At 39.7% G+C, this 60,948-nt stretch overlaps 1 protein-coding gene and 1 pseudogene across 1 annotated transcript; both read right to left on the reverse strand.

Annotated features, from left to right (window-relative positions):
- Positions 1-36,368: 36,368 nt before the first annotated feature.
- Positions 36,369-51,528, reverse strand: LOC138385725 (cell surface glycoprotein CD200 receptor 2-like). The gene is made up of 7 exons (XM_069471969.1): positions 51,501-51,528; positions 51,086-51,151; positions 49,123-49,437; positions 48,752-49,003; positions 44,163-44,286; positions 36,567-36,742; positions 36,369-36,418 (listed from the first exon to the last, which is right to left on the reverse strand). The coding sequence occupies exons 1-7, from the start codon at positions 51,526-51,528 to the stop codon at positions 36,369-36,371; spliced, it is 1,011 nt and encodes a 336-aa protein (XP_069328070.1).
- Positions 51,529-51,622: 94 nt separating this feature from the next.
- Positions 51,623-57,481, reverse strand: LOC138385726 (cell surface glycoprotein CD200 receptor 1-like; annotated as a pseudogene).
- Positions 57,482-60,948: the final 3,467 nt, after the last annotated feature.

The raw sequence follows: 60,948 nt of genomic DNA on the forward strand, positions 1-60,948 counted from the left end.
GAAAGTGCACATCCAAATGGGCCTCTTGCAGAATCCTATGGACACAGGCTTTCAGACCCACAAGTCAGTAGGAAGGAGAACCCACTCTCAGCCACATTCCTGCAAGTTTCATAGTCCAAGGCCAAGCCTGTGGCACTAAGACCCTCTGTCTCCACCTGACACCTTCACCTGCCCAGGGATGTCCCTGCTCTCCCTTTCAGGCAGTCCCTTCCCAGGCTCATTCACCACCATCCTCCCCTCTCCCACCCACCTCTACCCTCCTGCTGATTCCTGACTTCACATCTTGGGGGCTGCTACTCTGCCTTCCTCCTCCTCTCTGCCTCTCGAAACTTCCCTGACTGGTTCCCTAGGACCCTAATACTGGCTCTTCATATGATCCACGAGGAGGCCACCCCTCACCTGCAATGACAGTCTGGGCTGCACCATCCAGCATTGGCCTATGTCCCACGCACTACAGTCCGCTCAGTTTCACAGCCAACTTGTCCCCCAACCAGAGCTGTGTGTACTACCAACACAGTGTCAGAGAGACAGCAGGCAACTTATAAATAAGTTTTGTGAAAAGAAAACCTCCAAGAGTTGAAAGAAACAGAGTTCTCCTGCCAACAATGCTCTTAAAAGATGATACTTGATAGTCATTATGCATTTGCCAGATAACATCCTGCTAAATCATTCCTTGAAGTCTGTCTGATTCCAACATTATGAATTAATTCTCCATCTGCATAGGAAACCATGATATACAGTAATGTGAACTGTGTCCATACTTAACTCATTTAGAGATGCTGGCACTCACTTTTCTAGATACTCAGGCAAGAATGGACTGAGAGATACTCATTTACAGCCCGGCAAGCCATGCAGGTGTGGGTGTGTTGTGAACAATGCCAAGTGTCAAGGCCAGCTGCAGCCAGAGATACCTGAAATGTGTAAATAAGCAATATTTTCAAAAGTCTGTAATAATGCCCTATTCCTATGTAACCCTAGGAAAAATTTAATTAAAATCATTTTATTATCATCTCTAGTCCTTGTTTTCAGGTCTTCATGAGACAGTAACAGTGAAATGCCTCTGTTTCTGGGAAACCAGTGGCTATATCTGCAGATGAAACCAGTGGCTGCCAGGACCATTAATCGTCATGTGCTGTAAACCACAGGGCTAACCCTCCATGCCGAGACCTGGGTCAAGTGCAAGATCTGCTGATAATTTGCATGGTTGCTTCCTCTGCGAACTGCTTCTTATCTGTGAAATGGGAGGAAATGAACTTACACCATCAGGTAGAGGAAAACACCAGGTAGAATGCACACACATTACTGCTGCTCACCGAATGAAGCACTGAAGAAGAGAAGGAGAATGAATGCGCTACTCTCTGATTCTCCCTAAAGGTGGGTTGGTGCTTAGAATCTAGCTTCATGAAAGGAATTACTGGGGGTGGGGGAAAATATGAACCTCAGCAGAGGAGAGTAGAATTAAGTATACCCTCAATTCATGGCACTCAAATGTCACTAATGGAGCAAGGGTCTTTATTATTTTGTTTTATATGCATCCTCTTCACCCCTGGCTCTTACCTGCCCCCACCCCACCCCCAATAGGTACTCACTAATATGTCCTTGTGTGTGTGTGTGTATAGTAATACACTGGAAACTGTATGATGTTGCCTCGTCTCTGTATACATTCTATATATATGTAGAGAGAATGTATGTATGTAGAATGTATATATATATATATAATGGGTGTGTGTATATAATCAGTAGTAAAAACTACTGTAAAGAATTCATTCTTTTTCTTACTCTTTTTTTCACTCAACACTGTGCTTTTAGGAGCTGTCCCTGTGTTTGATGCACACTATTTCATATGTACACACTCATTCCGCAGGGACAGATACAGAGGTGAGCACCAAGTGTACCAGGCAAGAGTGTCAGGGGCCAGACTGCCTGGCATCATAACCCATTGACCAGCTGCATGAACTGAGCCCACTTACTCAGCCTCCCCATGCCTCAGTTTCCTCATTTCTAAAATGGAGACAGTGAGAGCATCTACTTTGTGGAGCACTTAGAAAATATAAAGTGTTAGCACACAGAAGCATCCAGCAAGTGTTAGCCTTCGGTATCAGCAGCATCATCATTACCATTCCCACACCCAGTGCTGCAGTGAACACCCTCGTACACGGCCCCTCAGGGGCCCCTGCCTGGGTTTCTCCAGGGTGTAGGCTCTAGAGAGGGATGGCTGGATCACAGGGCGTGGGCATGCTTCATTTCACTGTGTACTGCCAAATTGCTCTCCAGAATGACTGGCCCAGTCTACAGTCCCACCATCGGTTCCTAAGCATTCCGGGAAAGGCTTTCTCAGCCAGTGAGAACATAGATTTTTTAACGAGTCTCCCCTCCAGTTGCACTGACATCATCTGTCTGAGAGTCTTCTGTCCAAGCTGAAAGGAGAAACAGCTCTAAGACACATGGCCGATGCAGGAGTCTGAGCAGTTCTGCACTCTAGAGCCCTGTGGAAATTATAAACTAGGAGACAATCAGAATCACCCTTGGAGTGGGAGAGCACAGATCCCCAGCTCCCAACCACCAGATAAAATCCCTGCCTTTGGGACCCACTGTCACTGACAGATGGTGTCAGCCCAGGACAAGGCAGAGAGCCACCCAGGGAGGGGCAGGCCTGCAGAAGCTCAAGGCCCCAGAGAAGCAGGAGGCTGCGGATGTGACTTGATGGGGTTGGGGAACTGAACATCACCTTGTCCAGAAAATTCTCCTGTGGTCAACTAATCTCTCCATGGCCTAGAGAATACCAGAAATGCCACTTAATCTTTAGAATGAAGCCCAAATTTTCTTTGGAAGACCATGCACTGTATATATGTCACCTGGAGGGCTCTAGACTCAACATCTGTTAGTACCAGAATGTATAAACATGTAAGCAGTATGGGCTGAACAATGTGAACATTTGAAACACGTTTAAGGGGGTAGGGAGATATGTGTCTCACACTCTCAGGGATAGTGGGTACAGCTCCAGGGGAGCTTCTGAAGTCCACTGGAGGGTGTGATTCAAATCCAGCCTGCATCCACACCAACATAAAAATGCAACATTTAATAGCTTCCAGTAATCCCAGATCTAGGTCTGGAATTCAATAACCTCCCAAATACTCCTTTATAAAAAGGAGAGATGAGTCAGGAATATTTGGTTTCCTCTATGTCTCCCTCATAAGAGTTCATTAAACTTCAAAAGCAAAAGCCAGGTAATTCATCCATTGCCTCGCCACTGGTGAGCTCTTTCTTACTCAGGGTTGGTTTCTGCTTCTAAAAAGAAACCTCTGGGTACCAATTGTGCTGAAGTTGTTAGAAAGTGAAATTGACACTTAGACATATGAAGGTTTGTAGCCCTCAGGGGTGAGAGAAGCTGAGAAAGAAGCTCTGAATCAGATGATAACCAAACAGCTTCCTGCTCAGTGAAGTAACAATCATGCTTGAGGCTTTCACACTCTGGTCTGAGCCATCTTTGCAGGTATTTAACATTTTGGATGCTAGAGAAGATAGCAGAAAAAATATTTAAATTGACATAGTGATGGATCACTAATTTTTAAATATTGTTTCTTTCTTGTTACTTTTTATTCTATGTCACTTTCTCTGTGGAGCAATAAGCTGACATCTAGTAGGTTCTCAATAAATGCTTATTGATGAGTGAGCAGTCAGTGAAGAACAGGGCTCCTGATTCGGTTCCAGATCTCACCAAGGTTGAGACCACCCTCACCTTTCCACACAGTCATTGATACTATAAGGTGCATATTGGTTGAAATAAGAAACATGTTGATATCTGATATAAAAATCTCAGGTGGAGGCTGGTCAAGTCTCAGCTGAAGAACTAGTATTAGGTGTGGCGTTCCTCAAGAGGAAGACAGGCCAAGGCCCTGTGAGTGAACCCTCAGAGGAGGCAAAGACAGGGATGAATTAAACAGGGAGCATCTAAATGGAGAGCCAGGTTGAAGGCTGATATTAAGGGTAGGGTTTGGAGGTAGAAATCAGGTAGGCAAGAGTGGCAGAGATTGGGATGAGTAAAATTGCAAGGAATGAAGAGGTTGAGACTTGAGATCTGGATCTAGAGGCCAGAAAGGGAGTTTCTGTTACAGTTTTCCCTTACCCATGTTTTCTTCCTTTGCAGCATATTTCATCCCCGTCTCCCTCCACCCCCGCATATGGAGAGCAGGCCTAAAGCTAGACCCCATGGCATGCAGGGGTGAGCATCTTCTGAGGTTTTGTCTCCCCCGTTTGGTGCCAAACTGGTATCGATGAATGTCCCTGTCTCTACCTTCTGGAACCAGGCCCTGCTGGATCCAAGCCTCTGTGGCCTTCCAAGTGAGACCCACCCCTATCCCTATCTAAAGGCTTGTCCTGCCCCAGAAGAGACAGGCCCATGGGGAGAGATTTTAGCCAGTCTTGCCCAACCATCAGGGTCCTGGCCCCAGTCACTGTGTCCTCTAATCTGTCCCTGACTTTGACCCCCAATTCTAAAAACTGGGCCTCAGTCTTAACTCAAAAACATTTATGGGATCCCTATTATGAACCGGGTACTCCAATCCTTACTGGAGATACAGTTATGAATATAACACTGGCCCTATCCTCTTGGAGACTGTGGCCTAGTAAGAGAGAAGGTTCCATACATAGGCAGTTTTGGGAAAATGTGACAAATACTGGGATGGGGAAATGGAAGCATGTAGGAGGGCAGCAAGAGGGAGGGAGGGGCAGGAAAGACATCTTAGAGGAAGTGAGAGCTAAACCCTGAAGCCAAGGATAAGTAGAAGTGAACAAGCAAAGAAGAGGTCTGTGGGTGTGTGGGGGCAGAGATGCTGGAGGAAGTAACAGCAGGTTCAACAGCCCAAAGATTACAGAGCGGGACAGTTCAAGAATCTGAGCATAATACGGCTGAACCCACAGGGCCATGGAGGAGGGACCTGAGATGTGACAAGTAGAAAGCAGGAGCCAGGCTGACTGGCATGACCACTAGGGTCACCATATCTATTGTCTAAATTGGGGACTTAAGAGTTGTAAAGTGGGACTTTTCTGGCAGACCAATTCCGATCATCAGTTTATTTATAAGTCAAGTTAAGGGCTTTGGCTCTACCTGGGTCTCTGTCTTTTACCCCAGTGGCCTGCCTGAAAGTTAAGTTTCTCCCACCCAGTAGCCCTGACTTGGTCTTGCTGAACTTCTCCCAAACCTGTCTCTCTGTATATTTGAATCTCCATGTCTTCCTCTCCTCTGGGTAACCCACAAACATGCCCAGTTCTTAGCCAGCCTCCTAATCCTCTTCCTGCCAGACCAACGGCCTCCTTCCCAGAGGCCAGGACTGGTTTCTCATATTCACCCCAAGCATATGTGGAAATCATTCCTCATTCTGTTTCTCCAGGCAGTCTTAGCCCATGGCTGTTAACTAGGGGGTGCCAGAAGATATGGTGTCCAGAATTTGCAAAAAGCCCCTTATATGAGTCATATATCCCCTAACAAATCTATTTTTCACACAAGGATTGTTTCATTTTTTACCAACACCTAAATATGTTTATTCATCAACACCTGAATATATGCTTATTTGGCATCGGAAGGCTGGAGTTCACATCTAGGCTGCCCCACTTACAAGCTTTGTGCACTTGAACAAGCTACTTCACTTCTGTGAGACACAATCTCCTATTTGCAAAATAAAGAAAACTATCCCTACTTCACGGAGTTTTGAGGAGTAAGAGAGAGAACATAGGTGATAGAACCTAGTTCGGTGTCTGGCTTATGGTAGAGGCTCAATACAGCTCTACTTTATTTTTTTAAATAACCAGAACTTAGCAGCAGCAATGAACATGTACTACAGAAGGAAATAGTCCTAAAATATTAACTGCATTTTTTTAGATTCAAAGATACAATAGCAATTACTTGCATTCTTCAGATTCAACCATGCTTACCCTGTTCCCCACAGTTGCAGGTGGAAACCTCACTTTGTATTTTTTGTGTGTAACCAGCTGCAGATGTTTCCATTAAGCGAGGCTGCTCTACAGCAGAGGTCATCTATTCTACTTGATGGCTTGGCAGGATTCACACTCAAAGCCCTAGAACGCTGACTCCCTGAACACGGTACATAGCACAGGCACATGGAGGTGAAGAGCATGTTGCTAGTAGTCAATCCTTTCAACATCTATTGGCTGATATTTTGTTGCATTGTCACAGATACCTTTAGTTCTTTCTCTGACCACCCCCCCAATCCTGTCCCAATGCTGGTTGCCCAGAGCCACCGGGCACTGCATGTCCAGCCCCCCCTAGGTGCAGAGTCCAGGATTATCACCTATTCTCTTTGCTTCAGATCGTCTTTGCCATAGCACTACACACTGTGGCTAATTGTCACTGCCTTCATTATTAATTTGGAAATGCTCTGTCTGCTAAAGAGGACATTCATTTCTGCACAACCTCGGCCTGTCTAATATGCCCCACAATAGAACACAAGCCAGGTTACAGTGACCTTGCTGCCTCTCTCCTGGACCCTCATAGCCTTTGAATCTGAGTCTGCAAGGCATTTGTCCACGCTTTGGACAGCAGGGTAGTGGGGAGGAGTATGATTTATAAGAAATCCTAACTAAATATCTGATCAGTCATCCATCCTGCTCTTACTTTGGGATTCCCAGGACTAAATTAGAAGGAATGATTCTGAAGGAGAGTTAATAAAAGAGAACTGAACAGATAAACGGGCCTAAACTTTGAATGAGGGAACTTCCAGTGTTCTGTCCCTTGCCTGCCTGTCCCAGGGGCCATGTCCACCATAATGAATAAAGGGAGCAGCAGTCACCTCTCGACTCCTTCCTCACAAGGAGCATTCACTAGTCCTTTACGTGGCCTGGCCTTGTCTCTGTCTCCACAGACCATTGGCAGGCCTTTCACATGCATGCGACCTCTAATCTGACGCTAGTCTGATCTCCCAGGGCCAGATGTGTACTGTAATTACTGCTTTGCCATTTGCCGTTGGATTGTCAGGAATCTGGTAAGCACATCACAGCAGAGGCTGTTTTTCTGGTTTTCAGGCCCCACTGCTCACTTTTGGTCATCTGAAATAGCCATATTTCATACCTCATATTTTCACACATATGAATCCAGAAACAAATGAACTTACGTGCATAGTCATTGTACACAACGGTTTTGATTAATCTTTTCCAAGTTTATAAATACACTTACACCCAGGAACCTGAAACACAAAAATCAACTGGATTTTTACCTCATCCTCCAGAAACAGAGTCCATTACTGCTTCCCTGAGAAGCCTGGGTTGCCTACCTAAGGGCCTTTGTCACATGGTTGAATCCATTTTATCTGATGGCCTTCTCTCTATGTGCCCCTGCCTGCCCAGGAAATGTCCTTCCTGTCTCACTGAGGCTCACAGTGACTCACACAGTGACAGTGACTCCACAGATCTTAGAATCAGTTTGGGTCTATGCCAACAGTTATGGACTAATTCTCCTCCCTTCAGACTCGAGAACTGGTAGACGTATCCTTCTAATGACTCCCCCTTGGCCTTGTCTTGAAGTTCCAACACGTAGCCTTTTCTACAACCTGGTCCACCATTCTTCCCTGATCCCACTGGCTTGAAGTCACAGTCATGATAATTAAGCCAGCTTCCCTTTTAGGTTGTGGGACATGGCCCCCAGCACAACGATGTAGTAGCAGTGGCAACGGTCCCACTAGCACACGAGTCTCTGATGACGGCATCCCCTGTCCCAGACCTTCTCGTAAAATTCAGAAAATAAATTCTCCACGACAGAGTTCTAGAGTAAAACACCAGGACAGTGAATTCAGAATGTCAGGTCCATGAGGTGGGAAACGTCTTTGTTTTATTCACTGCTGTTTCCCTATGTCTAGCCCAGGGCCTGGAACTTAATATTTATTCAGTAATACTCGAGTGCATGATTAAGAATATTATCTATGAGAATTATAAGTTAAAAAAAATGGAAAGTAAAGTTTTAATTTAAAGAGTTTAAGGACTTCGTTAGAGACGGAATATAGGAGGTAGTATTTGATAGTGTTAAAAGTACACGATTTGACACTGCCTGGGTTCAAACCCCAGCTTTGATGCTTACTAGGCATGTCAGTGTGGACACATTAGGCAGCCTCTCTACACTCAATATTCTTGTCTGTAAAATGGGGATAATAATAGTGCCTGCCCACTGGAACTGCTGTGGAAATGACATGAGGTAATACATAGAAAGGGCATAGCCCCCATCACTGTTAGCTCCTGTCAGTAGTAACATATCATTAGCATTACTCAGGCCAACACCAGTAGCTTGGTGATGGCTTCCTAGAGGGCTGTGTGGAAGAGCACGTCCACTGAGCATCTAGGCTTGGAGAGAAGAAAGAATCATGCTTGCCCTGGAATGGACTGTAAATTTCTCAAAATAACAAACTGTGTTTATTCATCTCTACATCCCCAGAAACTTGCAAAGTATTTGACACATAGTAATCTGTCAATAAATCTTTGTTCAAGCGTCCAACCTTTGCAATGGCTGGCTAATAGCTCTTCTCTGCCTATACTTCCATATGACAGATGGTCACAATGATACTGTTATGGCCCTGTAGTAAATACTGGAACAAACTATGGTCTCTGCTGGGTGGTGGTGGTATGTTAAGAATACACAGGCTCCAACAAAAAATGTTTCACATTCTGTAAATTCAATACATTCCAAGAGGGATTAAAGTTATACCAGGATTCCCCCACATACTACCGCATGTGGACACTCTTGATTTACATCTCTCTCTCACTCTCTCTTCAGAAGTCTTTTTTTCCTACCCCATTTGAAATGTTACATAAAAATTCTTGAGGGTATTGCAGTCTTTTAGCAATAATCTGGCAATGACTCACTGTATTTCACAATTAAATACTGTAAAAAGCAACACCCACAAGCTTGCCAGTGAATTCCTCAGCTGTTTTCTCTATGACTTATGGAAATAGCAATGTCTTTTTTATCATCAGCATAGAGATGATTGAAGACTTGAAGAGCAGTCCAATTTTTAAAAAATTATTCAGCACCAGAATAATAGAGCAGAACTGAATTACCTTGGTTTTTAATCTCTAAAACACAAATTCCAGATTATGTCAAAACATATGAGTATTTCTGAATTATTACTAGGGTCATAGAAGGAAGACTATTCCTTGTCTTAGGAAAGAGAAGTCCTAGGAAAGAGAGACAGTATTTCCAGTAATGAAGTGGTATTCTGTAAATAGAGGACAAAGTGAATTGGGGTAACACTATGGCTTTGGATTTAAGTGAGAATTGCTCTTGATCTTCTCAGAGAAGAATGATTACCCATGAGTCCAGGATATTCTGCTTAAAATTCAGCAAGTTCAGCTGATTACTTATTCAGGATAGGGCAGGTAGAGGGAGCTAGCTCTGGACTCATTATGGCAACTGGTCAGGATAAGAACAAATATAAGATGAGGACTGGCCCAGCGGAGCTGATGAAAGCTGGTGGAGTATAGGAGGTAAGAGATGAACATCCAAGCAAAAGGTCAGCAACACTTAGTCTTTGCCACCGAGCAGTTGTCTTTATATAGTACCACCTTCATGGGGGGGAAAAATACTATACTCAAAATATTAAAATTTTAAATTAGAAGAATTATGTGGTGAAGCATAAGATTAGTGTGAAGTCAGTGGCTGGAAATTCTTCAGGTATATTTCTATTTCACATTGGCATATCTATCTATTTTAAAAACTACTTAATTCAGAAATGTTTAGATAAGGGATATATTGATGGAAATTAATCAAGCTCTAAAGTTGCTGGTGTAATCAGATTTATTTATTTATTTATTTTTTTGAGACAGAGTCTCACTCTGTTGCCTGGGCTAGAGTGCCGTGGCATCAGCCTAGCTCACAGCAACCTCAAACTCCTGGGCTCAAGTGATCCTCCTGCCTCAGTCTCCCGAGTAGCTGGGACTACAGGCATGTGCCACCATGCCCGGCTAATTTTTTTTTCTATATATATTTTTAGCTGACCATATAATTTCTTTCTATTTTCAGTAGAGATGATGTCTCGCTCTTGCTCAGGCTGGTCTTGAACTCCTGAGCTCAAACAATCTGCCTGCCTCGGCCTCCCAGAGTGCTAGGATTACAGGCATGAGCCACCGTGCCCGGCCAGATTTATTTTTTAAAATCCTGAATGATTTTACTCTTAATATGCTCTCTTCAGCAATCTGAAACAAAATAAGTACACAAATTCTGGCTTCAAAAACCAAAGAATGATTACTCTTTGAAAGATAGAGAAAATTTGAATCAAAAAAGACTCTTGTGGCTTTTCCCTAGATCCGGGGGAAGTGTGAGGCTCCCTAACTATGACAAAGGCCAGCCTAACTTTTTCTAGAAGAAATAGAACCATGCAGGTAATACAGATGAAATCCTACCCTGAACGTCCTATTTAAAATTGCAAACAGCCTCCCCCTAAAACTTCCAATCCCCTTTACTTTGGTCTGTTTGTTTTTTTCATAATACTTAGCCTTCTTCTAACAGGCTATGTTTACTTTTTATTGTCTGTCTCCTCTCACCAGAATGTAAGCTCTACAAGGGTTAATGATTTTTGCCAGTTTTGTTCACTGATACATCTCAGCTTCCAAGAACAATGCCTGGTACACAATAGATAAGGAATAAATATGTGTTGTCTGTCTGTCTTTACGTAATTGGAGCTAGGAGACAGCAGACCAAGGAGGGAAGATTAGAATGTTAAGGGCAAGAGCTAGTGATTCAAACTAAGTTATGAGCCAATTATGAAAAATCTAACAGAGAGGGGCCAACAGTTGAAATGCAGTGAGCCCCAGGATTACAAGCTCCTGTGAAACTCGAAAGTCAAAAGCAAGTCAGCAATGAGTGGGAGTCCAGAAGACATTTAATTCTTTGGCAGACACTTTAGCTACCTACTCACTTTCCACTCCTTACTTTCACTTGCCACCAAGTAAAAACCGTGCTTTGTTCATAACGGCATTGTGCGCAACTTCAGACGAAGAACCATAATTGAGCTAAGCCAATCATGGCCATTCTTTTCCCAGTTTCTCAGCCCCTTAGTCCAAGCCAGTGAGCTAAATGGCAGTGAACAGGGCATGTTCTGGAAAATAAAAATTAGTCTTCCTGGTAATGGAGACATAAATCACTGGCACAGTCCTTCCATCTTCTTTCTGTGTTGGACATAGACATAAGAGCGGGAGCTGCACCTGCCATCTCAGGGGCCCAAGGGAAAGGCCAAGGGAATTTCAGGTTCACACCTTTACCCCATACACATTAAACCCAACACCAACAAGTATCTACCTTAGGATCTGTTATTAAGTAGGAAAACTAATTTTATTTAATCCATTGTACAGGTCATTTACCTGTTTGTCTCCAGATTTATTTTGCACTCTTACCTGCAAACGATATTTCCAAATTCCCTTGCCAACTGCCTTCCAGCTAGGTATAGTCATTGGCAGTACTAGCAGGAAACTGGAGAAAGGAGGAGGCAGGGAATTTCTCCTTTCTGCTACTTCTGTCAGTATCTCCAGTGTCGGCTTGATGTCCTGCATGATCCCAGCTAATGCCAACAGGCCCTCTCCCTTGGTCCCAGCTCCCACCAAGCTGCCATCTGACAGATCCAGCACCAAGTGGCTCTAACTTCCCAACTCTGCTAAACCCCATCTCTCCTTCCTTTGTCCCTTCAGTCCTGTGGCTGGTGGTAGCTTCCTGCTGCTACTAATCTTTAAACTGCTAATCTTTAAGAAGCCCTATTTGGCTTCTCATCTCTTCCAGTCCCTTTGTAACTAGTGCCCTGTATTAAATTATTTCTATTGGAATACCTGGCAAGGACTAGGATTTTCTCAACTGGATCCTGACCTATATTGCATCGTATATGGCTTCTTTGTTACTTCACACAACTCACTTTCCAAATTGATTCAAACCTTAAGAGATAATTAAACCTTCTTTATCTTGTGGACTGGTAGATTTTGGTGAAGTCCACCCTCATTTTACATATATATTATATATATGTGTGTGTGTATGATATATATATATGTGATATCTCACACCAAACCAGGTTGCTGTCTCCTTATCCACACTGAGGCCCCAAGCACCCTGTAAAAGCCATGACTGCTCTGCCTGGGATCTGAGAATCTCTCCAGAATCTGACTCTTCCACATTATACTTAGAACATTCTTTCTTATTTCATCTCCAACTCAGTCCATCCCAATGGCTCAGTACCCTGACTCAGCCTCTCTGCTAAGCCCCGTAAAATAGATAATATATTTAGATTGTCTATCTCACCCCAAGATTTCCTCTCCCCACTTGCTCCTTTGAGTATACTCACCTTCAGCCATAAAGCAAATGATGTAGTGTTCTGCAGCCCACCAATGATCTCCTGGAACCAAAAACAGCCTGGGCCTAAAAACCTCTGGCCTTCTACTTCTGCAAATAAAGACCCAAACAGTATGTACGTGTGTACATAAGTATCACAGGATGGATTAAAAAGTTCCTTCTTCTAAAGGGTGGAGGGTAGGAGGAAAACTTTGAAAGATAAAAAAAAATCATTATTTCAATCAGTATATTTAAGCTATATTTAGCGCTTACTCCTGTTCTATATGCAAAGGATAAGGCAGTGAACAAAGAGATAAATCTCTGCTCTCTACGCTCCTAGAGCTGGCTCTGACTCTCCAGAATGGCAAAGAGAGCCATTTACAACGAGCAAGTCATGTCATTAAGGTTATTAAGGTCATGTTTTCAAAAGAGGTAGGGTCAAAGTTTTCATTTCAAAAGAAATATCGTTTCTTCCTTTAAGATTAGATGGTGGTGTCCCCTGAAAAAATGAACGCTCATCCTAGCAAGGTGTGCTTGATTCCTGGGCAAATTAGCAAGACAATAAACCAGGACTCCAGATGATAGGGGGACCAAAATAAAGTGGTGCCACCACTTTTGCTTTCTTTCACTGACTATCTATAGTCAGCAGTGTGGAGGCTCAGAACATGGTATCCCAAGGTATGCCAAGGTGAGTACTTCCACCTGATGGAGACTGGAAGGCCTCAGAACCAAGGTCTCTCTGACCTTCTCCTGCCCTCCTGGCTTCCACCCTTCTTTCTTCTCCCAAAGGGACTCATAGAAACCAGAATTCCTCTTCCCCAAAGCATGCCATAAAAACTAAAACTCCACTCCCCCAAAAAGAAGCTATAAAACCTAGAAAGGTCACTCTCTCCCTTCTCTCTTTTCAAACTCCTGGACTCAAGCGATCCTTCTGCCTCAGCCTCCTGAATAGCTGGGACAACAGCCTGTATTTTTATCAGTGCTCATAAAGAAACAAGAAATGCATTCTAATTTTCAAAAGGAGTTGTGAATTTTAATGTCTTATGCTCCTCAAAGGAGATTCAAATTCAGTCAACACTATTAAGAACTGTTTTCTATAATCAAGATAAAAGTTTCTTCTAGAAGTAAATATAATTTCTGTATTAAACTGAAGTGAGATCTTTGAAATATGCTAACAATACTAACTTTAATAATCTGGCTTAATCTTCACATCCAATCCTATAAAGTAGATACTATTTTAAACCCTATTTATAGGTGTAGAGATTGAGCCTTCGAAAAGCTGAGTAACCTGCTCAAAGTCACCTGGTCATAAGTGACAGAGCTGGGATCTGAATTGTTGAACATTTGGTTGCTGGCTATTTATTTTACTATCTTATATTGCAGCAGATAGACTAAAAGGTGTGAAAGCAACAAAAGACAGTAAGAGAAGCCTTGAACTGTACTTGCTTTAACAATCTTCCCTAATAAATTTAAAACAAAAATGCTTTGTGTCTTTTTTTCCTTAATGAACATCTATTGCTTCCTTTTATAAAATTCACATTTATGATATATACACCAATTCATTTTCATTAATTGATTGGAATTGTTCAGAACAGAAAACTCTTCCTAAACAATAAAAAATTAATTTAAGTAAACAATTATTAAGCTAAGAATAACTCAAAAAATTGTTTCCTAAAATAGACCGCTATGGTTTGAATGTGTCCCTCAAGTTCATGTGTTGGAAACTTAATCCCCAATGCAACAGTGTTGAGAGGTGGGGCCTTTAAGAGGTGATTAAGTCATAAGGGTTCTGCCCTCATGGATGAATTAATGTGGTTATTGAGGTAGTGAATTCTTAATAAAAGGATGAGTTCAGCTCCTTTCTTTCTCTCTCTCTCTCTCTCTCTCTCTCTCATGCTCTCTTGCCCTTCTGCCTTCCCCAATGGGATGGCACAGCAAGAAGGCCCTTGCCAGATGTGGGCCCCAGCCTCCACAACCGTAAGAAATAAATCTTTGTTCTTTACAAATTACGCAGTCTCAGGTGTTTGATTATAGCAGCACAAAACAGACTGTGACACAGACATATCACTTCATATTTAATCAGAGCAGCGCCCCTCCTAACCATATACAAAAACAGCTGTCTGTGTGTTTTCCAAGAGGAGGATCACAGTTTTCGTGGTTTTATCATCATCATCGGGAGAGGTTAAAAGCAAAGTAGAATACCCTCTCCAGGTTTCAAAAAAGAGGCAGGAGTTTTAGCAATGACTTCGACTTGTAACCTATGCTTAGCCTACTTAACATAGGATTTTCAGTCTGCTTGGTAAATAAACATTTTGAGTCTTGGGCTGTTTACTATTCTCCCTGTGTATGTGTGAAAGATGATTTCCCCAGTGAAATGGATGTAAAAATAATGGATGAAGGAAGTTTCCAGTGCTCCAGGACCTCATGCAAAGGCAAGTAAGATCGCACCCCACCGATGTTCTGCCCAGTAATGAGCTTACTGGGTGCCTCAAGGAACTGGGCTAAAAGGACACTGAAGAGCTTTCAATTCTAAAGACCCTTGTTTTCCAACTTCCTTGTCTTTGAGTTAGGAGCTAAGTAACAGCAAAACTATGTATATCACTTCCCCCAGAATCCTTGCTCCCTTTTCCACTTTCCTTCATCCAGTTTCAAAGTGGAAATACAGCAGACTTTATCCCTCTCCCTCAATGGCCATACCACCATTAAGCTTCATGGTCCATGGCATAATTGTCCATATAATTGGAGCAGATCTATTTTCTAGATATTTGTGAACACAGCTGCTGACTGCCTTATGGGGGAGAGGGACAGGCCCCCAGAGTTTATTTTTCTTAGTGAAGAATAGGAGCATAGCCAGATAGCAGTCTGGGGTTGGAGTAGTGAATGAACAGATGTAGAACACCACAAAGAAAAAGGGAGAGAGAGAAAATGGCAAAACTCAGCTGCAGGGAGCCGTCTCTCACAAAAAGCATTTATTAATGCCTTTGACCTGACAATTATCAATAGAGCTTATAAGTTCAGCTAATTCCAGCTGTGCTGAATTTACAACGAAGAATATCAATCCTATCTTAAGTTCCCAAACTCCTCCAGCAAAGTGTCACATCCCACAGGTTAGGGGATGTACCGTGCTGAAACCGACGTTAAGTATAGAAATTGGGAACAGTGGTTCTCAACCTAAGTTACATATTAGAATCCCTCGAAAGCTTTAAAAACAAGTGATGCCTGGACCCTATCCCCCATCGTTTCTGATTTAATTAGGAACCTAGGCATCAGGATCTTAAAACTCCTCCCAAGTTTTTCTAGTTGTAGACAAGACTGAGCCCCACTGCTTTCAAACCCCACATCTGAGGCCCAGACCCTCCACCATCAGAGGATTCCTTGGGGGCAGGATTAGACATGATGTCAGTTAATACGGTCTTGACCACGTGGGGCCTGGTGTGGCTCTACAAATCACTTCTTTAAATGAAGAGTGGGGCTTGATTTACAAGCATATTTACAACACCGCACTTTCTAGCAATACAAAACCTCATAGATTTGAGTCAAAACTACAAGGACTAATTAAAGTCTGTCCATCCTCCTACCAAGAGCTAGAAGCAGTAGGCCAACAATGACTCACTCTTGGTCTGCTGTTTGCTTCTTGGACATGACGTTAGGTCAAGCTGAATTTAAACCCATAACCAAATCATGAGAGTCCATCTTCTGTCTCATAATTCAGATTGACCTGGAAAATAAATAACCTCCTCCCTATTGCCATCTGACACTCAGAGAAGTGCGAGTAGGACAAGGATTTTAAATCTCTGAGAATTCAAGGTTCATCCAACTTAACTTTAAAGGGTTGCCGAAGTGATGCATTTAGCAAAGGGCCTAACATCTCTCTCCCGGTACTCTTGTGATTATGTGCATAATAAATTTATCACCCATGTTACATGAAAGTCCTTTGTGGACTTTTCCAGAGTCTCAAATCTAATCACAGTTAAGCCAACAAAGGGATTACAGCTTTATCGGGAGTTTATTTTGCAAGACTGCCACATAGCTCTGCCAGATACGGTATCCTGTTTTTCCCACTATGCTGAGCCCAAAGATTCCATTAAATAAAGTTGAACTCTTCAGTTATTCAGAAATATAAACAGTCTGCTCTCTGTGATTTGAAATTATATTTTCATTTAGGAAAAAATATGTTCTAATACTAAACAGTGGTGACCCCTGTAACTCAGAAATATGAATATGATAAAAGAGGAAATTCTAAAATTTCCCCAGATGAAAAGGCACTATATATTCAAAACATACACACATGTAAAAATTTTGCTATTTAATATATCCTAGCCATGGAGCCTACTTGATAATCAATGATGCCTGAAGAGTTTTTTCAGTATAGCTTGAAACATACCCATCAGAAAGCTTTGTAGAATCACGTCTAAACCATTCTCCTGACACAGTTAGTTCAGCCTAATCTTAGCATATGGTATTTTGTGGGATTAGTAACAGAGAGGCTGGAGAAAGATGTCATAGATAGAGTAGCATGTCTCTATTGTGTAGGTATCATAGACTAAAGATGGAATACTGCCTTGGTCCTCGGTAGGCCAAACTAGTGGAATAGATGGTCCATGCCCTTATATAAATAGATCCAATCAGCCACTTTATAACCAAAACAAAATTATTCCATTTTGGTGTAAAATTGTGAATTTAAATCCCAAGAAGGAAACCTATTGTATACCTTCAGGCCTCTACACACCATCTTTCTACTGGCAGCCATAGGAATTCCAGTTGCATCTCCCTGGGTGCATTTCCTATGATGCAATAATGAGTGTTTTGGTAGAAGATGGTGGAAGAGAGCTGTGGAATTTATTCTTTTGAAAGGACATGGATAACACCATTCCACACTGCAGTTTTGTTCATTCACATGGTGGCTGTACAACGAGCGTGGTTGAGGCTCTGGCTGTTACCTCCACATAATGGGGGATACTGCTTTTTCCACAATAATTACAACAATATTGCCCATCTTTCCTGCTCTTACTGTGTGACCTTGCCACAAGGAAGGAAGCCTAATTCTCCCTGGTTTGAACCTGGGCAAGGTGTGTGCCTGCCTCTGCTAGTAGAGCATGGCAGACGTGATACTAGGTGACTTCCAAGACTGGGTCATAAAAGGCAATGTAGTTTTTGCCTTGATAACTAGAACGTTTATGCTTGGAGTCCAGAGCTGCCATGTAAGAAGTCCAACCACCCTGAGGTCGCCAGGCCGTCAGGAAGCCAATTCCACAGAGGGGCCCTACATAGGTACTGCATTCGACAGCCCTGGTGTCACTCCCAGCAAACAGTCAATACCAACTGCCAGGCCTGCCAGTGAGTCACCTTGAATGGCTAACCCAGTCTGGTCTTCAGGTGGCAGCAGCCCCACTGACATCTGACTCCAACTTCTTGAGAGAACACAAGCCAGAGCCACCCAGCCGAGCTCCTCCCAAATTCCTGTCCCAAAAAAATCATGAGCAAAATGGAATGGCTGTTTTAAGCCACTAAGTTTTAGGGTAATTGGTTCTGCTGCAATAGTAGCCAAAACAGAATTCCCCCAGTGTCACCTTTACTTCCTATTATGCAGGCTGCTTGAGAGTCTGAGAAAATCAGAAGTTTCTGATCAACCTCGGGGAAGGAGCATCTTTTCTGAGACACTTGAGCACTGAACTTTCCAACATTGTGGTGTTCCTGTATTCCCCTAACAGCTAACGGCCCTGATAAGCCACGTTGTCATGGAATCAGGCAGAGAAAAGTATATTCACCAGCACTCTTCTAAGAGAGACCGCTCTATATATTTGAACAAATACACTTTGATCAACACATAGTGGGGATGAGATGAAAGTAGGACAGAGTGAGATATTCAAGTCCATTTTCAAGTAGTAATAAATAGTTACTAAACTTCCTTCTAAGGGGAGAGGGAGTCCTATACACTGTAGGCCTTTTTGCTTTGTTGAGCACCTAGCTGAGTAGGGATTGCAAGTTTAGGAGAAGAACTGAATTGCTCAGCAAAATAGAGAAAACAGGACCATGCTTGGAAAAAGCAAAAAGGAGAACATCTCGTTTGCTGAGTAGCCAAAATGAGAACTTTGGGGAACAGAGATATTTAACAATGTTTTGAAAGAGTGTGCTGTGGCGTGCATAAGGGAATCTTTATCCTCTGACATCCTTGCCAGAGTTTCAGTAAATAATGTATTGCTCAGTAATATTCTAGTGGTTTAGGGAAATGCAGAGGTGTTGAAGTTAGCAAGCGGATGAAAAGAGACTACATTTAAGGACCATGAAATATCTAGGATACCCACATACTAGTAAAGGTGTATCAGAGACAAAACATCCTTCAAAAAAGAGAAACAAAACTGCAATAATGATAATAACAATTTACCTTAAGGTATCACCCAATTATGGAAGACCTATTTTAAAAGAAGAGTTTTATGCAAACTGTCCTCTGAAGATTGAGAGAGAGGACAGGTATACACACGGGAATTTCTAAGCACTGATCGGTATTTTTTTTTTCTCCTGATGCTAATGGTCATTTAGTTTTGAAGGAGAAAGGAACTTGTGGAGAAAGTTGGGCTCTGGATGGACAGAAAGGCTCATAAACCAGAGTCTCATAAAAATGGCCCAGTGCTTTTAACAACTGCCACCAGCGAGCCTTTGTCTATTGCTACCTCTTTCAACCCTTTCAAAATTTTTCTCTCAGTTGTCCCATTTTTAGGGAACACATCCTAATGTTATTCTATTCTGATGAAGAAATCTGCACTTAATAGTTGGTAATAAAATATGTATTTTAGCTCCCAGGGTCATTTGCATTTGTGGCCCATATGAACCTCTTACTCCATAAACTTGGATGTGAGGGAAGTATCCCATTTCTTTACTTACTTCAAATTAAATCCAAATTGGAGCCTGAAGGGCTACAGCACATACCATTGTGAAGAGGTTTTTTCCTGAGCTCTCCTTATCTGCCTAAAAGCAGATCCTCCCCAAAGAATTCAACTATCATAAATCCCCTCCCTGAGAGTTTCATAACCAGGAAAGATTGACTCCTTTTGCCAGGGAGGAGAAATTGGCACCAAGATAAGAAATTCTTTAAACAGACATTGCCACAAAACTATCTATCTCCCATCTATTCTCCTAAGGGCTGGTTTACCCTTCCTAAAAGTCATTTGTTTTCTCAAAAATGCGCTTTTCCCCCCCCTCATTTTTCCCTGCTAAGATGGTACATAAGCTCTCAATTCTAACCATCTCTTTAAGTGACATTTTTCTATGAACTTCTATGTATATTCATGCATAAAAATCTGTCTTGTCTCTTGCAGATCTGTCTTTTCTCAATTGAATTTGCAGGCCCCCAAGCACTAAACCTGAGGGTAGAGGAAAACTTTTCCCTGCCCCACAAGCTTCTTCTCTTCCGAGGCTGCACAAAATTCCACTTCAGTCATTACAGCCATTGGTGGGGAGGAGTTTTCTCCTCAGGCTCCAACTATAATCTAGGGACCTGATGTGGTTCCTGGAGATGGAGGGAAAAGTCCCAATGGCCTTCAGTCCGTCTTGATGCTGAGGTATACTCATTGTCCATGTTGCATTGCTCTCTGAAGCCGGTGTGTCCATCGTTTCCACTGCCGTGCATGGGTAGAGAAATCTTAGCTAGGGCAGGAGCCCTGCGCTGGATTCCGATCACCTTAGGCACAGCTTTCTTAAGTTCTGTTTCCTCCCCAAGTCTCTTCAATGGCAGGGAGCATATCCTGCCATTCTCTAAGCAGATTTCCATTCACTCCAGTCTTGGGGAGTCACCCTTCTCCAAAGACACCCACTTTGCCCCCATCTCCCTAGTATAACCCTCTCAAGGAGCTCAGCCCTTAAGGACATAAAAACCAGAAAGAGCCATCATCTGTAGCAACTTTTGCTTCTTGTGCCCACAACACAAACCTCCCTTGAAGGAAGGGAGGGGCTCAGAGGGCAAAGCTACTTTCCTGGGAAAGGGAGAGGAAAACATACTGCAAAAAGAAAACACTGACGTCTCTGCAAAACAAACACATATTTAACAAGATATTCCAGAAGCAGCAACTACTCCTAAAAGTAGCAACACTTAAACCCAAAGGGATGAGCCTTTCAAAATGGGTCCTCTAGCCCCTTCAGGTCTTACAAAGGCCCTCCACAGAAAGACTACACCCAAGGTTCAAACACAACACACTCCAGAAAATCGTGAGTTTAGGCATGTTATTCTTGGAGACACATTTCTCATCAGATAGCAATGCTTGCGAAGCTTTCATTTCCTCTCAGCGGAAAACTCAGAACCGAGATTGTTACCTTGACAATAACATCACCCACAACCTCAGAATCTTCACCATGGTGTCCTTGCATCTTTCTAAGGCTGGATTAGCCCACCCTCCCCCCTGAGTTCACTTTCCCTGCCCACCCCAGCCCTGACCCCATGAGAGATGAGGCCTGCCTGCCAGGACTGGTCTTGAATTACCTCTGAGAAATAAATACTCACAAAGACATTTTTCTGCCCCAGACCCTATCCCTCCGGGAGAATGTCAGCAATAATTCTGCGTTACTGAGCCAAAGGCAGGCCCTGGCCTACCTACCTGACTCCTGCCAGAAGCAGCTGCCTTTGCAAACAGCAAAAATAGCTTTCTTTGGTAGGAGGAAGCAACAGAACCGCTGGCACCGAGAAGACCTTACCCTTTCCTCATACCACTTGTTTACAGACGGCCCAGGGTAGGGAAATTGAGGTCAAGGAGCTTCTGCTGTTTCCCCCCTTACCGGGCCCGAGTGACCTGTGAGACGACCTTCAGAACCACATACCTGTACCTACTGCCTCGGTGCCTCTGAGACTTAGATTCTGACCCGTGATATCAGAGTTTCTGCCGAAACTCCTTGTTGCTACCCCTGTGAGATGGCAAACTTAGAGGTCTAAAAGGATATATTAATAATAGATTTTCAAATTCAAACTAAGAGAGAGAGATTTTCCAGAAAAGCACAAGCTATATTTTTTCATAGGGCATTTTTAAAAAATTGTCACTTTGATCAAGCAACCAGCAGCCCAAATCCTTACTCTCTGATTTTGTATTTCTTTCAGCAGCCACATTTTACAGATGAGATAAACTGAGGCTTGGTGGGATTAAGTGATTCATTTCAGGTCCCACAGCCAGTAAATTGTATAGAATTTCAAGGATTCCAAGCTAAGATTTCTGGTCTCTTTACCCATTGGTAGCCTTCTCAGATACATATTTCACCAAAACATTTTTAGGTTTATTTGTTAGTTTAAGATAGATGCTTGAAGACTGAAACTTTCTTACATTAAGAGAGACTGAATCCCTGTTACAAAAACCAGACATTCATTTATTCTAAGCAAATTATGTGTCTCTAGGAGACACCAGTAGATCACAGTTGGCAGAGGAAGTCTAAACCTGTCTCTCTTAATTATTTTACCAAGAGTTGCTTTCTGTTTATAGGCTGTTAGCTCAATTTAAGCAATTAGTGTATGTAGTGGGTATGTGTGTGTGTATATTAGAGGTGTCCATGGAATAGACAAATAAGCTTTAATTTAGAGCAGGGTAACACCAAAGAATAAGTGCATTGTATACAACAGAACAACTAGAGTGTTCTGTAGCTTTGAAAAACATTGTGGCCAAACAAAATGTTCTGCCAGGGGCAACATGGGCTAGCTCTCTAGCATCTCAATATGAACAAGTGATATTTTCAGGTTCTGTTGGCCTTCAAGGCCTGGCCTAATACACTATGTTCTTATGCAGGTGTGTTGCCCAACAAGACCAACAGTTCCATTTGAGGAGGGAGAAAGAAAAAGCTAATTTTTAGTTCCTTTCATGGAACTGTATCTTTTCCAGAGAAATCCTTAGTCCTCAACAAGTGCCTCTAAAAAGAAGAAAAAGAGGTATATTTCCATTGAGAAGCTGTAGCATTTTCAAAGCACTTTTTCAACTGGACAAGGGTTTCATTAGGACGGTGTAACAGTAACTACCATTCACTGAATGCACAGACACCATGAAGATGTTATCTCCTTTAACCTCTAAGGAAGGTTTATGACCAAGGCAGCGTTTGTCACATTTTCAGATGCAGAAACTGAGGTTCAGATATTTTAAATAATCTGCTTAAAAAGCCCCTGTGCAAAGTGATGGATCTTTCTATGCTGTACTGCCTCCCAATTTGACACTAGGGAAATAATAAATTATCCACACAGAATAGATGGTAGACAACACTACATGACCAGGAACTAAGCTGTGAGGAGCTATCTTTGTGAATTACGAGACAGCTTTAATCTTGATCTTTACTTTGAAAGGAACTCTATCCCATATGGACAGTTTGTACTTTTCCAGTTTTCAGTTGGGTACATTTTTAAAATAAAACATATTAAAATTTAATTGCCTCACAGAAAACATTACTTTCTTCATCTACCAGGGCAAGAGAAAAAGCAGTCACATAAAATTATATCCAAATTATTTGCATGCAAATACCTCTCCTCCACTAATTACATGAAGATTATTTTGTCCTAAAGGAAAATTTTGTGGAAGTTCAATTGTATCTAAAATGGAGATCTCTGTGGAAACTTTACTACAGGTGCCGGTGACATTGATGGTTTTAAATCACAATAGTCTTCATGCAAAGCCCATGTCAGTGTTCCTGAAAAGTAAAAATGGTAGTACCCAAAACTATGAAATTATGATTAATTTTGTCTACTTAGCAGTACCAATGCTTAGGTCAAGTTGCAAAAAAGATAAATTGCAGATAGAAGAAGTTACTTGTGATGCCCATACAGATAAAAAAAATTTCATATCCAGGATATATAAAGAACACACATAAATCAATAGGAAACAGTAGTCCAATAGAAGTATAGACATAAATATGAACAGGCAAATGACAGAACAACAACAAAAAGAACAATTGGCTTATGAACACATGAAAAACCACACAACCTCACTAACAATCAAAGATATGCATTTTTAAATTATAAAATGTTCTTTCAATCCTTCAGATTCACGAAAGAGAAAAAGATCTAACAATACCAAATGCTGAAAAGAATATGAAAAAATAAAACTTGGAGTGTAAACTGACACAGACTATTAGGAGAACTAAGAATTAGGAGAATATGGCTGTATTTACAAAAATTGAATTTTCTTTCCTAATGATTTCATTTCAAGGATTAGCCCCAAGAAAAACTCTTAATATATACATAAGACACATGTAAGATTAGCACCATTATATGTCATAGTAAAAATGTGGGGAATATCCATTTTTTGTAGAATTCTAAACAAATTTTGATATATCTGAACAATGGAATACTATTTAACAGTGAAAATAAAAGAACTACAGCTACACACAGTAACATGGATGAATAATGCAGACATAATGAGAAGCAAAAATCCATAAATTTCAGAATAGATAAGCATAAATCCATTTATATAAAATTTAAAATGCACAAAATTGACATAAATATTTTATAAGGATATAAACATACATGACAGCTATAAGAGAATTTCAAGACAACAATATGCCTTAAATTCGGGACAGTGGTCATCTCTAGAAGGGAGAGAGGACATGAAATCAAGGTGGGGAACACAGAGGCCTTTAACTGGGTTTGTCAAGTTTTGTTTCCTCACCACTTTTCATCCTCAGTTTCTTCATCTATAAAATGGAACTACTACTAACAAGACACACCTACCCCACTGGATTTTTATAAGGATGTAAATAGTTACTTTGTGTAAAATGCCTGGCATACAATAAGCACTTATAAATAATATTGCCATGATTTATACAAATTGCCAGTCTAGGAAAGTCTATTCTCAGTCTCTTTCTTGCTCTTTCTTTCCCCCAGATGTCTGCCATTGTCAAATTTGCCCTGTAACCAGATATTACTAGCTTTCCTGAGGCCTATGGTAACATGCATCCTAATTCACTGTTTAGATAGTCAATTTTCTAGTTATTTCCAAACGTAGCAAAAAAGAGAAGAAATAAAAATGTTCTACTTATTTGTGTTTCTTTCTTATTTAAAAGCACCCGTTGAGGTCATGAGACCATTACCTCAGAGTGCTCAGACATTACTAAAACAAATGACTCTGGGTCAGTATAAGGGGAGCCCTAACACTCCTCCAACAGAGGAGGCTGGGAGGCCCCCTGAGAAGGAGTGAAAGAATGGGTCGCTTGTTGGCTCACACGTGACATTATGTAGAAATGGTTTGTTTTGATAATATGACCAGATGGCTCCTAGCCATATATAAAAACACTCCAAACCACACTGATTTGCTTGACAAGTGTCCTACAAAAGGCAGTTAGCCTAGACTGAAGGGCATGCATCTCTGTGGGGGTCAATCTTGCTCAAGGATTGTATTGTCTGCTGATGAGAGTTCTTCCTTGGAAACAGTAACATCCCAACGTTAGAAGGAAAAGCACTTGGTTGAGCCAGAAGTTGTAGGTTTGAATATTTACTCCACCACTTCCTGGTGAGGTGGCATGAGTAAACTGTTTAATTTTTAGGCCTCCATGTCTTTCTTCACTTGTGGAGCAGGGACTACAATATTGTAATTTACAATATTGTAACAATGTGATAAGATTTAAGTGACTATTATGAAAGCAACTGGAAGGGAGCCAAATGCCTCGTAAGCATTCAACAAATGTTAGCACATGGACATGTGCCTTCAAATTTCAGATCCAAGTTTCAAGATGGTAGGGAATCATGAGGGAGTAGAATAAGGACTGGACTTGCAGCCAAAGAAAAAACTAAATTGTACTTGCTACTTGCTGGGTGGCTTTGCACAAATTTCTCAACTTTTCTGAGGCTTATTTTCTAAATGTGCAAAATGGGGCATAATATTATCCTCTCTCTCTACTCCAGGATTGTTGAAGGGAACAAAGTTTGTCTCTGTGTGTCCCCAACCTTCACATTCTGCATTCCTTCTGTTTCTAAGAGTAACAACCATTGTTAAGCATGTATTTGGGTTTTCCCAAATTACTAACTTCTGATGGAATGGCAGTTTTTTAAAAATCTGGTAGAAGAATTATAGCTAGGTTCTGGAATTTTACAGTCTTCTCTCAGGGAGCAATTTACATGCAAAAGTGAATAGCAACTTTGGAACGGAACACTAGTAACAGTAATGATTAAGATAATTATTTGTCTCTGGAGAAACCCCACCACCTTCTGTGACCTTATGCTTTCAAGTTCAATAACATGGAATAATTCCATGATAGTTTAAATCCCAGAACTACCTTTACTCAGAGTCTGAGTAATAGTTTCTGAATACTCCAGAAATCAAATTTAATAGCCAATTGGCTACATTGTTGGATAAATCAAAGGATAAGACTCATAAAAACCTGAATTCTGTAAAGAATCTGACCCAGTAAGTTGGGTGGTATTAAGCACGTGGAGTATGCATGGAAGTTTATATAATATTGCCTAGAGAAAAATAATTCTAGTTAGGTTTTAGTTTAGCTGAATAGAAAATGTTCAAGTCAATTTATCTTATCTTCCTCCATTAGGAAAAAAAATTCTCTTTAATGTTTAAATTATACATGAATACATTCTTATTCAGAAAAAAATTTAGACCCTACAGATAAAGTTTCAGTCCCCTTCATAGTGACTGCTATTACCAGTTCGTTGTGTGTGCTCCCAGAGCCCTTTTCTCTGCATTTTCTTTAATACATATATATGCTATAGAAATATATAGTTTCATTAGTGTATGTTTCTACATGAATAACACAAACTTTCTATAACTAGCTTTTTACTCTACTATGTGTATTAGAGATAGTTCCATGTCCATTTGTAGATATCCACATCATTCTTTTTAATTATTGCATAGTACTTCTTAGTATGAATGTGATATCTTTTGTTTAACCACTTTTCTATTGACTTACAGGTGGGCCATTTCAAATATTTTGCTATTATAAATATTGCTGCAATTATCAATGGATACTCCCCATGCTTTCTTAGCACATGTGAAAATATAAGAAAAGTAATTACAGATTATAGGATGTACATATTTAAAGCTATAATATTGCCAAATTACCTTTAAACATGCCTGTACCAGTTTATATCTCATCAGTAGTGCATTGTGGTACCCATTTCCCTATATTTTCACCAATACTTGATATCAAATATTTCAATTTTTTTGCTTAATGAGAAGAAAGCAGTATCTTATTGCTGCTTGTATTTGTATTTCTTTGTTTGTTTGTTTGTTTTTATTTTGGCATCTTACAGGATAAATGTTTGGGTTACATATATTGCCTTTGCCCCACCCAAGTCAGAGCTTCAAGGGTGCCCATCCCCCAGGCAGTGTGCACCGCACCCATTAGGTGTGAATATACCCATCCCCTCCTCCCCCCTCCCACCTGCCCAACACCCAATGAATGTTACTTCTGTATGTGCACGTAAGTGATGATCAGTTAATACCAATTTGATGGTGAGTACATGTGGTGCTTGTTTTTCCATTCTTGTGATACTTCCCTAGTAGAATGGGCTCCAGCTCTATTCAGACTAATACAAGAGGTGCTAAATCACCATTGTTTTTTGTGGCTGAGTAGAACTCCATGCTATACATATACCACATTTTATTAATCCACTCATGTATTGATGGGCACGTGAGTTGTTTCCACATCTTTGCAGTTGTGAATTGTGCTGCTATAAACATTCTAGTGCAGATGTCTTTTTTATAGAATGTCTTTTTTTCCTTTGGATAGATGCCCAGTAATGGGATTTGTACTTCTTTGATTAGTAGTAATATTTACCACTTTTTCATGAGTATACTGATTATTTGTATTTTTTTCAATAAACTATTTTTTAATACAAACATAAGTCCTTTCTGGAGTTTATTCTATTATTTTAATCTATTTATTAATACTTTTTCCTACATAGATGCCACATTTTCTTAATTAATCTAGTTTTTTAAATATGTTTTAATATCTTGGGAGGGGGCTTTTCTTCCATTTGTATAGACCTTTTGACTTGTAAATTACTTACACAAGAAAATAATCTAATCTCATGTTACACTTGTAACCAAATAACAGATATTACTCTCTATTTCTTAGAGATGAGGAAATAAACCACAAAATGTACAAGGTCAGATCTAAAACCTATGTCTTTGGGTCTAGAGTTTTCTTCTAGATTAAAGTTTTGCAATTATACCCAGATGCTACTCAGTCTTGGTACTAGAATATTGGTCTTTAGATTTTCAGTTGGGATTCTTTCCACTAAACTATGCAGGCTATAATGGCAGTATTTCACAAACAAATTTTAGTGTTGTTTTTTTCTCTATCAATTTCCTGAAAGAAGAAAATAATTTAGAACCATTATCAGACCTACAGTTTTTGGGGTTTTTTTTATTCTCTTAATGCATGAAATAAAGGAAATAAATTGTTAAAATTGAGACTGGACACACCAAAGTTCAAACTCAGGAGACTTTTACATGTTTATACTGACTTTATGGGAAAGACAAAAGGAATAAAAACACCTAGGTTACAAAAAATATATTCCATCTATCTGCTGCCCACCTACTGCATATCTCAGGTATTTCGTGGATGGTGTTGCATTCAAAAGCAAGGATAGGAAAACATGTTTGGAACAAGCAGTGGTAACTATTGTGAGGCCTCCTCTGGAACAGAAGGTAATTCAAGCTCTCCATTTTGACTGAGACCTTTCATACCCTGGTTTTCAGCATTCTGCACTAGGAAGTACGTGAATACTACATTTCAACAGCCATCTTGTTTCACCTGACAGTACTTTTCTTTGCCTGGGCAAAAGACAAGGGTGGTTTAACCTGTGTCGCAAACTTCAGAAGAGTTGTAACTACTCCTGGAAAAACAGAAATAGGAGGCTGCCATTGCTTGAACATCTGGATTTTGATCCAGGATGAATAGAACCCCAGTGCTTGAAGTTCTAACAAAGTTTGGGCCCACAGTCTCAGATCCTCTGAGTTACATAGTAGAAAGGAAAGAGTCCACTACAGGGTCATGAGCCACATAGCCTGATTGAATAATTTGTGATTTTTCCTGGGTTCCCAACTTGGCCACACTGAAGCCTGAAAATGTTCCATTTATAGTCCTCAGACAAATTCTTTAAGCTTTTTGGTTGCATTTTTCATTTCAATTTGTTGTAAATAATAGGTCAGAACACATGTCTTGAATAGCCTAAGATCTAAAACATATGTTTCTGCAATGAGACCACAAAGGTAGAACTACAGAACCTGCAGCCAATTTTATTTTTAGCAGAGACTGTAGATGTCTGTTTAACATATTTATTTGTGCAGCAATTTTTGTTCATCCAATATGTCATGCTGTTAAGAAACATACCAAAGAAGAAGGACAAGTTCCTGTCCTCCAAAAACATATAATCTCATTCCTCAGTGCCCCCTTTTCATGCTTAGAGCACCAGTTTCAAGAACTGGAGCTTCAAAAAAAGTAATGAGCATAGAGTCAAGTGGAAGAGGAGCACACTTTTCCCTCAGTCAGTCTCAAGCCAACAAGGACTCCCCACTGATTTTGGGGGGGGCCCTTCAATAGGACTGTAAAACAACTGTATGGATCTGTCAACTGTATGTGGTGGTCCTGGTATAATTTATAAAAATGCTACTTTGTTCCCTCTGAGACCACGGTTCTCCTGTCCATGTACATGGTTTCACAACTCTGTAGCAGAAACTTAGATACAAAACCTGTTTCCTGGGTCAGACTATCTTCCTATCTTAGTGGGGAAGTTTCTTTCTGCTCAGATATTCCTCCCTTGAACTTCATGTCTTTCTTCCCTAACTTTGCAGACACCTTTCTGCTCCTTCTGGAGATTTCTGGTCTAGAGAAAGAAGGTCTAACAAGTAACAGTACTGTGGGGAAACCCTGAATTAGGATCATGACTCCACCACTTAATAATTGGAGCTTCAGTGTTCTTGATTATAAAATAGATTAAAATATTGATACCTACCTTCCTCAGCAGGTTGATGAAATGAGTAAGGTATGTGAAGCCGGTGTCTCCATAAGTATTGGCGCTCATCTCCTTTTTTGAATTAAACCTAAATTCCTCCTTTAGGCTGTAGTCCATCCCATTGTGATCTGTGGTCACCTTTCTCACATTTTAAAAAAGTAACCTTGGCCCTAATCCCTGAATTTCTCCCTGGACAAGTTCTCTCTGTCCTGTGAGTGTTGCCTTTAGATGGCCCAATCAGCTTTATCTCTGAGTGAAGCTCAGCTTTTCCCACCACTATCATCAACACCAGGTTGTTGTAAACTCTAAACTATAGTACCTTCTTCTAAAGCAACCCCATTGTGAACTGCCTGAAGGTCCTGGGATATGTTGATCAGCTGCCTCTTTATTGGGGTGGGTGAAAAGGGAGTCCTGATTTGCAGTGTAATGTAAGTATTCCCACCATGGCCTACTTCAAGCTAACGATGGTTTAACAACCAGCTGGTGAGTTTCCTGAATATTTAATAATAAATCTCACAAGCTAGCAAGAGCTGGCTCCAGCACATGGCTAATACAGGTTCCATCTAAATGCTCCTTTTTGTTCAAGGGGGTCTCCTTATAGTTCATAACCATCAAATTCCATAAGACCTTCTACTATGTCCTGCTTCCATTAAGGATGCATCTAGTTTGTAGCCCATTTGCTGAGATGATTGATACACTATTGAGCTCAGAAAATTCCCCAGCCCTACCTGGGGTTAGATTATAAGTCTACTCACCTGTTCAGATAGTAATCCATTCTCTCTCTCTTTCTGCCCCCAAGAAGTTGATTATTGGAAAGTATTTTCTTTCTTTTCTTCTTTCTTTCTTTCCATCTTAAATATGATGTTACTTACTTAAACCCAAAGAAATGTATGATATACAGTATTTGTGTTCCTCCAAAATTCATATGTTGAAATCTGAACCCCCAGTGTTTTGGTTTGAGGAGATAGGGCCTTTGGTAGGTAATTATGTCATGAGGGCAGAGCCACTTATAAAAGAAACTCTGTAGGGCTCCTTGCTCCTCCTGCCAGAGAGGACACAGGGAGAAGATGGCCGCCTATGAACCAGGAAGCAGGTCTTCACCAGACACCAAGTCTTGATCTTGGACTTCCCAGCCTCCAGAACTGTAAAAAATAAATTTCTGTTGTTTATAAGCCACATATTTTATGGTATTCTGTCATAGCAGCCCAAAGGGAGTAAGATAGATATATTTATAAATAATTTCACTTAGGTCCCATAAAGGAGATACTTGCCAAAATTCTCCCCATTGCTCAACTGATCTTATGAGAGATGTAGAATGAGAAGACACTGAGTCAAACTCATTAGAGTTAAACAAGAAAAAGGCTAAGACTTGTCCTAAAGCATGAAAAACAATGGTCTTTACCTTTTACCATCTGAGTTCAGAACTGTATGGTTGCTCATAATTCTAGGGCAAAAAAAAATCTTTTAAAATAATTTAAAAACTTTCCAATCAGCCAAATAATGCTCTGATAAGAGCATATTTCCTTAATTTTCTAGTTTCTCATATTTTTCTGACAACTTTGGAGAGTAACAGGAAGTATCTTTTGCTGAAGAAATTTCAGATTGACTTTAGTTGAAAAAATTCTTGAATCTATTTTGTGATACATTTCAATTTCTGTGTTTTGTTTAATCATTACAACTTAATAGATTCAGCAAAGCTTTTGGCCTTCAAATCAAGTAAGTATGATTACCTCATTGCAAATTTGTGTCTACATATCCCAGAATCATATGGACAGTGATTTGTTTGAATTCCCACTTGTATTAGGAAATTAACTAAATAATTCACAAATTTCTACTTTGCTTAGTGTGTTGTCCAGTTCTCAGTGATCCTCTCCTCCTGGTGTTCACGCCCCACTCTAGTCCTTTCCTATACTGAACAGGAATGACTTGTGTAACCAATAGAATATTGTGCAGAAATGTCATTTACAAAATATTGCAGCAACTGTTTTGTTCTTTCTTGGATCACTAACAGCTTCCACATCATGAGAATATGCGAACAGCCCTACAGAGAGATCTATCTACATGGTGAGGAACAGAAGCTTCCTGCCAACACTTAGGCATCAACTGTCAGCATGTCAGTAAGTCGTGTTTGAAGTGAATCCTCAAGGCCAAATCAAGAGACCAAAACCATGTTAGGCTCTGAGCTGATGAATTGCATTTTGAGCTGATGGAATCAAATGAATCTTAAAATAATGGTGAAAAGTGTGGATCCTGTTTCAGTATAAAGAAACAGGATCCGCACTTTTCACCTCTCACAAAAATGCGCACTTCCCCTCTCTGGCGATAATCAGCTCAAACACAAGACTGAAAGAGGACCTGCACTTTCTACCTCTCACAAAAATCAACTCCAACAAGCAATTCTTAAAAGAATGGTGAAGAGTGCTACTGTTCTTAAAATAATGGTGAAACGATGGTGAAATAATTCCTAAAATAATGGTTATTTCAAAGGCTCTAGTACCAACTTCTTGGAAATACCCAGTTAGCTAGGCCTCAACATAGATTTGTCAGCCAAAATAATGGTGAAAAGTGCTACCGTTCTTAAAATAATGGGGAAATGATGGTGAAATAAATCTTAAATTCTTAAATTTCACCATTTTTTAAAGGAGTGTAGTGCTTTTCACCATCATTTTCAGATGATTTGTTTCATCAGCTCAGAGCCTCAGATGGTTTTGGCTGACAGATCTATGTTAAGGCCCAGCTAACTGGGTATTTCCACAAAGTTGGTAGTAGAGCCTTTGAAATAACCATTATTTTAAGAATTATTTCACCATCTTTTCACCATTATTTTAAGAATCATTTGTTGGAGTTGATTTTTGTGACAGGTGGAAAGTGCAGGTCCTGTGTCAGTCTTTTGTTTGAGTTCATTATCCTCAGAGATGAGGAGTGCGCATTTTTGTGAGAGATGAAAAGTACGGATCTTGTTCCAGTCTAAAGACTGAAAAAAGATCCGCACTTTTCACCATTATTTTAAGATTCATTTGATTCATCAGCCACAGCTAACATCTTGACTGCATCCTTGTGAGAAATCTCAAACCAGAACCATCCAGCTAAGTTGTCATTGAATTTCTGATCTATAGAAACCATGTGAGATTATGTTTATTTTTATTTTAAATCATTAAGTTCAGAGGTAATTTGTTATGCAGCAGTAGAAAACTAATGCTGTGTCCTAGTGACAGGCTGAGCATTCCTTCCACTCTGGGCCTAGAAAAGGCAAGATACTTATGTTGCCAGTGCATAGTTGGGTTTTGGACAAGTGCTCCAGGCATAACTCGCCAGCTGCACTTGTCCATCTAATGCAAATGGTAGAACAATGAGAAGTGGAGGAGTGACCAGTTCGGAGTGGCAGTAATGGCAGTATTATAAGTATTTACACCTGTTGTCTAACAGCTATAGCAGTGGTGCCATAGATGGGTGCAAAAGATTCCACCTACCATCATTTCTCAATACTGGTTTTTCAGCCGCAGAGATTCCATAAGCTACCTAATGTTTCTTAAATATCTTTTGTACTTGAATCAGCATCTACTGTCTGCCTACTGCATCATGGTAGGTGCAATGCAAGTCACAAGGGAAGAATCAGATACATCAAAAGACGGCTGTCAACAGGAACTGCCTAAGAGAAAGAATTACCTCATGACTGAATCTGTCTTCAAAAGCACAACTTCATTGGTAGGGAGAAGCTGAGTTATGATACGTGAAGATGAAGGTTAAGGGGTGCAGTCTGTAAGATTAAACCATTGTTAAATATTCATCCCTGTACCAAGAGTTTGGGATCTGCGAACACTGACAACTTATAAATGAAATGTTTTTCACAGTCTAAGTTCTTCTCCTTCAATAGCTTTATATTTAAATATGTATTACCTTACTAATAATAATTTCAAACCTTTCATGAACTTCACAAAACAGAAGGCACCAAGAAATGAAAAACAAAATTAATTTTAAAGCCATCCTAGTTAAAGCAGGGACACTTAGGAAACAAAATTTAATTTGCACACAATTCCCAGCTTGGAATTGAAACCAGCTATAAAAGCATGAGACGGTCATAAATACTAGATTTTTACACTGTTTTCCCAAATAATTAAGAAGGCATATGCATGACAGAACTTGGATTTAATGTTTCATCTTTCTCCTCATATGCCTTTGATTAATTCTTGAGTTACAAATTCTTATAAATTTCGGTATTTTTGGCTGCTAAACAGATCTGTAGGCAGGCCAGAGAAAGTCTACACAAAGAAGAAACAAATGTGCAGAATCACAGCTTCTGCAGGTCATCTTTGGCCGCCACACGCCAGCTTTATTTGGATCTGCTCTTAGTAGCCTGTCAGCTCTAACCTCAGTTTCACTGCATGGCCTTAGCAAATCCTACCTTTTGGCAAGAACATCTATTGGATTGTTTTACTCTTCATTTTTGGGAAATACTTATTTTTAATAACATGGAGAACATGGATATCTTCTTGGTACAAAATTCAAACATTACCAATCAAGCCCCCTGTTCACCACCACCCACTGTCCATGCTTGCAACCTTCCAGATGTTTTTCCATGTTCATATTGAATTATATAGATACAGGTGTAAAGCCCAGCCTTGACTCTGGTATGTGAGAAAAATTACTCGTAGTTAGAGTACTCATCCTATCAGCATGAAAAAAATTACTCCCAGTCCATCAGCCCCTTCTCTCCTCCCTTCTACCATGGTTTCATCTAAATTTGGTGGTGGTTAGAAATGTGTCTGTCCTCCAAGGCCTTTAGGGAGAAAACCCTGTTCCCATGTGCTCAGCTCTTTAAACCTAGAGACTGCCTTTGCCATATCAAGATTGGAAGAGTAAGAATCAGTCTTCTACCTGTAGTGCTTATTAACAAAAGAGGATTCCTGCAATGCCATCCAAGTTCTTTTCTGCCAAAACTCCCTCCAGGGCCTTTCTCTTTCTGGGCTCTGCCTGAGAGAGAGACCCCACCTCCCCCCCGAAGGAATCTAAACTCCCATCACTCACTCCATTTGCCCTAATCCTCTCAATTCAAGGCATTTTTGTTTATTTGGGGTTTTTTTGGGGGGGGGGCTGGCGGGGGAGGTGGTTAAGATGGGAGAGAAGACTCAGAATTCCCCCTCTTCCCCTAAGAGCTTTTATCTTTTTAACAACCAGAGTTGGGAAGAGACACATAGGTGACATTTCCACCTTCTGTCCACTTATATCCTGGGATGGCCAAGTTAGAGACAGGAGGGGATGAGGAGACAATGGAATTGTTAGAATGATACTGCAAAAAAAAAAAAAAAAAATTCATTTTGTACTTATTTTACATAAATTATAATATCTTTTATATATTATTCTGTAACTTTCTTTTTCTTCCTATTAATATGCCTTAGAGATCTTTCCATGTTGTGACATTTAGCTTCATATTATCTATTCGATAGCAATTTATTGAGTCCCCATCGTGTGCCAAGCAATATGTGCTGGGGGCTGCATATATGGTCCTGGAAAAACAGACTAACTCTCTATTCTCATCAGTCTTACATTTTAGAAAGGGAGGGAGACAATAGCCAAACAAACGAATAACTAATATGATAAGATGAAGGTGCTATGAAGAAAAGGAAAGTTGGATAAAGGGGATACAGGCAGGGGTGGTACTTAAGACAGTCAGAGAGGGCCTCTCTGCTGTGGCAACCTCTTGGCCACTGTATAGTATCATGTTTCCCTAAGAAAGGGTAGTGAGGTTCATTTCCCATTTTTTACTATTCCAAATCATATTGTCATATTACCTCCTTGTGCACATGAGCAGTAGTACTTTGAATAGATACTGAAAAATGGAATTACTAGGTCCTACTTGCAAACTGCTCTCTAAAATGGCTGCATTAATATTAACTTACACTCCCCTCAGAAACTGCTTGTTACCTCTCTTAACAGTTGATACTATCAAAATTATTAATTTTCCCAATCTGATGTGTGAAAAAGATGGTAGCTTGGTTTTTTCTTTCTTTTTTGTTTTTTCAGTTAGCATGTCCTTGATTACCTCTTAGGTTAACTATCATTTCATGTGTTTATTAGACATTTATATTTCCTATCTCGTAAAATGGCTATTCACATCCTTTACCCATGCTTTTATGGGATTTTTTTTCTCTTTTTCTTTTGATGTGTTGGCATTAATGTATTCAAGGTAACAATAGTTTTTCTTACATATGTGGCAAATATTTGCTGCCATTGTTTGTCTTTGTTGTATAGAACTTAATTTATTCATGTAGTCAAATGTATCCATGTATCCCTTTAATGATCATCTATTTCTCAGTCTTTATATTTTGAGTTTCTAAATTCAAATTCAGTGTACATTTGTTGAGTAGTCACTATATATAAGACATTGTGCTAGACAGTTTGGAAGACATAGAAATAAATGAGCTGTGGCATCTGCTCCCATGAATCTCACAATTTAGTGCTGAGGACACATGAACACAAATATCTAAAAAGCCCCAGGCCTTAATATGCCACAAAATAATATAAAAAGAAGTAGTTTAGCGGGGCAATGCCTAGCTCAGCACAAGGCCTCTAGAAAAGTTTCACAGACACAGCGGCATTGGAGCCAAGGCAGCCTTTTGAAAGGCAGGGTGGGAGTGAAGCCTTCATCTCAGGAGGAACAGCCTAAGCCAAGGCAGAAAATGCAGCAAGAAAGGTCTAGAGAGAAATTTCTGGGAAAGCTGGACAGCAGGTGTGTGGGTAGAGATTAGGGATAAGAGGAGCGTGTGGGAGATCAGATTGAAAAGGTAGGGTGCAACTATCTAATCTTTTACCCATAAATAAGAAATACAGTGATGAATTCCATACTTCCTAGTCTCCTTGAAAAGTAGTCACTAAGGAAAAGAAGAACACTTGACTATGTGAAGTTAAGTAAAAATCTGAGGTGATTGGATGAGCATAGATAGCCTCACCCTAGCTCCCGATGACAGCTGAGGATGGATCGTTACACAGCCCGTCCAGTGGACGCGTGTGCGTTGCCAGCGGATCTGCTGGTTTCCGCCTGGCCAGAGCCCTTGCCCAAGAACAGCTGCAATTTGCAAGTCTTAAGTCTGTTTTACCATCCTGCAGAGGTAAGAGTTGAATAATTTATGGGCTATGACTTCACAGTCCTCTGGGGAGGTTGCCAAGGAAAGCATGTTTTGGATAGAAATCTGAAAAAAAGCAAAAAGAAAAAAAAAAACAACAAAAATTTTTAAAACCCAAGCCCAGTCTGGCATAGAGATGAGGTTTCACATCCAGATCTTCCCTAGATTCTGCCATTTAATCATCCTCCAGGACGCAAGGGCTGCTATGGGTTACCGCGGATGGCGATTAGGCCTCCTCGGGCTACATCAGCGAACACCCTCCCCTGATAGGCAGTTGGCAAGTAATGGGATTTGGGTTTTAGTTGTAAGCGAATGGTGGAAAATGTTACCAACAGCCGACCTCCTTCGCCCCCGCTGAAATGGCGGCCTTCCTCTGCACATTTTATGTTTCTTTGGGGAGAATGACAAAAGACAGATGCTTCTTGCTGGAATGCTAGTTGTTTAATCATTCTTTCTAGTCCCAAGACATTTACTGTAGCTTCTTGGACCTGACATCTTGGGCCACTCCTTGGCTTTCAATGTCTTGTAAATGGTGTTGCAACTTTCCATCACATGGAATATGGAAAAGTTTGTGGGAGAGTTTTTTTGAAGGTGTTATGTTGCAGATGGCACCCTTGGGTGAAAAGCCTTAAAGTTGGGAGGGCAGGAATTGTGAATAAACTGTCCGCTCTGCAGTGAGACACAAAATACATAACCTGGTCTGGCTCCTGACTCCCACACAGCCTCAGTGAGGTCCACAGAAGGGTGCTTATGTCCAATCCAAGGCTCGGCAGTAACATCTCAGATTGGTCTTCCCAACAGCATGGCCTGCTCACACAGCACCCACGACGGAGGAAACTCGCTTCCTCTCCATGCTCCGTGGCCCCCACAGAAGCCCAGGAAGCTGCACAGTAGATAAGATGCCCTTCAGATGTGTAGGGAACTGTCATCTTAGCCACAGACCATCCTCCTCAGTAGATCTCTTGCTCTGCTTTCAGAAAGATAACATAAAAGAGAAACTGAAAAGTTATGATGTACTCAAGCATTTTCATTTACTCAAGGAGCAAGAATAAATGATTAGTCTCATAATCACATACAACCTTATTTTCCCAAGAGAATGGCATTGTTACCAACAGGAGAATCATAACAGCAATTTGGAAAGTGATTTGTTTTCTCTTCCTCTAAAAGTCATAACACTTGGTTGAACTTCACAATTCCTCTTGTTTTAGTGTATCTTGTTGAATTTACTTTTTCTGAGTTGTGAGCATATGAATGTTTTTTTTCTCTCCCTCATGATAAATTATCAAATTCTGTTGATTAGCCACACGGCCTCCTCTACACATGTAGAGATGCTCATTCCTTTCCTCCCTGGTGACTACCATACTCTGAAGAGCCCTCTCCTCAATGCGTGGGAGCTTTAGACTGGGGAAGACACAACTAGAAATGGGAAACTGTGTCTGTGGTATCTGTGTATGGGCTCTCTGTGGCTTAGGTAACAGAGAAGTTTTTCTGAAAAATACACTCAATTTTTTTCTATAAACCAACGTATACATGAGGGACATTTGGAAGCAGGTAGGACAGATAACAAGACTTTGTGTTTCTGTAGTACTTTCACAAGGACACTTATAAACACATAAAAATTACCCTCAAACCGTCTCTTCTGCTGGGTTAAGAGAAAGAATTGTTTTCATATGACATGAAGGGAAACCAGAATAAGGAGAAGTGTGTCAACTCTGCCAGCTTTGCCCGGCTCAGAAACTGAGCCCTGCCCTTCTGAGAGCAAGGATATCGTCCATCAGATGCGCCACAGCTCCCCAGCCTCTCTTTGGTTCTCCACTGTGTGTGAACCAATGTTCTTGGCTCCTTATTTGATCTTAAAATCGGTGTTGGGTGAATCAGTGTGAAGACTTGGACATTCTGTTCAGAAAACATTATAAATTGATCAAGATTTGCTGGTTCTGCAAAACTCTCCTGGCGTTCTTAAGAGAATAGCAGTCTCCTGTCCTCAGATGACTTCATGAAATGTGAAATTTGTGTGAGGAGATGATATGGACAGTTTCCCCATTGCCTTGAAAGAGACACACTTTGTCATACCTCTCTGCCTATACTCATGCTGTCCTCTCTTCTTGGCATGCCCTTCTTCCCTGCCCTTGTCCACCTGCAGTGTTCTTATCCCTCTTATAAAACTCAGTTTTGCTATTATCCTCTCCTTCATGAAGGCTTCACATGCATTCTTCAGTTCTCCTTCATAACAAAGCCCGAATTTTCTTCAGGTTTCCACTCACTCCTCTCCCACAAGGACATGTGTCTGATGAAAGGTATTGATTGACCTTAGCACCTACTCCGCCTCCCTGAAAGGCCTAATCACCATAAACCTGCTCTCAGTCCCTTTGCCAGAGGTTGGATAAAACACTGTCATGATGCCTTGGCCAGTCAGACAAGAGCAGAAGCATGAGAGGGGCTCCGAGGGGGTCCAAGGAAGAGACGGTTAGCTCTCTTCCTCTGGGTGTGCCATGTCTGCCTGTGGCCTTACTGGGGGCAGCCTTTCAGCCTCAAGCAAAGTAAGCCAACTGGCTTCTTAGCAACACCGATGGCCACTCAACTCTGAGAATCTCAGTTTCCTCTTTTGTAAAATGAGGAAGCTGGCCTAATTTATCTGTAGCTTCCTTCCAGAGTTAGAATATCATGCATGCCTCCGAGCCACGATGGTGGAGGAGATATGGCAGAGGACCTAGGAGGAGAAGGCCAGCTACTTTTATTTGTAGCTCTAACCATCTGCTAGCATGAACACAAACAAATGGCCTATTTGCTTTTTAGTGATTGGGCAACCTCAACTCTCCAGTTTAAGAAATGAGTATTAATTTTGGTTTAACCACTAAGATAGCCTCACATTTCCCCTTTCTCTGAAATGATACTATTAATATCCACTCTATCTTATTTGGTAAACAAAGTGTTTTTACTAAAATTAAGTGAAAAGTACAGTACAATTCAAGTTTGAGGACCGAAAAGATTTTTTTTCTCCTTAATTTTGAGTTAAACCATTTTCTCCTTCTTCTGCAATTGTTCCGAAACCACCACCTAAGAAGACCTAAAGAATTAGTAAATGGACAGGCAGTTGTATGAAAAAAATTAAAGAAAAAGAAATGCAGGATTACTTTGCCTTAGGTTAGTAGATTTTAGCAGATCTTAGCTTGCTTCAAAATGTTAAAAGAGTTAAGTTGAAGCACCATCTAGTGGCTCTCAATTGTGTTTTGCTAAAAGTTGCTCCCAATTTCCCTCAATTTAAGACCACAATTAAGTTGTTGCACATATATACAGCTGACCCTGGAACAACATGGGTTTGAATTGCACAGGTCCACCTCTACACAGATTTTCTTCTGCCTTTGCCACCCCTGAGACAGCAAAAGCAACCCCTCCTCTTCCTCCTCTTCCTCAGCCTACTCAACATGAAGATAAGTATGAAGACCTTCATGATGATTCCCTTCCACTTAATGAACAGTAAACACATCTTCTCCTCCCTACGATTTTTTTACTGTTTTCTTTACTCTAGCTTAAGTTATTGAAAGAATACACTGTATTACACAAAGCACACAAAATATGTGTTAATTGAATGCTTATGTCATAAGTAAGGATTTCGGTCAACAGTAGGCTATTAGTAGTTAAGTTTTTGCAGAGTCAAAATTTATGTACAGATTTCTGACTGCATGTGGTGAGGGGGCCAGTGCTTCTAACTCCTACATTGTTGAAGGATTAACTGTATATGTATATATATGTGTATACATGAAAGAAAAAAATATGGGTCTTTTTTTTTTCCATCTTTGTGTAGGTGTAGGAGGAAGGGGCAAGTAGCTGTATCTTTTTACTCTTCGATCTAACATCACCCAAAAAATTATGGCAATACGAATGGGATAGAGAAGTAGCATGAATTCACATAAATCTCTTCCAGGAATAATAGAGTCCATTCAGTGGGGAAAAGAATTAATATAGTCAAGTCCCATAGATTCAGTTCCTCTGTTTCTCCTGCTCACATCCTCTCTAAGAGCCCACAACAGTATCTTTATCTTCCCAATTCTGTAATGCAGAATTACATGCTCTCACTTGTCTAGGGATTAACATACTGTTGGATAATTTTTGAACACCTCCAGATTCCAAAGCCCTTTCCCACCACAAGCCTACAGTATCCCTTGTGTTTATATAACCAACAATTCTCCTGGCATTTTCAGAGATGGCTCTCATACCTATGATTCCTATCTTCTGAAATTATGTCCGTTTCCTTACCTCTGTGGGAGGAATGAAAATAGACCATAACAATACATGACTAGGACATCTGTTTTATTGTCTCTAGGGGAAGAAAAAAATAGGCCATGAAAATGCACGAGTAGAACATAACTTGTTGCAAGATTGGTGGCAAACCTTCAAATTGACAAACTAGGTATTTGTATCAATTAGGATTAAGTTCAGCTGTGTATAGAATAAAATCCTCAAACTAATGGTGGCATGAATAAAACAGTTTATTCTCTCTCACACAAAAGAAGTCAATGGGTAAGTAAATGGCCAAGGGCTCGCAGGGCAACTCCAAGGTCATCAGGCCGAGGATCCTTCCATCCATCTTTTCTTCCATCCTAGTGAGTGGCTTCCATCCATGCTCAAGTCAGCTGCTGGCCCTCCACTCACCTCACCAATGTTGCAGTCCAGGAGATAAGGAAGAAACACAAAAGAGTACCCTTTCTTTCTCTTTAAAGAGTTTTCCTGAAAATATCAACAAGACTTATGCCTGTATCTCATTTGCCAAAACTTATGTAGGTGGTCATACACAACTGCAAGGCAAACTGAGAAATGCCTTTTAGCCAAGTACATCCCCCAAATAAATAAAATTGGAGTCATGTTATTAAGCAATGTATCAGTTACCTAAGGCTACAATAATGTTGTGTAACAAATAACCACAAAACTGAGGTAGGGAATTAATTATCTAAGGCTACAATAATGTTGTGTAACAAACAACCCCAAAATTGAGACAGAGAACTGGCAGGTACTGCTTTGGGCATTGCCTTGGCCATTGCTTTGGGCTTTGCTGCAGCGTTGCCTGAGTTAGTAAGTCTCAAAACAAAGTTTCAAACTACCCTGAACAAAAGAGAATGGAGCCAGGACAAGTTCCAACCTGTTAGAACCAAGATGGTGGAGGACTAGAGGGTGTCACCCTGACATCGCCCCTGCCATGAATATTCCTCCCCTTGTTTAGCTGTAATTAAGCCATTTCTTAGGCAATGGGAACCAGAGGGCCGGTTCTCTTCTGCAGGGAGAACGAGCCTCTGCTCTCTGTGGAGTAGACGTTCTATAGTTTCTGAATAAATCCTGCTTTTGCTTTATACTGCTGACTGGCTCCTGAATGCTTTCTTGACTGAAGCCAAGGACCCACTTGGATTTCAAGTGGCTCCCAGCATCAGGAGTCACTTTCCTGTGTCAAAACCTCTGTGGCAACGATTGTTCATATGTCTGGGATCAACTAGGGGTCAGGTCTGCTGATCTTGACTGAGCTTCCTCATGTGTCCAGGGGTGGCTGACTATTGGATCATCCAGGATGGGCTCAATGGGGAGGCGGGGTTGGACTGAGGTGACTCAGCTCTGCTCTATATGGTTCTCATCCTCCTTCTGGCTGGGCCAGGCATGTCCTCGTGGAGTAACAAGTAGAAAAAGCAGGATCTCTGAGGTCTGTGCTCACAATTGGCACACTGTCACCTCTGCCTCATTTTATTAACCAAAGCAAATTACGTGGGGTGGATACATATGTACCCACTGTATAAAAAGAACTCTGAAGCCAACTGAAACATTATATGGATGGGGAAGATTCAGAGTCATGAATATAATCATCTGCTATAAGGAGAAAGGGAAGGATGAGCATTGGACCAGGCAATTAGTAATTTCTGACACAGTATGTTTCAGTCTGTGTATTACTGAACTTCTTCCCATTCTGTGTCCTATCTTAAACATGAGAGAATTATAACAAAAAAGAAAGAGACAAAGGAGTTTACATCTTTTATAAATATGACATTATTTACTAATTTAATTATATCTTGATTCATGTTCAATTACTGAAAGAGTATTAATCTTAGTATTTCTCCTATTCTTTACTGTGGGCAGAGACTAGCTAGATGTGCACCAAACCTGATTCCTTTTCTTCCAAAACAGTTAGACTACAATTTCCAGCCTTTGTAGAAGTTAGGATACCATGTGACTGAGTACTAGCCAGTGGAATGTGAGCAGGAGTGATTGCTACTCCAGGCCTGGCCCATAAAAACCTCCCACATAAAATCCTCCATTTTCTCTCCCGTTTCCTACTTACCCACTGAACTGGAGACTACTTTGAGAAGGGCAGAGCCATAGGATAAAATGATAGCTAAGAGCCACACCCTCCAGCCCTCTGCCCCTGCCCCACCAACTGCACTGGAGTGTGATGTAAGAATCAAGTTATTGCGGTGTAAACACACTAAAATTTGGGGCCTGTTTGTACCAATAATTAAACTAATATATGTATATAATATCTCCAATATTGTGCATTCATTTTCTTCCTTAGGTTTTTGCTAAAAATAAAAGTAAGTAATAGCCCAAATCACCTGCTACTTTACATAAGTAATGTCTTCCTTTAAATAAAAGGGCTCTTTTTAACTATTGGATTGTCATCTGTATCAAGTGTAGATAGGGTCTCAGTTCACTGTGGCCCTAGATGATATTAGGCTTTTACCAACATTTTACTCTTACCATCATTAATCCGTACCAACCTCTGCATCCTAGAGTGTAGACAAGAGAGTCCAAAGCATTAGAGCTCTAAGGTAAGGGGAACTTTTGCGTTGTCTCCAATGAACCTGACAGTTACTTAGTTAGCAACAACTTATAATTTCTGCTAAAATGCAAGTACTACTAAAAATGACTCCCATCCATGTGCTCAATGATCAGTCCGAACATGCCATTCAACTGCCCCATTAATCTCTAGCAAGCAAGAAAGAGATGGAAGGTCAACCACTGACCGACTTGCAAGTGGTGTTTGTGTGGTTCCTGCCATTGCAACCTTGATTAGCATCTCAAGTGAGTAGAGGAACCAAAGAACCCAAGGTGTGTAGAAAAACTCCCCAGCATTATTTGCCTTTTGCTGAGCCATCTTCCTCTTTAGTTGGAGCAGCACTGTTGTTTCACTCTGCAAATAAGAACAAAGGGAAAGGGGAAAGTGGATAAACTACCCTAGCCATTTATGATGGCAGGTGCCAAGTTTTGCGTGTGTATTTAAACTGCTAAGAATTTGAAACAGGCCTTGCTAACTATCACATGATTCTCCTGAACTTGTAGGCATCAAAGAGTCACAGGAGCGGTGACACTAGACCTTAAACAAGAAGTCTGACTGCAAAGGGCTGCTTTTTTGTGATATCTTCTCAACTCCAAATTGACTTCCAACTCTTTTGATTTTCATTCCCTAGGAATAAAATATAAAATGTGTAATTAAGCAGAGATGAACACAAGGCCTCAACAGAGAAATGTGAAAGTAAACACTTGAGAAGTCCCAGCAACTTCTTTTTCCCCACTGAATTCTCAAAGTGTGAGTTAGGCCAGGTCTCTCCTAGGTCAAAACTACCAGGAGCAGAAGGTCTTGCCACAGTGCTATAGGCCCCTCTGCCTGGGCTCTCAGTTGCTAACAAAGCCTTCATGTTACAGAAGGGGCTGAGAGAAAATCACAACATACCAAAATAGGTGTCAAGCTTTTCTCAGTACATTGTAAACTCAAAGTCTTACAATAATGTTTTCTTTCAAATGCATTTTATACTTTCCAGTTTTCAGTTCCTACCTGCAATCACTTATCCTCTGGAAGAAAACAAATCCCATGATGACCAGAATTACCACAAAAAGAGAGAGTTTCACATAGAGAATAATTAGTAAGGACAATGCTGGAGATCTTGAGGTTGTGAGACCTTTAAATAAAGTCAGAAATAAAAAAATCATTTTAAAGATTCTTCTAATTAACAAATTGTAGTCAATAGTTTAAAAGCACATTTTTAAATATTCCTAAAAGTTCATAGACTGTCATAATCATAAAACCTTCTAAATTATAATTTGAAGGTTAGTAATGTATCGTTCTTTCATAACAGAGTTTGGGAACCACTTCTGTGTTTTGTACATGGTAGGTTTTTAAGAAATATTTTCTGAACGAATAAGTGCACAGCAAGCATTGCTAATACTTTCCAATTTTAAAAGAAAAAATGTATTTTCTAACTTCCATGAAAATATTAGCTTTTTTGAAGGACATTACTCTTTAATATTTGGGGCATGATCTGATAACACTTTCTGCACAGTGAAGTGATTTTGTCACTGAGTTGATGTAACACCTTAGCAAGGTGTTTTATGTGTCTTCCTACTTTCATTTTGTTTATCTGTGAAATAGCCCTGAGAATTGTTGAAAAGATAAATGAAATGAATTAGGAGCATCATTCTGAAGTCTTTTCTCCTATGAAAGTGGCAGCCTAAAGAGTGCGTGAACTCTGAATAGAATTCTAACTCTTGGCTCCAAGAGGTCATTTCATCCCATTAAATAACCAGGTCAAAGACTAAACTAGAAGAATGTCAAACAATCTCCTGGGCACTGTGAGGGAATAAGAAGATAACATGGTTAGAGTCCTCAAAAAGCTCACACTCCGACTGGAGAAGTCAGACCCACACAAATGAAAAGATAACTTACAAGAGAGCAAATAGTTCTAAGTAAACATTACAGATTATAAATCATCTTAAGGAATAAGAAAGGTTAATCAACTCCAGCTGGGAGATCAAGGAGATGTGGGATTTGAACTGAGCCTTGCTGGCCTGCAAGATTAAATAGATTAAAAGAAAAAGGAAGGACTTTTCAAGGTAAAGGGACAACTTGAGAAAAGATTTGAAGATGAGTTAACCTAAGTCATATTTGGACCATAGGAGCTGAGAGCCCCTAGAGAGATTCAGGATGGGGCTGATCACTACGAAGACCAAGGCGTGATTAGAGAGTTGGGACTTTCAGCCCACACATCACCCACCCTCTCTATGAACCTCCTAGGGGGGAAGGGGGCTGGAGATTGAGCTAATCATCAAGATCCAATGACTTAATCAATCATGCCAATGTAATGGAGCCTCCATAAAAACCCTAAATGACAGAGTTGGGAGAGCTCTTGGGTTGGGAGACCTTCTGAGCTCGTGAATACATCAAGGAGCTAGGAGGGTGGCACTCCTAGAGATAGCATGGAAGCTCCTTCCTCCATACCTTGTCCTATGAATCTCTTCCACTTGGCTGTTCCTGAGTTGTGTCCTTTATAATAAACCAGTAATACTAGAGTGCCTTCCTGAGTTCTGTGAACGATTCTAGCAAATTATTGAACATGACAAGCGGATGTGTGAATTTACAGCCAGTTGGTTAGAAGTATAAGTGGCAACCTGGGACTTGTGACTGGTGTCTGAAATGGGGGAGGTCATGTGGAACTGAGCCTGAGCTAACCCCAGGTAGTCAATGTTAGACTTCAATTGAATTGTAGGACACCCAGTTGGTGTCTGGAGAGTTGGAGAATTGGTTGGTGTGGGGGAAAAAAACTCACACACATTTGGTGTCAGAGTGTCATGAGAGAAAACAGTGGAGAGCATTCAATTACAGGGCTGTGGAAGTACTCTGACAGAGGCATGCATGAAGCATTTTGTGAGCACACAGGTGGACCAGCTAACCAAACTTCAAGGCAAGGGAAAATCATCCCAGAGGGTCAATGTCACACTAAGTTTTAAAACTTCAGCTGGGCACAATGGTGCATGCCTATAGTCCCAGCTATTCAAGAGGCTGAGACAGGAGTATCCTTTGAGCCCAGGAGTTTGAGTCTAGCCTGAGCAACATAGCAAGAACCCCATCTCTATAAATAAATAAATAAATATTTTTTTAAAAGTCAATAGGAATTGATCAAATACAGCAGCAGAAGAGAGTACAATGAAAGAAATGTATTGTGGGGAGGTGGAAATCGCGTGTAAAAAGGAACAGAGGGTCAAAAGAACATGACACATTTGAAGAGCCCAAGGAGGCCCATATGCAGGGGACACAGGCTGGACAGCAGTGAGACACGAGTCCTGGTGAGAAATAGTATGTGATCAACTAAGGTAGTGGGAGGAAAGAGAAAGACCCAAATTAAAGAAAGGTTTTTAAGGTCAATTCAACAAAACATAGTGACTGGTTTTGAATATGAGGAATAAGAAAGAGAAATGCTGTAGGATATTTTTAAGTTTCTGGCTTGAGTCATTTATCAAGATATAAAATATAGCTATAGAGCTCATGAAGGGGTAGAGAAGGAGACCTCCATTTCAGGAACATGTAAGTTGAGTTGCCTTTGGTGCATCTAGGTGAAGCTGTCCAGTTGAAAGTTGGTTTGGATTACTGGGTAGTAAAGAAGAAAAAAATCTAGGCAAAAATACAGATTTGAGAGTCAAGACTTAGGCAGTGGTTGAAGCTATAGGTAAACATGAAATTACTCAAGGAACAGAGGTAAAGTGAGAAGAACAAAGACAAACCCCCAAAGAAATGCCTTCATTTATGGGATGAAAAGATAAAAGGAATCTATTTAAGAAAACTAAAAAGTTGACTGAAAGTTAAGAAGAGAACCAACTGAAAATGAGAGGAAAGCCCAGAGAAGGGAGAGAAACCATATCAAATATCACAAACAAGCTAATTTATTAAATATTAAATATGGTTAAATATTATTTAAAAGTATCCATTAGTAAGTATTATTAAATATTACATATTTTAAAATAATAATTATAAAAATATTACACATACTCTAATAAAGCTAACAAAGAATAAAAAATTTATATTTTATTTGGCATCTGGGAGCTCTCTAGTGCTTTTGTCAGAGCATTTTCTGTGCAGGGATATGCAAATGAGTTAAGAAATAGATGTCAGGTGACATAGAAGAAACAGTAAGTATAGATTCCTCTTTAAAAAACATCTTGGATATGAGTAGAAGGCATGAGCTAAGAGTGTGAGGAAGTTATAGCATCTAGTTTTTAGACATGGGTGAAAAATAGGCACGTTTATACTAGGAGCTTTAGGGAAATGATTTAAGGAACAGAAAATACTGAACAAAGGTGGGAGCATAATTAATGAAGTAAAGACTTTAAGGACACAGAAGAGAAAAAACACTTAGAGTATAGGTTAAATATTCTACAGAAGAAAGACTCAGGTAATACTGGAGATAATTACATAGGTCTAGAGAAAAGAAGTAGAAAGTAAGAATTTAGACTTTATGGTAGATTAATCAGGAAAAATAAAGAATACGTGTGAAAGTACTGACACATGCTACAACATGGATGAACCTCAAAAACATTATGCAAAGTGCAAGATGAAGTTGCAAAATAACATATATTATATAATACCATTTGTCCACAATAGACAAATCTATACAGACAGAAAGTAAATTAGTGGTTGCCTAAAGCTGAGAGAGATGGAGGTGATGGCTGAAGGGTACAGGGTTTCCTTTTTGGGTGCTAAATATGTCTTCAAATTGATTGGAGTGATGATTGCACAATCACTGAATTATAAACTTTAAATGAGTGAATTGCATGGTATGCAAATTTGAACTCAATAAAGCTGTTGCAAAAAAAGAAATAAACATGAAAGACATGAGGAATAATTAATATGATATAATGATTTTTAATAATAGTTATAATGATTATAATAGCTAATTTGTATTAATGTAATAGATATAATAGCTATTTACTAATGTAAATATAATAGCTGATATTTATTAATATAAACAAATATAGTAACTAACGTTTATTGAGTGCTAATATGTAGTAGGCATATATTTAATACAGTTATATGCACATTGTTGTGTATATAAGACCTTGTCTTTTCATCTTTGCATCACCAGCTTCGAACTTACAAGAACATTCAATAAATGTTTGATCAGTGAATTAATAAATTGATTTCAGATGACAAGATGGAGTGGGATGCAAAACATGTCTGTCACTTGTGGTAACAAAGTGATGAGTAGTATAAGAAACAGAAAATCAGGAAGGGAATAAGTGTCAATTTTGGCTGTCTAGTGAATAAGTATTGTTAAAACTATACAAAAGTATTGATATTTTATACTCATAATAATCTCAAAGAGACTATAGATCACTAAGTTAGCAAAACAGATTTTTGTGGCTGTCTCATTAAAAGATAGAGAAGTACCAGTAAGAAATTATTAAATAAATTTCTCCTATTTGGTAAAGGAGTAAAAATTATTTCTCTAGCATACTAATGCATTTCTCAGTTTTAGAAAATGTTTTCAAATTAGGAGCTCAAATTTTCTTACCCTGTGTTTGATTATTCATAATCTTCTATGAGAGAAAAGGTTGAACATCAAGTTTACTCTTCTAAAAGAAGCAAGCACTAACCAGGAAGCAGCTCTATGAACAGACTCCTGTTGCCAGTCAAATGGGAGACAGAGCAGGTCACAGTAGTCACATCGGGGACCTCCCAGGAGCATGTACTCTGGACAGTCACCGTGCCATTGCCCCAACATTCTTGCTCAGTGACACAATCATCCCCCTCTGGGGTCCAGGAGATCTGTGCAGCTGGCTTCCCCGCTACTGCCTTACACACCGCAGTTCTATTCCTGCTTAGAAACAGGGTCGCTTCAGGGGGAACTGCAGAGATGTAAGGGAAAAATGCTTCAGTCTTAACATAAGCAATATGGAATTTAGAGAGACATGTTTCAGTCACAAAACTGGTGAGATGAAATTCCACAGCATATGACGTTCCTTACCTAACACTTGGAGGTGATAATTACGATTGAAATTCCCATCAGGTGTCACCATCACACACCTGTAATACCCATCATGAGTGATGGCCACTGGAGCAATTTGAAGGTCAGGATTCTGACTGGGTCTGGAGGCCCAGGTTATTCTGTCATCAGTACAGTTGATTTCCTTGGTCTCCTTTGTGTCGCTCCTGTAAGCTTTTGTGCAGGAAGGCTTGTCCCTGAGGATTATCTCCCATCTTGTTAGCACCACTCTTGTCCATGTCTGAGGGCAGCGGAGCACAGCGTTGGTGTCCATCACCACAGACAGTGAAGTGTTAACTGGACACACACACACAAAAGGAGAACGATAAAAGAAAATCTTGATAAAGAACTTCATGCGTTAAATTTATACACGGCATATTACATGAAGTTGTACTAGATACTAACTTGGCTGGTGATCATATTCCAGAAATATTACACTTACATAAGAAATTAACACTCACAAAATATAATGTACTGAACTCAGTCCAAAGATTAATGGATTAATGGATTCTCCTGCATTTATGCATTATTAAGAAAACAAAATGTGCTATAAGGTATTTTGAAATTATTTCAGGAGTCCTAAGATCTAGAAATAGACAAGAAAACAGAATTCTAAATTAAACAACAAAAGCAATGTTCTAAATCTAATCTTTTGGTGGTAGAGATTATTAGATTTTTTCATATAATTCATATACCTCAGGAAAGAAAATGATATAATTAGCAATATAGTTGTCTCTTCCAGCAATTTTGATGAGAAAAAAATCAGAAATATTGAAACTAAATGCCTGTCTATCACTAACAGTGTTATTTCAGATAAACGTAAATGTGGAAAGTACATGGTTCTTTCACTAAAAGTAAACAATATAGTATTCAGGTTGAACTAGCTGAACATTTTAAGTTTATTTTTTGTTTAGAGAAAAACAAAGTCAGTGACATCAACAGATATTGAAATAATCTATAATTTCACCAGGTAAACTATCACACAAAAAGGAAAAATGGTGATGTGCAGTGATAAGAGATGTTTAGAAATATTTCTGGTAATAAAGCAGTGTGGCACATAAATTTTAAAAAACAAAGAAAACAAAAGCAAGAAAGAAGAAGAAAAGAAAAACTCCCTTTAGAACTTTTCCACAAAAAGGATTTTATTGCAAATCTGTGACATTATCAAACGTAGTCTTTGGATGAGTTTCCTTTCCTTCCTAATAAGTTACACATAGCATTTCCAGATAGCTTAGCGGAAAACTTTGCTCATGGATTTTATTTCTGTATATCCAATCTAATTATCAGGATTAAATATAGAATTTGACCTCTTTTGTCCATCTGTTAAAGTAAAAATTAAGCCCTGCATCCTATGAGCATCTTCTGACACAAAATCTCACCCTTTCCATAAACTGGAACAATGTGTCCATGACTGACAGGGGTCTACTGAGAGGCGATTAGTATACCGACCAAGGAATCTATCACAACTCATCTGCAACGGAGGTGAGTGTCAGTGATGGCATTACCATAACATGAGCAGAACCAGCTACGGCAAAACAAACTTTTATGTGGATGAAGCATGTTTCGGCTAAACTCTGCATTTTATATCTCCCCTCTTCTGTTTTGGTTTCACCTATCTCTTCTGTGGTACTCAAGCCCTTGCATTTCATGGTCAAATAATGATCACATAAATAGATGAAGAATGAGATGGGACTTTAATGCAGACCTGAGAGGCAACTAAATCCATGCTCTTCCTACCACTCCAACTTGGCAAAGATTCAGAGAGAAGCAAGAACATGACTTGTTTGCAAACAATTAGAGAGTTGTTTATCCCACAGCACTCAGATCACCATATTCTTCAAGTAGTCACAAGGCAGGCCCCCAGCCAGGACGTCACCTAATGTTTCTAACAAGGTTCAACTCTCCATCCCCTCAGTGCCGACCACTACATTAGGAAGCACGTTACCTTCTGGGAAAGGTGTTGAATAGTTCTGTGTCATCTCCTTTCCATCCATATTTGAACTACTTGAAGCTAGAAAATATATTGAGAAGAGTAAAATAAAACCAATGTTATGTACTCAAATAGACTGGGAGCCATTGTTTCTCCACAAAGTCTTATTCAACATGATAGTTAATCATACTAAAATTATATAAAAATCATTGTAAAACAGAAATGACAACTTATATCATCATTAGGGGAAAAACATCTTAACATCTTTAAAATTATGCTTGCAAGTTGTTAATCAATGATTTTTCATTCATTGGACACCTTATTTTGTCAACTATTTTGTACAAGGTAATCCTGCCTCCACCCCTCCCCCTTTCCCTGCCAGGGAGCTTGGTCCAATGTGAACATTTCATATGAGCTGGTTCGGTTATACTCCTTTCTCCAGATGCTGGAGAGAGCATCATCCATAAGTGAAATTTCTGTGCACACTTCTTTTCTTCTTAAGCTAACTCCTCTAAAATAATGGAAGAATCAAACACAAAGCTGGAAGAATTACTAATCAGGAAGCAGCTCTATGCACAGACTCTTGTTGCCAATCAAATGGGAGACAGAGCGAGTCACAGTAGCCACATTGGGGACCTCCCAGTGGCATGTGCTCTGGACAGTCACTGTGCCATTGCCCCAATATTCTTGCTCAGTGACAAGATCATCTTGGGGATGATCTGTGCAGCTGGCTTCCCTGTCACTGCCTTGCACACTACAGTTCTATTCCTGCTTAGAAACAGGGTCACTTCAGGGGAACTACAGAGATAGAGGGGTAAAAGTGCTTCAGTCTTAACATAAAGAATATGGAATTTGAAGAGACATTTGTTTCAGTCACAAATCTGGTGACGTAAATACCACAGTATACATAATGTTCTTTCCCTAACACTTGGAGGTGATACCCATGATGCTAATTCCCATCAGGTGTCACCATTATGCCCTGTAATACCCATCATGAGTGACAGCCACTGGATCAATTTGAAGGTGAAGATTCTGGTCAGCCCTGGAGGCCCAGGTTATTCCCCCATTAATGCAGTTGATTTCCCTGGTCTCGTTTGTGTCATTCCTGCAGGCTTTTTCTGCAGTAAGGCTTGTCTTCGAGAATTATTTCCCATGTTGTTACCCCCACACTCGTCAATGGAATAGGAGGGCAGCAGAGCACAGCCTTGGTATCTATCACTACAGACAGTGAAGTGTTAACTGGACACACACACAAAAGGAGATTGATAAAAATTTCTACACGTCAATCCTACTACTGGGTCTTGTTTAAAGCCACATAAAACCTTTCTTTCTTTTAATGAACATTTTACCCACACTGGATATAAAAATATAGTTGAAGATAGTTCAGCTTGCTATTCACACAATTGATACTAATACTTTTCCTCAAGATAACAATCATGCTTTGTTATGCAACAAAATTATACTCTATGTATTTCTAAGTTTATCACATAGAATATTAAAAAGATGGTATATTTAAGGGTTGAGATTTAATAGCATTGATAGTTTTTATTAATTCATCAAGGACATTCTTCAGTGAAACTGGGAGTGTGTGTGTATATGTGTGAGAGAGTGATGGGTACAAAGAAATACCCAAGGTCTTCTGAGAGCTGTTTGAATACTGATCTGAATTGATCCTGATACCCAAGGACATGAAGGACATGAGTGGCAGCAAAACAGAGGCAGGTGATAAAAGAAATCCTGGGTCTGGTTCATGTCACAGTGGACTTTCCAAGTCCATGGGTCAATCCACTGGTGATTTTCCCAGTTGCTGAATGTTTAGTTCGAAATGGACATACTTAGCAGCTGGCAGACCTTGCTGGTTCCTTAATCGGTAAGGTAAGAGCTATTATAACAGAAAAGACCAAGGGAAACCTCCCACTTTTGCCGAGATAGTGAATAAATACTAACATTACAGACCAAAGGATGGGTCTCCACTCAGAGACTTAAAACCTCTTAAAATATTGACACCGTGTATCCCCAATAATTTACCAGTTTGACCCCTGCAAAACACTGGATGGTGAACTACAATGGACTAATGTGAACTACCCAAGTATTAGCCCCAACTTCAGCTGCTTTGCCAGATAAGCTATCTTATCTGGAAAAATTCTACCAGTAGGCACAGTTTTGAGTGGTACCTCTGGTAAATCTACTTTGTGTGGGAAAAAAGCGGTCAAGTAATAAAATAGATAAACTCATGAGCAGTGGCAAATGGCTTGACTTGTTTGGTCAGAAGGCTTGGAAAAGTCAAGATTAGAAGGTACAGGACAAGAAAGTATGGGGCAGAGGCATGTGGGTGCCGGCTTGAAGGGGCATTTGAATGAACTCTTGAAGGCACAACTGAGATTTGGAAATTGTATCCTATTATATCCTATGAAGATGAGGCTGCATTTCCAGTACATAGAATTTATTGGGTCTGAGAGACAAGGAATAGAAGCCCATTGATTTTGTAACCTGAGACTTTGCTGAATTTATTTATCAATTCCAGTAGTCTCTTGTTGGAATCTTTGGGGCTTTCTAAATATAAGACCATATCTTCAGCAAAGAGCAATAGTTTGACCTCTTCTGTCCTCATTTGGATACCCTGCATTTCTTTCTCTTGTCTGATTGCTCTGGCTAGGCACCATGTTGAAATAGAAGTGGTGATAGAGGACAACCTTGTCTGGTTTCAGTTTTAAGTGGGAATGTTTTCAGTTGTTTTTACTTCATAAAAAGGTGAAAGACCTCTACAGGGTGAAATGGGAAACACCGTGGAAGAAAATAGCAGAGGACATAAACAGATGGAAAACCATACCGTGCTCATGGATCAGCAAAATCAGCATTGTTAAAATGTCTATACTACCCAAAGTGATCTACAGATTCAATGCAATTGTTATTAAAATACCAACATCATTTTTCACAGATCTGGAAAAAATAATTCTATGCTTCATATGGAACCAGAGAAGACACCATATAGTTAAAGCAACCTTAAGCAAAAAAAAAAAAAAAAACAAATTGGGAGGCATCAATTTAACAAACTTCAAGCCATAGTACAAGGCTATAGTAACCAAAACAGCATGGTACCGGCACAAGAACAGAGACGTAGACCAATAGAATAGGACTGAGAACCCAGAAATAAAACCAACCTTGTATTGCCAAACGATCTTTGACCAAGCAGACAAAAACATACACTGGGGAAAAGAATCCCTATACAAAGCAATGAGTTAAATTAATTATTTATCATCTATATATTCTTACATTTTCTGATACTCATATTTTAAACAAATTCTACCATAAATTTCTTACCTCTATTTTAAAATTTAAAATGCCCAAATAGAATTGTAGAGTTTCCTTCTTATCCTCAATGTTAAAAATATCAGCAATAGAGAAATTTCAATGAATAAAGAAAATAATTACACATCAATAAACATTAAGATCCAAAAAATAAGAAGTCAAATGAGACAATGAAAATACAAGCCAAAAAATGGGAGGAAAACACTGCATTTTGTCCAGTCACAGAAGTTTAGTTTCATTCTGATCCCAACCCCCAATATTTCCCTGGACTCAGCTAGTCAGCTAGTCAGTATACCACTGAGATAAATTAATCTCAACGAGTTTTGCTGAATAATGTACACATTTATCACTGCTGCTAGGACAAATAACACCAAAAAAAACAAATCTTATGAGTAGATCAAGAGTATCCTCATCAGATTGAGAGCCTTGTTTTCCAGCTGAAAATGTCACAGTATCTAACTTACCAGGCACCATGACAATGATGGAGATCATTAAACTCAAAGCTGAAATCCTCCCCAAAGTATGCATTTGGAGTAGTTTTCTACTTAAACAAAAATCCCCTGTAACTCAATTAATGAACACTGAATCTGTCTCTCTTGGTCACCGTTGTTTGCTCTTGGTTCAACAGGAGTGCATATCATTTTCCTTCCTCATTTTGTTTGTCTTTATCTTCTTCATTACTGTATATGCTTTTAACTGATTAGCCACTGACAGGAAACATCAGTGAGTTTTTCTGAGTGATAAAGCAAAAAGGCCACTTCCTACTATACATTGGTTCTCCCACAGCACTGAAGTAAAAAGATAAATCATATAGCAATTCATTTGAAACATAGCACTTTCGAAGTATAAGTTGCTTATAGTAAAATGCACCAACCTATACTGTAAAGCTTCATGAATTTTTGCATATATATGCACACATCTAATCATTTCCAAAACCAAGGTATTGATTTTTTTTAGTTTTTGAGACAGGGTCTAAGTCTATTGCCTGGGTAGAGTATAGTAGTATCATCGTAGATCACTGAAACCTCAAACTCCTGGGCTCCAGTGATCCTCCTACTTCAGCCTCCTGAGTAGCTGAGACTACAACTGCTCATCATCACACCCAGCTAATTTTTTTCTATGTTTTTGTAGAAGCAGGGTCTTGCTCTGTTGCCCAGGCTGATCTTGAACTCCTGGGCTCAAGCAATTCTCCTGCCTTGGCCTCCAAATGTGCTAGGATTACAGGTGTGAGCCACCGTACTGGGCCAAAGTATTGATCATTTTTATTACTCAAAGTGTCCTTTATGTTCCTTCTCCGTCAGCATCCCCTCCCTCAGATGGAAATACTGCTCAGACTTCTAACATCATTGCCTCATTTTGCCAGTTTTGAACTTCATATAAATGAAATTCTTTGCATAGTTCACTTTTAATGCTGCAGGGTGATTTTTTAATGAATAGACGATAACTTAGTCATCCATTTTTCTGTGGATTTGGATTGTTCCAGTTTCAGGCTAGCATAAATAGCACTTTTATGAATATTTTTGTTTTGCACATAACTTTTATTCCACATATGCATCCATTTTCTTGGATATATACCTAGGAATGAAATTGATGGGTCATAGGATAGTCATATGTGTAGATTTAATAAATACTTCCTGTCATGGGTTGAATTGTGCCCTCCTTCCCAAAATTCACATGTTGAAATTCTAATCCACATTGCCTCAGAATGTGACCTTATTTGGAATTAAGACCATTATAAAATGTAGTTAGTTAAGATGAGGCCCTACTGAAGTAGGTTGGGCCCTAATCCAATATGGCTGATGTTCTTGCAAAAAGAAGAAAATTAGACACAAACACATACACAGGAAGAACACCGTGTGAAGATAAAAGCAAAGATCAGGGTAATGCTGCTTCTACAAGCCAAGGAATGCCAAAGATAGAAAACCACCGGAAGCTAGGACAGAGGCGAAGAACAGATTCTTCTCTCCTGTTATATGAGATTTAAAGATCCATTTGATGACAGGACACAAGACAAAGACACTCAGATACACGAAACGCAGCATTCTTTGTTATTTACAGCTCCAAACAAGAGAAGACTGTCATGCAGGCTGCACAGTGGTTTTACATGGGGACAGAGTACGAGCAAACTGAAGCTGTAGGGAGCAGCTCATGTATGGCACACAGGGCAGGGTTTAGTTTCCCGGGCTCCCTGTGCATTGGCTACTTTGAATAACTTCACAAGCTGTGGGGAACAGAATGTTTCACAGACCATAAGACTGTTCGTAGTTATCTGGTTACTTGGCCCTGGAGCAATTAGGGCAGGTTTTTAATAAACCAGAGTGTGAAAGTCCAGATAAGGGAAGTGGTTGGGGTATGGACTTAGGTGCTCAAAAAGAGGAACTAACTAGCCTCTAGTAAGGGCCTCAAAACTGAGTCTAAAAGGCATTTTTTAAAATTAAAAACTATATTAAAATGAATGTATTGATCTTCACATCAGTATTAAGCTTGATTATTTGAGTTATTTGAGTAGCCCAAATTGTAGAGGAGACTTTTAGCGAGTTGTGCATACATTGCCCTGAAAAATATAGAAAACATTCTATTACGAGAGTAAAAAGGAGAAATACAAGTAGGAGTACAAGGAGTCCTTGCAGGCCAATCCATAGCCAAGTTCCCTATTGCTTGAATTAGCCAAGAAAACACATCTCGAATTTCCAGGATCTCCAACAATATATTCACTGAGTTAAAGTATGTTCAAGGCATTAGTTATATTTTTTGTGTGTATGACAATAATATCTTGGTGTATTCCAGGGCTCGGAGTGGCAAGTTCAACAATTACATTGTTGGAAATTAAATTAAATAAATAAAACAACCACCACCATCATATTACACAGTCCTCAGAATGAACCAGCCCTGCTAATACCTTGATCTTGGACTTCTGGCCTCCATAACAGGGAAACAATAAATATTCATTGTTTAAGCTATTTAGTTTGGTGGTACTTTATTAAGGCAGCTCTAGAAAACTAATATACTTCCAAACTGGGAGTACCATTTGTCATTCTCACCAGTTGCAGACGGCAGCTTACACCACATCCTCACCACATTTCCCATTTCAGTTCTTCGCATTTCACATCTCAGTTCAGATTAGCCTGTTTAAGGGGTCAACAGCCCTTGTGGCTAGTGGCTAACACGTCGGTCATCACCATTCTAAAGCATAGTTTTTTCATATGGTCATCATGATGCTCCAAAAGCTTTCAATAATATATTTTTTCAAATTAAAAAATGTTTAATTCTTTCTCAGACCTTGAGAATATTGCCAAAAAATTATTCTGAACTATTTTTTCATCATATAATTCCAAATGATAGAGATACAATACAGCCATCAAAATATACACAAATTTTTCATTCTGCTGAATTATTTCGCAAAGTTTACAATAGAACTTAAATGAGCTGCTACATAATTTTGTTACCAACATAGAAAAAAGATGACAACTTTATTCTCTGTCATTTGTTAGTTTCTTTCTTTTCTCTCTCTCTCTCAAATGTTACAAGTAACTAAAGTGCATTTATCAGTCACAGAAAGAGCATTTGACAAAATTCAACATCAATTGTCTTATTCTGCTCAGGCTGCCATAAAATACCACAGACCGGTGGCTTAAACAACAGAAATTTATTTCTCACTGTTCTAGAGGCTAGAAGTCTGAGATCAAGGTGCCAGCAAGATTGGTTCCTGGTGAAGCTTCTCTTCCTGGCTTGCAGATGGACTTTCCTCTGTATGGAGAGTGTGCAGAGAGCGAGATCTCGAATGCCTCTTCCTTTTCTTATGAGGACACCAGTCTTGTGGGATTAGAGCCCCACCCTTCTGACCTCAATTCACCTTAATTACCCCCTTAAAAGCTCTGTCTTCCAAAATGGTCATGCTGGGAATTAGGCCTTCAACATATGAATTTTAAGGGGACACAAATCTGTCCATAAACCAATTCATGATGAAAACTCTCAGAAAGTAGGAATAAAGAGGGAACTTCCCCAAACTGATAAAGAGAATCTGTAAAACCTATTGCTAACATTGTATTTTAATGGTGAAAAACTGTACATTTTCCCCCTAAGACAGTGAACAAGGCAAGGATGTCAGCTCTCACAACTCTTATTCAATGTAGTGTTGAAAGTTCTAGCCGGTGCAATAAGACAAGAAAAGGACATAAAGACATACCAGTGTGAAAGAAAGAAATAAAACTGCCCCTATCTGCAGACGACATGATGGAAATATTTGGTATATTAACTGTACCAATGTCAGTATCTTGGTTATGTTTGTACTATAGTTTTGAGAAATGTTAGCACTGGAAGAAACTGAGTAGAGGGCACATACAATCTCTCTACATTGTTACAACTACCTAAGACTCAATAACCATCCCAAAAGCAAAAGTTTAATTTGAAAATTTTTTAAAAATTCCATTTCATATCATTTTTAAGTGTTCTAAAGAGTTTCCCCCCTAGAAGTGACAAGTGACTAAGGTATATTTGTTACTGCAGTAAATACACATACATATAACATAAAATTCACCATTTTAACCATTTTAGCACATTCGCAATGTTGTACAACCATCACCATTACAAAATTCTAGAAAATTTCATCATGCTGAAAAGAAATCCTGTGCCTATTAAGCAGTCACCCCCTACTCTTTCCCCCACCTCAGTCTCTGGAAAACACAAATTTGCTTTCTATCTCTATGGATTTGCCTATTCTGGGTATTTCACATAAATGGAATCATAGAATAAATGGCCTTTAGCATCCTGTTTCTTTCACGTAACATAATTTCTTTAAAGGTTCATTTATGTTGTAGCATGTATCGGCATTTCATTCCTTTGTATGAATAATTGAATAATACTTTATGGATATGCCACGTTTTGCTTATACATTTATCAGCTGATGGATTTGGGGGTTGTTTCCAACTTTGGCTATTGTGAATAATGCTGCTGTTTAACACAGATTTATAGTTGTTGTCTTATGCATTTGTCTTGTAAATCATATAGGAAAAATTACAAACCAAAAATAAAATAACACTGGCTTTCATATTTACTTATGTATCTATCTTTACTGGTGTTCATTATTTCTTTATATGGCTGTGAGTTACTGTCTAGTGTCCTTTTATTTTAGTCTAAAGGATTTCCTTCAATACTTCTTATAGAGAAGCTCTACAGGAATAAACTCCCTCAGCTTTTGTTTATCTAGGAATGCCTTGATTTCTCCTTCTTTTTTGAAGAATAGTTTTGCCAGACATGAAATTACTGTTTTACCATTTTTTTCTTATAGCACTCTAAATATGTCATCCCCCTGCCTTCTGGCCTCCATGGCTTCTGATGAGTGATTAATTGGCTGGTAATCTTACTTAGGATCCCTTGTATACACGATAAATTACTTCTTCTTGCTCCTCTCAAGCTTCTCTCTTTCTTTGGCTTTGATATTTTAATTATAATGTGTTTCAGTGTGGGTCTCTCAGTTTATCCTACTTGGGGTTCATTGAGCTTCTTGGACTCCCATTATGCATAATTGTATACTTGATGATGTTGCAGAAGCCTCTTAGGTTCTATTCCTTTTACTTCGTTCTTTTTTCTTTTTGGTTTTCAGACTGGATAATCTCAATTGACTTATCTTCAAGTTCCCTGTTTCTTCCTCCTGACATTTCAAATTTGTTATTGAACCCCTCTAGTAAATTTCCTATTTCAATTACTGTACTTCACAGCTCAAGAATTTCTACCTGGCTCATATTTTTACTTTTTTATCTCTTTGTGGATATTCTCTATTTGGTAAGATTGTGTTTTTCTGGTTTTCTTTAGTACTTTGTACATGGCTTCATGTACAACGGGTCAGAGAAGGAGAGGAGAGAAAGGAGCAGAAATAAAATTGCTAAAATAATGGTTGAAAACTTCCCAGATTTGATAAAAGTCATTAATCTATACATCCAAGAAGCTCAATGAACCCTAAGTAGGATAAACTTATGGAGACCCACACTGACATACATTATAATCAAACTGTTAAAAGCCAAAAACAGAATCTTAAGAGCAACAAGAAGTGACTCATCGTGTGCAAGGATCTTAAATAAGATTAACAGCCAATTACTCACCAGAAGCCATGAGGCCAAATATTTTTTGCACACACAAAAAATTTGAACATATTTAAAATAATACTTGATTTAAAGCCTTTGACTAGTAGGAAAATGTCTGTATTTCCTTAAAGACAGTTTCTATTTTCTTTTTTTTCTTTTTTTCCTGTGCATGGGCTATACTTTCTCATTCCTTTGCATGCCTCATAATTCTTTTAATTATTGAAAACTGAACATTTTGAATATCATATGCATCAACTCTGGAAATTAGATTCTCTCCTCTCCCCAGGGTTTATTGTCACTACTTGTTATGGTTCCTTTTGTTTGTCTAGAGTCTACCAAACTAATTTGTAAAGTGTGTTCTTTGTTATGTGTGGTCACTGAAGTCTCTGTTACATTAGCTTATTGATCAGCTGTTGATTTGACAGTTATGTCCTTAAATACCTGTATCCAAAAGAAAACGTCTCCTAGTCTTTGCAGATGGGCTCAGTG

Source organism: Eulemur rufifrons, chromosome 7 (assembly GCF_041146395.1).
Source record: "Eulemur rufifrons isolate Redbay chromosome 7, OSU_ERuf_1, whole genome shotgun sequence".
Taxonomy (NCBI): Eukaryota; Metazoa; Chordata; class Mammalia; order Primates; family Lemuridae; genus Eulemur; species Eulemur rufifrons.

What these genes read in the sequence shown, in the direction of transcription:
- LOC138385725 (XM_069471969.1), bottom strand. Translation starts at nt 51,528, where the DNA reads ATGCTCTCTCCAGCATCTGGAGAAAGGA. An exon ending in GTTCATAGAGCTGCTTCCTG is followed by an intron (nt 44,287 to 48,751) that starts GTTAGTGCTTGC and finishes CTTTATTTAAAG; the next exon opens with GTCTCACAACCTCAAGATCT. An exon ending in AGGCCTAATCGCCATCCGCG is followed by an intron (nt 36,419 to 36,566) that starts GTAACCCATAGC and finishes GCTTTTTTTCAG; the next exon opens with ATTTCTATCCAAAACATGCT.